This window comes from Sardina pilchardus, chromosome 7, assembly GCF_963854185.1.
Source record: "Sardina pilchardus chromosome 7, fSarPil1.1, whole genome shotgun sequence".
Lineage (NCBI taxonomy): Eukaryota > Metazoa > Chordata > Actinopteri > Clupeiformes > Clupeidae > Sardina > Sardina pilchardus.
In genome coordinates this window covers 11,617,494-11,688,840 of record NC_085000.1, presented here as the reverse complement: position 1 = coordinate 11,688,840, position 71,347 = coordinate 11,617,494, and the positions used below count along the sequence as shown (strand labels likewise).

Genomic DNA, 71,347 nt, shown 5'->3' with positions numbered 1-71,347 from the left:
GCTCCTACACTCGACACACACACACACACACACACACACACACACACACACACACACACACACACACTCCAAACACAAAGGGTGCATGAATGGATGGATGGACGGACGCCGAATTAATTATTCAAGACTCCGAGCAGCCCAATCCAGCGCCTCCCCTACACTCGCCCTGTCAAAGTCGGCACAAGTGCCCGAACCCCCTGCATCAGTGCATCAGCCACTGCCCAACCCCAGCTCAACACACGGAGCCAGAGGTGGACCGAGCTGCCCAGCCCAACACACGGAGCCAGAGGTGGCTACTGTGGACCGAGCTGCCCAGCCCAACACACGGAGCCGGAGGTGGCTACTGTGGACCGAGCTGCCGAGCCCAACACACGGAGCCGGAGCCAGAAGAGGGTACCATGGGCCGGGATTGGACAAGACAGGCGCGGGGTGTATCTCTGTGTAGATCCCGATGTAAATCTGGGATTGTAAAGACACGAAAAGCTCCTTTTCTAACACACCACTGCGCCGAATGTCCCTCGAGAAATGGGCACAAGTGCCGCAGATGGCGAGTCCAGCCGCGGGAGTGGACAAGAATACAAGTAGCCTAAGGGCTGAACACGGAACACAAGCAAGCACAGCACAGAGAGAGATGAAGTCTAGCAGAAAGTGTCCATCTATGGTCCGAGTGCCATGCAGTCGGCTTGGAAATCAAACCATCAGAGGAACCACCAGCAGGCTATGCAGTATCACCGTTTTGACGTGTTCACGGCGGAGAAATATCACGAGCAAGAGACCGGCTACTTTACCTTCATGCGTCCCGTAGTTACTTCATCAAGATTGTCCACAAGAATAGGTGTCCACTTTCCAAATGCTCCTGAACGGGGAAGCGTCTGCCTGGGCTCAGATCCCAACAGAGACTACGGAGCTCGGACGATGGTGAACGTCCCAGCCAATTGCCGTGGAGTTTGCCGCTGGATTGGCCAACCAGCGCGCAGCCCTAGCAGCGGTGGGTGGAGCGTCGGACTGTCGTGTGGATTTTGGATTTCTTTGTCTGCGAGTCGAGATGGTCCTCCTCACCAGCGGTGATTGATAGAGGAATATTCTTCGCATTGTGTTCCGTTATAATGGATCTTACCTTCGCCAGCTGATGTCCTCACATTAGCATACATCTGCTGGTTTTGCACTGAGCATATCACAGACGGTTTTCTGCCTGCTGATCTCAGTCCTGTGATGAGAAAGTCGAGCAGCATAGGTACCCAGACAGGATGCAGGAGAAACTGCTCCTTTAGTTGGTTCTTCAGCATGTACATTAGTTTTTTTCCCCTCATAATAGCCTAGATCACTAGAGACACTGAGATATAACGGAGTCAGTGATGGATGCATGTGTTGACCTTGCCAATTCTACAGAGGAATTCTAACAGTGGCATGCAAGTTGCGATGTTATGCCATCTGTTATACCAGCTGTTGTTTTCATTGTTGTCTCTTTTGATCGCCATCACACGTCTACCTGCAGCAGATTTATTGGATGAGACATAGTAAACTACAACTGAAATGTTTTGTCTTGCCCGGCAGCGTTTGTATTGTGTGCTCATGCCCTCTGGTGGACGTCTGCAGTGGTACAGCCCGCTAAGACGGCGCAGGCAGACAGGACGCTTCAGCGATGAGTGAGTCGTGATTGCATTGGTTTAATGAGTACCACTGAGCGGGCTGCTGGTATGAGCGAGTTGTAGTGCTCTGCTCTCATACCATCTAGATGAAGACATTTGGTAGCACCACATCAGTGTGACTCTGACTGGTGTTTGTCCTTGCCTGATTAACACAGACAAGGTCTCTCTCTCTCTCTCTCTCTCTCTCTCTCTCTCTCTCTCTTTTCTTCCCTATCACGCACACTCAAATAAATGCACAAACACACAACCCTACACAGGAAAACACACACACACACACACACACACACACACACACACACACACACACACACACACACACATTCACTCACAGAGGAAGAGTCTCTCATATAGTCCTTCAGAGGACTGTGTGAACCTGTGGTGACCTTTTGACACAAACAAACACACACACACACACACACACACACACACACACACAGAAAGAGAGAGAGAGAGAATTGTGTGAAGTTTGATGCAGGTAAGCAGGTAAATGAGTTAAGCCTTAGGAGAGGAAAAATATTGATTTTCTGGGTTTCATCTGAACAACTCTGTTGCTGTGATACACCCAGTGTTGTGCACGTTCACACTCTTCAGCAACTAGTTCAAAGTTCAGTTCACACACGTGCAAAGTGAACTGTTCACGTTCATAGTTCACCATTTTTAATTTTGAACTAGTTCAAATTCAGTTCATTTGAATGAAAATCTGTTTCTGACGGAATATAGGCTACAGCCACCTGTTGTTCTCATCTAATTGAGAATGTCCGTAAATTGGGCTTTATTTCGCTGGGCAGATACATTTCTTTTAGGTCTATGGCAGATACCGACGCCTAATAAATGCGGCCGCGCATTTATTAATAATTAATAATAAATGCGTCAGCTGTGCATGCCTGACAGCAGAAGAGTGTAGTTTTTACACCGGGAGTATGGAGGAGGCTGCCTTGCTGCATTACTATTCAGTGACATACTGTAGGGCTCAGAGGAGGCTTCTATAAGACTACAGGTGAAGCAGTGCTTCACCAAAAAAAAAGTAAACATAAAAAAAAAAAAACCCTTACAATAATCCCCTTTTCACTGTTTTGAAACAGAAAGACAGTCATTAAGACGAGCTGTTTTCCTGAATTCAATTCTGTGAGTGACAACAGCGCTATCCCCACACCCGCGGTGAAACAGACAATTGCAGTGAATCAGACGATTTTCTTGCTTCACTACCATCGATATATTTTCCCATTGACTTCAATGTAAATCGAGTGAAACCCTCCGCGGCTCGTGGATTTTTCCCGTTTCAATGGATCCTTATGGAAGATAAGTCCCACCCGTGAAGCAGTGACCGATAGGGTAGAATTTTGCACTTCCGTCACTTGAATATGATTGACACAATACTCTGGCCAGTCAACGCCTTCATAAGGAAACTATCGTTAACTGACTTTGACAGCGACGATTTAGGAGAGCTTCATAATCAGCAACAACAACAACACATAATTTGTTGAACAGTCATTTCATAAGACATATCTTTATTTATCAGTGTAGATGAGGATTTTGTTACTTAGGGTTAGTGAATATCTTTTTTGTTTCCTAATATAATTTGTTTAGCAAGAGCCCTTACAAGCTAGGGTAGCCTATTGCTAGGAGGGTATCTAGCTAGCTTCGTTTCAAGTCATACTCATATGGATAAATTACGAGTGGAAGCAGAGGGCAGACCAAAACCTTCTGTGGAAATTACACAGCTCGTTGATGCTACGGTAAGGAGACATTTCAATTGTAGAATGTGAGGAAGAACCGTGAGTAAGGCTGAACGATATACCGTTATGTAAGGGATAATCAACGACGCGCCGTGCGTCTATTAGGAATGAGCGAGCACGTGACAATTTGGGAGGGGGCTGAGCCTATCCTCCATCTTGGAAGGGTGTATCATTGGTTGCCAGGGGCAACGCCTTCCGAAGTGTCGCGTTTAGAGACTCATCAAAACTGTAGCCTAGATTCTTGTCTACAAGAACCGTACAAGGACAAGCTTATACCAAGCGCAAAGCAGCGATATTTGGAGAAACTCTCCAGCATCCAAAGTTACTACACTATGCAAGAGTTCAAAAGCCACAAGTCGTTAGAAAGTTATGAGACTTTCTGCTGTGGTTGGTGGATCTACAAGCCTCGAGGGGCCGGATTCACGAAGCCTTCTTAAGACAAAAATACTTCCTAAGTGGTGCTTTCTTCTCATCTTTTGTCTTAAGAGCAAATTTAAGAAGATTTGATATTCATGAATAAAGTTCTTATGCTTTCTTCTTAAAATGTTTCCTAAGAAAACACTTAAGAACAAATGGTATTCTTGAAAACAAAGATCTTAAATGTAGGCTTAATTTTCCTCGCAACTTTAAGACAACCCCGCACCTGTCTTAAAAATGTTACAGTGTAAAGTTGGGCCTCTTATCATAAATATAAACACATTTACCAGTTTTAGACAGCTCGTTTGAAATATCAGCCTTTATTATTGCTAATTTTAGCTTGCTGCTATTGTTTTCGGTAGCTCAGTCCTCTGAAAACTCGCATAGACGAACCGAAGGGTTCCTGCCAGCATTCGGCGCACGTCGACGTCAGAGTAGAACACGTTTCATTTCTTAAATATCTAAAGTCCATGGAAATGGCAGTATTATCTAGTAAAAACGGCAAATTCCAAGAAAGAAAAGCGTTTCAAAGTTAAGATAACCGGGAGTGCCTGAAGGCATGACTTTTCCTAGCAACGGTTGCCACTTGTAAACAAAACTCTACCGTATGATCGCGTTTAGTGTACGAATGGTGCAGGGCATTCTTATCTAGCTAAGTTCTTAAGTGGGAAAACAAAGAAGAGGTACGGGGGCAGTTCTTCACACAGCAGTGATTTCCAATCATTGTCAAGTTGTGCGGAATTAGAACCTACCGGGTTAACAACACACCTTAAACAATTACGCTTTGCCGCCCGGTATCAGGACCACCCTTCCAACCAGGGGAGGAGCTCCGTTTGGAGGAGCTCAGCTCACGGCTGAGACGACACTTTCTTATTCCTAATAGGAAAATAATGCACGTTCGAAGTGGTAAGGTCCCGACGCCGCAACTGCGTCGGTCGATGGGGTTTGCTTCACCAAAAAATGTGATGACCAGCCGCCACTGGTAGGGCTCTTTGAACACGTTATGCATCCCTCTATCATCACTGACAAGTGCAGAATCTTTCCGCGATTGCATTCAGCAGCGGTTCTGTGTACAATGCATCATGCGTAACGTGATCATGGGTAATGTAGTAAGGTAGTGCAAAGCTGTAGTTTAGGAGTGGCGCCCGTGGGCAGTGAGTGTGACAACGACATACTGTTTCTAAATTGCCAGCAGGTAGTGTAACTCGACTTCTCAGGACAAAATAAATTCCGTAACGTTTAATTGGACATCAACAGTGAGGTTCGTCGTTCATTTCCCAAAATCTGAGCGAATTCACGTTCAAATTCATTATTTACAAATGTGTTGCGTTCAGTTCAGCGTTCACAGAAAAATGAGCGTGTTCAATGAACACGTTCTTTTGAACTCGTTCATGCACAACACTGGATACACCATCAGCTTATCTCAACACAAACACACACACGCACGCAAACACACACACACACACACACACACACACACACACTCACTCACTCACTCACTCACTCACTCACTCACTCACTCACATTATTTGCATAGGTACTGTATGATTTGTGTTTGTGTATCTTTGGCACAAAGATAACAAAGAAGAACAAGTCCACACCCTGTGTTGTGCCCCAGCGAAGCAAATTTAATTTTGCCCTTTAATTTCGCCTTTCGCCATTACACTTTCTCTGTTGCAGGTTCCTCGGAAGCCTTATCAACACAAACAAATAAGGGCATGAGAGAAACAACCCCCTCCACACACACACACACACACACACACAAACAAAACACATGTAGGCTACACACAGAGGTCTAGGCTAGGGTTTGATTCAATCCAGAAACATTACATCATACCATGTTTTTATTCTAATTTATTAGAGTGCATGAAAATGCACTCTACTGTTATCCGGTTTCTTCTTATTACAGTGCATGCAAATGCACTGTACTGTTCTTCCTAGACTTCTTCTTATTATTATTATTCCGCTGATCGATTTTTCTAACCGCAATTTCTCTTCCACCGTGTAACTTAGAAACTTCATTCAAACTCTGTAACGTAGGTCTTCTAATGGATCGGGTTGGTATGACTTTTCAACTTTGTAACTTTTATACTTTTTGAACTATTAAATAAAAACTAGAAATGCAATTCCAAGGAATTACCAGTGCATGAAAATGCAAAAATAGATAGATAATGTGGATATGGTTACTAAGGTGTAGCTAGGGTAAACATGGTGGTTGCATAGTTTACAGAGAGTTGATAGTGTGAAGGTAGACAGTTTAAAGCTGAAACATTCCAGTTCTAACTTAACTAATGATTTCTATTCCTGTTAAAATGATAACTATGGTCACAATGATAACCAGGTTGATTGTTAACTTAGCTACTGATTTCATGCAGTTATGGTAAAAACGTTAACTATGCTAGCTATGCTCACAGTGCTAACCAGGTTGTTTAGCTAACTTAACTGATGATTTCTAGCAATAATGCTAAAAATGCTAACTATGTTAACAATGCTAACCAGGTTGATTAGCTAACTTAGGTGATGATTTTTTGCAGTTATGCTAAAATGCTAACTATGCTAACAATGCTAACTATGCTAAAAATGCTAACCAGGTTGATTAGCTAACTTAGCTAATCATTTCTAGCAGTTATGCTAAAAATGCTAACTATGCTAACAATGCTTACTATGCTAACCATGGTAACTAGCTAACTTGCCAGTGAGGACTTTTATTTTGAAACATTTGTTGCTAGGGTATCCATGGTGGCCACTATCAGGAAACAAGAAGTTACTGCAGTATAATCATGTTGGTTGCTATGGAAACGGTCATAAACGCTTAATTTCAATGGTTGCTATGTTGGTTGCTAGGTACATGGAGGTTTCATGTAGTTGACTGGAGGCATAGTTGATGATAACTGACAGTTGGAATGGTTGAACAGTTAAATAGTTGAGTAGTTTCAATGGTTAAATGATTTAATAGTGTATTATTGCAGTGAGAACTTTTATTTTGAAACAGTTGTGGACAGAGGAAACAGGATATGTAGTCTTCAGAGAGATTGTATGCTTAAAGCCTGAGAGAGAGAGAGCTGCTGCAGTTGGCCTGGCCACCTGGCATAAGATTCTAATTGCCCTATTATGATGTCATAATCGCAATGTTAAGTCTATGGGGAAATTTTAATAGTTTTTAATTAATAGTTCAAAAAGTATAAAAGTTACAAAGTTGAAAAATACAAAGCTCCCATGGCCTAAGTAAGACCTACGCAGCGCAGTTTGAATGAAGTTTCTACGTTAAACGGTTGAAGCTCCATTAAGAGCGTTAGAAGAAGAATAATAACTAGAGAATGTAATTCCAGGGAAATTACGAGTGCATGAAAATGCAAAAATGTATAGATACAGTAGAAAATGTAGATATAGTTACTAAGGTGTAGCTAGGGTAAACATGGTGGTTGCATAGTTTAAAGAAAGCTGATAGTGTGAAGGTAGACAGTTTAAAGCTTAAACATTACAGTTCTAACTGAACTAATGATTTCTAGCAGTTATGCTAAAAATGCTAACTATGCTAGCAATGCTAACCAGGTTGATTAGCTAACTTAGCTAATCATTTCTAACAGTTATGCTAAAAATGCTAACAATGCTAACAAGGTTGATTAGCTAACTTAGCTAATCATTTCTAACAGTTATGCTAAAAATGCTAACTATGCTAACAATGCTAATTATGCTAACCAGGTTGATTAGCTAACTTAGCTAATCATTTCTAGCAGTTATGTTAAAAATGCTAACAATGCTAACTAGCTAACTTGCTAGTGAGGACTTTTATTTTGAAACATTTGTTGATAGGGTATCTATGTTGGCCACTATCAGGAATAAAGAAGTTACTGTAGTAAAATCATGTTGGTTGCTATGGAAACGGTCATAAACGCTTCATTTTAATGGTTGCTATGTTGGTTGCTAGGTACATGGAGGTTTCATGTAGTTGACTGGAGGCATAGTTGATGATAACTGACAGTTGGAATGGTTGAACAGTTAAATAGTTGAGTAGTTTCAATGGTTAAACGATTTAATAGTGCATTATTGCAGTGAGGACTTTTATTTTGAAACAGCTGTGGACAGAGGAAGTATGAAACAGGATCTGTAGTCTTAATGAGATTGTATGCTTAAAGCCTGAGAGAGAGAGAGCTGCTGCACCTGGACTGGCCACCTGGCATAAGATTCTAATTGCCCTATTATGATGTCATAATGTAATGTTAAGTCTATGGGAACATTTTAATAGTTTTCATTTAATAGTTCAAAAAGTATAAAAGTTACAAAGTTGAAAAATACATAGCTGAAGTCACCTAAGTACGACCTACGCAGCGCAGTTTGAATGAAGTTTCTACGTTAAACGGTTGAAGCTGAATTGCACGCACAAAAAGCGTTAGAAGAAGAACTAGAGAATGTAATTCCAGGGAAATTACGAGTGCATGAAAATGCAAAAATGTATAGATACAGTAGATAATGTAGATATAGTTACTAAGGTGTAGCTAGGGTAAACATGTTGGTTGCATAGTTTAAAGAAAGCTGATAGTGTGAAGGTAGACAGTTTAAAGCTTAAACATTACAGTTCTAACTGAACTAATGATTTCTAGCAGTTATGTAAAAAATTTTAACAATGCTAACAATGCTAACCAGGTTGATTAGCTAGCTTAGCTAATCATTTTTAACAGTTATGCTAAAAATGCTAACTATGCTAACAATGCTAAACAGGTTGATTAGCTAACTTAGCTAATCATTTCTAACAGTTATGCTAACAATGCTAACCAGGTTGATTAGCTAACTTAGCTAATAATTTCTAGCAGTTATGTTAAAAATGCTAACTATGCTAACAATGCTAACCATGCTAACTAGCTAACTTGCTAGTGAGGACTTTTATTTTGAAACATTTGTTGATAGGGTATCTATGGTGGCCACTATCAGGAATAAAGAAGCTACTGTAGTAAAATCATGTTGGTTGCTATGGAAACGGTCATAAACGCTTAATTTTAATGGTTGCTATGTTGGTTGCTAGGTACATGGAGGTTTCATGTAGTTGACTGGAGGCATAGTTGATGATAACTGACAGTTGGAATGGTTGAACAGTTAAATAGTTGAGTAGTTTCAATGGTTAAATGATTTCATAGTGTTTTATTGCAGTGAGGACTTTTATTTTGAAACAGTTGTGGACAGAGGAAGTAGTGAAACAGGATCTGTAGTCTTAGTGAGATTGTATGCTTAAAGCCTGAGAGACAGACAGACAGCAACTGCACCTGGCATGGCCACCTGGCATAAGATTCTAATTGCCCTATTATGATGTCATAATCGCAATGTTAAGTCTATGGGGGACATTTTAATAGTTTTTATTTAATAGTTCAAAAAGTATAAAAGTTACAAAGTTGAAAAATATATAGCTGAAGTCACCTAAGTAAGACCTACGCAGCGCAGTTTGAATGAAGTTTCTACGTTAAACGGTTGAAGCCGCATTAAAGGCACAAAAAGCGTTAGAAGAATAATATCAACTATAAGTATAACTAGAAATGCAATTCCAAGGAATTACCAGTGCATGAAAATGCAAAAATTTGTAGATAATGTAGATATGGCTACTAAGGTGTAGCTAGGGTAAAGATGGTGATTCCATAGTTTAAAGAAAGTTGATAGTGTGAAGGTAGACAGTTTAAAGCTGAAACATCCCAGTTCCAACTTAACTAATGATTGCTATTCATGTAAAAATGTTAACTATGGTAACAATGATAACCAGGTTGATTGGTTAACTTAGCTACTGATTTCTTGCAGTTATGGTAAAAATGTTAACTATGCTAACAGTGCTAACCAGGTTGATTAGCTAACTTAGCTAATGATTTCTAGCAGTTATGTTAAAATGCTAATTATGCTAGCAATGCTAACTATGGTAACAATGCTAACTTTATTAACAATGCTAACCAGGTTGATTAGCTAACTTAGCTGATGATTTCTAGCAGTAATGTTAAAAATGCTAACTATGCTAACAATGCTAAAGTTGCTAACAATGCTAACCAGGTTGATTAGCTAACTTAGTTGATGATTTCTAACAGTTATGCTAAAATGTTAATTATGCTAACAATGCTAACTATGCTAAACATGCTAACTAGCTAACTTGCTAGTGAGGACTTTTATTTTTAAACATTTGTTGCTAGGGTATCCATGGTGGCCACTATCTGGAAACAAGAAGTTACTGCAGTATAATCATGTTGGTTGCTATGGAATTGGTCATAAACACTTAATTGTAATGGTTGCTATGTTGGTTGCTAGGTACATGGAGGTTTCATGTAGTTGACTGGAGGCATAGTGGATGATAACTGACAGTTGGAATGGTTGAATAGTTCAATAGTTGAGTAGTTTCAATGGTTAAATTATTTAATAGTGTATTATTGCAGTGAGGACTTTTATTTTGAAACAGTTGTGGACAGAGGAAACAGTTAACAGGATATGTAGTCTTCAGAGAGACTGTATGCTTAAAGCCAGAGAAACTGACAGTTGGTGCCCAGGTGGCCGGCCACCTGGCGTAAGATTCTAATTGCTGCCGTGATGTCATAATGAGCAATGTTAAGTCTATGGGGGAAATTGTAATAGTTTTTTACTAATAGTTTAAAAAGTATAAAAGTTACATAGTTGAAAAATACATTGCCCACATCGCGTAAGTAAGACCTACGCGACATAGTTTGAATGGAGTTTCTACGTGAAGCGGTTGAAGCTGAATTGCGTGCGTTAGAAGAATAATAAGAAGAAGTTGAAGACTAGGAAGAACAGTACAGTGCATTTTCATGCACTGTAACTAGAGAATGTAATTCCAAGGAAATTACGAGTGCATGAAAATGCAAAAATGTACAGATAAATCATGTAGATATGGTTACTAAGGCATTGCTAGGGTAGACATGGTGGTTTCATAGTTTTTGAAAGTTGATAGTGCGAAGATAGACAGTTTAAAATTGACTTAGCTAACCTGATTACCAGATTAGCAAACCTGGCAAATGCTAACTATGCTAACGAGGTTGATTAGTTAACTTAGTTGATGATTTCTAGCAGTTATGCAAAAATGCTAACTGTGCTAACCAGGCTAACGAGGTTGATTAGCTAACTTAGTTGATGATTTCTAGCAGTTATGTTAAAAATGTTAACTATGCTAACAATGCTAACCAAGTTGATTAGCTAACTTAGCTAATGATTTCTAGCAGTTATGCTAAAAATGCTAACTATGCTACCCATGCTAACTAGCTAACTTGCTAGTGAGGACTTTTATTTTGAAACATTTGTTACTAGGATATCCATGATGGCCACTATCAGAAATAAAGAGGTTACTGTAGTATAATCATGTTGGTTGCTATGGAGACTGTCATAAAAGCTTAATTTTAATGGTTGCTATGTTGGTTGCTAGGTACGTGGAAGTTTCATGTAGTTGACTGGAGGCATAGTTGATGATAATTGACAATTGGAATGGTTGAACAGTTAAATAGTTGAGTAGTTTCAATGGTTAAATGATTTAATAGTGTATTATTGCAGTGAGGACTTTTATTTTGAAACAGTTGTGGACAGAGGAAACAGTTTACAGGATATGTAGTCTTCACAGAGAGATTGTATGCTTAAAGCCTGAGATAGACAGAGCTGCTGCAGGTGGGGCTGGCCACCTGGCATAACATTCTAATTGCCCTATTATGATGTCATAATCCAATGTTAAGTCTATGGGGAAATTTTAATAGTTTTTATTTAATAGTTCAAAAAGTATAAAAGTTACAAAGTTGAAAATTACATAGCTGAAGTCACCTAAGTAAGACCTACGCAGCGCAGTTTGAATGAAGTTTCTACGTCGAACGGTTGAAGCTGAATTGAACGCACAAAAAGTGTCTGAAGAAGAATAATATCGATAAGAAGATGTCGGATAACAGTAGAGTGCATTTGCATGCACTCTAATAAGAACTAGAGAATGTAATTCCAGGGAAATTACGAGTGCATGAAAATGCAAAAATGTATAGATAGAGTAGATAATGAAGATATAGTTACTAAGGTGTAGCTAGGGTAAACATGGTGGTTGCATAGTTTAAAGAAAGCTGATAGTGTGAAGGTAGACAGTTTAAAGCTTAAACATTACAGTTCTAACTGAACTAATGATTTCTAACAGTTATGCTAAAAATGATAACAATGCTAACAAGGCTGATTAGCTAACTTAGCTAATCATTTCTAACAGTTATGCTAAAAATGCTAACTATGCTAACAATGCTAACTATGCTAACAATGCTAACCAGGCTGATTAGCTAACTTAGCTAATCATTTCTAACAGTTATGCTAAAGATGCTATCTATGTTAACAATGCTAACTATGCTAACAATGTTAACCAGGTTGATTAGCTAACTTAGCTAACCATTTCTAGCAGTTATGCTAAAAATGCTAACTTTGCTAACAATGCTAACCAAGCTAACTAGCTAACTTGCTAGTGAGGACTTTTATTTTGAAACATTTGTTGATAGGGTATCTATGGTGGCCACTATCAGGAATAAAGAAGTTACTGTAGTAAAATCATGTTGGTTGCTATTGAAACGGTCATAAACGCTTAATTTTAATGGTTGCTATGTTGGTTGCTAGGTACATGGAGGTTTCATGTAGTTGACTGGAGGCATAGTTGATGATAACTGACAGTTGGAATGGTTGAACAGTTAAATAGTTGAGTAGTTTCAATGGTTAAATGATTTAATAGTGTATTATTGCAGTGAGGACTTTTATTTTGAAACAGTTGTGGACAGAGGAAACAGTTTAACAGGATATGTGTAGTCTTCAGAGAGATTGTATGCTTAAAGCCTGAGAGAGAGAGAGCTGCTGCAGGTGGGGCTGGCCACCTGGCATAAGATTCTAATTGCCCTATTATGATGTCATAATCCAATGTTAAGTCTATGGGAGAAAAAATGTCTTAAAAAATTAATATAAATTCAACGATAAAGTTTTCAAAGTTGAAAAATACAAAGCTGAAGTCACCTAAGTAAGACCTACGCAGCACAGTTTAAATGAAGTTTCTACGTTAAACGGTTGAGGCTGAATTGAACGCACAAAAACGTTAGAGGAAAAATAAAAATAATAAGAATAAATCGGATAACAGTAGATAAGTCGGATAACAGTAGAGTGCATTTTCATGCACTCTAATAATAATAAGAAAAAGCCTAGGAAGAACAGTACAGTGCATTTTCATGCACTGTAACTATTAAAATTTCCCCATAGACTTAACATTGGCCTCTATGACATCACAATCGGGTCGTTGAGCAATTAGAATCTTATGCCAGGTGGCCAGCCCCACCTGCAGCAACCCTCTCTCTCTCAGGCTTTAAGCATACAATCTCTCTGTGAAGACTACATATCCTGTTTACTGTTTCCTCTGTCCACAACTGTTTCAAAATAAAAGTCCTCACTGCAATAATACACTATTAAATAATTTAACCACTGAAACTACTCAACTATTTAACTGTTCAACCATTCCAACTGTCAGTTATCATCAACTATGCCTCCAGTCAACTAAATTAAACCTCCATGTACCTAGCAACCAACATAGCAACCATTAAAATGAAGCGTTTTTGACAGTTTCCATAGCAACCAACATGATTATACTACAGTAACGTCTTTATTCCTGATAGTGGGCACCATGGATACCCTAGCAACTACTGTTTCAAAATAAAAGTCCTCACTAGCAAGTTAGCAATGTTAGCATGGTTAGCATTGTTAGCATTGTTAGCATTTTTAGCATAACTGCTAAAAATGATTAGCTGAGTTAGCTAATCAACCTGGTTAGCATTGTTAGCATAGTTAGCATTGTTAGCATAGTTAGCATTTTTAACACAACTGTTAAAATGATTAGCTAAGTTAGCTAATCAACATGGTTAGCATTGTTAACATAGTTAGCAATGTTAGCATAGTTCGCATTTTTAGCATTACTGCTAGAAATCATCAGCTAAGTTAACTTATCAACCTGGTTAGCATTGTTAGCATAGTTAACATTTTAGAATACCTGTTAGAAATTATTAGTTAAGTTAGAACAGGAATGTTTAAGCTTTAAAATGTCTACCTTAACACTATCAACTCTCTTTAAACTATGCAACCACCATGTTTACCCTAGCTACACCTTAGTAGCCATATCTAATTTTTTTTGCATTTGCATGCACTGGTAATTCCTTGGAATTGCATTTCTAGTTATAATTATTCTTCTTCTAACGCTTTCCTGCGTCTAATTCAGCCTCAACCGTTTAACGTAGAAACTTCATTCAAACTGCGTTGCGTAGGTCTTACTTAGGTGATTTGAGCTATATATTTTTCAACTTTGTAACTTTTATACTTTTTAAACTATAAATTAAAAACTATTAAAATTTCCCCATAGACTTAACATTGTGATCATGACATCATAGAATCTTTATGCAAATTAACCACTCAGAGCAAATCAGAAGCCTGCGTTGTACACAGAGGCGGGAGTAACAAATAAAATCAGAAAACAATGGCGGCGGCCCTGGGGCTCGTAACTGGAAATATTAAATGTGAATTAAGGTTTCTTGACCACCTTTAATGGTTTATTTTTTATACGGTTTATTGTTTATATGCGACATAAATGTGTTCAGGACACACAGATCATTGTAGGTTAACGTAAGCTCTCTAACGGTAGAGTTAGCTTGTTAGCTTGTTGACCCATTATAACCTATTGAAAACACATAGCAACTAAATCGCTAGCCCACTGAAATGAACTACTATCATGTTTCTGTACAACAAGACTTGTTGTCAACATAAAAACATTCAAACGGATTGTTGTGTATGCCACCTGAACATATTGGGCTAGATAAACCACTGGATATAATCTGAAGCACTAGACTGTCTCGCTAACTAGCAGGCTATAGGCAACAAACAACTTGGACTGGTCCGAGCTTGCTTCTGCCATTAGAAGTCCACATCTGGCAGCACATCTGGCATATGTATGCACAAAGTGCTGTTAACATAACAAACCAAACGATTTCCGACTAAAACAAATAGCCTAACGTTATCAAGCCAGGCACAATTGCTAGCCTAGGCTACGTGAATTAAAATAACGCAGACCAGGAGAGACCTAGATAGTTAAGCTGTAAATAAAGCTAACTTCACTGAATCAATGTCAGCTCCCGGTGTTGATCCCCGTCTTTTGGCAGGCGATTAGGCATAACATTTAAATGTTTACCACCGTTAATAGCCTATTGTGAAACTACGGAAGAGCAATAGGGCCACGGAGTAAAATATTTATTCTAAATCTCTGAGAAAAAAAGTCAAAATTTTTGAGAAAAAAGTCAAAATTTTCAAGAAAAAAAGTCGAAAATTTAAAAAGTCGAAATTTTCGAGAAATAAAGTCAAAAGTTTTGAGAAAAAAAGTCAAAATTTTTGAGAAAAAAGTCAGAAATCTGTAGAAGGCGGTAAAGGTTATAATTAAGATATTGTATAGCAAATTGTACAGTGACAAGTGGCGTAACGCTAGAGCGTGCGTCTTTCACCCAGGGGGCCCTGGTTCGAGTCCCGTCATGATCTAGGATCTGCAGTTTACATATTGACATATTTCCATGGCCATTTTCCGTTAATGGTTTTTAATAATAAACAGATTAATAGACAAATATTTTGAAAGAAAGACAAATAAGCAGTCCAACAGATTGTCACAAACGATCGGGCAGGCAAATCTCCCCTCTTCCTGCTACTATTACGCGCGTGCGCAGAACAGATCACAGTCCCAGAATGGACTAGTCCTTCTCAAGCCTCGCCTTCCATGTCGCCTTCCCGCGGGCCGGAGCGAGCTGTACTTGAACGATATCCCTGCATCTGTCCGCATGCAGTTTCTCCTGCACGAAGGCATTGTCTATGTTCGACTGATTTCGCCTCCTACAGTCCAAGTTCACGACACCGCCTCTTCAAGGTCCGGATAGACCTTGGGGCCTAGCCTACTGTAATTCTGTGCTAAGACTGCAGATCTCTTTGTTAGTTAATCCAATCTCGAAATAAAATGTAATTATGTTGTCCATTACAGCAGCACTATGGCAAGAGACGAAGTCTCTGTCAGCTCCAGCTCTGAATGACTTGTTCCTGGTAAGCTAAAAACAACTTATTAGCCCACGCTACAAAATTCCGCCTAAGGTAGGAAGTGAGCCCCGGTCGAATGATTACTATACGAGAGAGCTAGCGCTGTGCCACATGATACTGTTGAGCCAAGCAGACAATATCCCTGTAGCCGCCTTCTACAGATTTCTGACTTTTTTCTCGAAAATTTCGACTTTTTTTCTCAAAAACTTTGACTTTTTTTCTCAAAACTTTTGACTTCATTTCTCAAAACTTTCGACTTTTTAAATTTTCAACTTTTTTCTCGAAAATTTTGACTTTTTTTCTCGAAAATTTTGACTTTTTTCTCGAAAGTTTTGACTTTTTTTCTCAGAGATTTAGAATAAATATTTCACTCCGTGGCCCTATTGCTCTTCCGTACAGCTGTGCTGCCAGGATCCTGATGAAGGTGCGCAAGCATGAACATATCACCCCCATTCTGAAAAGTCTTCACTGGCTCCCGGTTCATTTCAGAATAGAGTATAAGATCTCACTCCTCACCCACCAGTGCATATATGGACATGCTCCCCTCTACCTACAGGAACTCCTCACCAGACCTCCTCACGCCCCCTGCGGCCAACAAACACTAACACCCTCCAAATCTAGAACCAAGCTCCACAGGATGGGTGAGGGAGGACCAGACTGTAAAAAATAGGAGGACGTAAACGCTGCATGAGAGGCACAGGATGTAAAAGTTGGGAGGGGGAAGGCTATAGGATACTGATAATTACTGAAGTAGAATAGGCTACTGATCATTGTGATGGAAGCCTCCTGGCCAGGTTGATACTATAATGTTTCAGTAGATGGCAGCAGAGCCCATGGCAGCAAGAAGGCAGCATTTTCACTTCCAGTTCAGTCTGTAATTTACACCGGAAGTATATAGTGACGGTGAAGATTCGGCTGTGCAAGGCAGTGGTGGACTTCAGAGTTCAGGATGGCTTCGCGGTTGATTCGGATTTTGCCTTCTCTGTCTCGAATGCGCTTTAGTCCGGTGTACAGTGCTCGTTTTGTCTCTCAATCATCTCCATCGAGCGCTGCAGGTGCTGCCACTGTCACGGATTTGCAGCACGGTCATGCCAAGGATAGTCATGGACACGCAGAGGTCAGCCCGTTTGAGGAGGTGAGTTGGTAGCACTACCATTTCCATATCTCCACTGGCATGACTCAGAACAGAATGTAAATAACATGCTTGCCAGCGCGGTAAACATGTCACCAAGTCACCCCTGGAATGGTAAAGGAACAGAGAACTTCTTTATCTCAGTCCTTGTGAAAGACACAGTGTACACAACGTTATTGTGGCTTAACCTTTTTACTGTCTATGTAACATTAACATTAGCCTATAAAATAACCATTTGAAATATGGACATAGCTTGTGAAATTACTTATTAGTCAATTCAATCCTTTGGTCAGGACACAGAAATGAAAAAGTCATTTTAGTGGTAACGTAAACTCCATGGCCTGTAACTGTTGGTTAACATCGCCGTCATGTCATCCGGAGAAATCTTCCTTGGGCGCCGTTATTAAAAGTATTACGGTTCCCCATTGATTCCGATTGACCATTTCTAATGAAAACGTCAATTACCGTATGTGCTGAACAAACGCCTCTGACATATGCCAGCAACCATTTAACTTTGATAATAACCTGGGTCATTCCGTGTCAAATCACCCAATTTCAGCTACATTTGGAAAGTGACCCTCTCCAAAAAAATCTGAAATAAATCACAGGTGTTTGTAGACTAAACCTATGCATAAATCTTAAATAGTATATCTGGATCACTAATCACAGCCCTTTGATTAGATTTTTTTTAATTCAACAGGAAAATGTGCTTCCATTCACATAGTTTCACTGATGTGTGTGAAATACCAAAAGAGTCAATAATGTTGCAAGTTGACCAAAAAGGATTGTTCCCCATGATGCTTAAAATGACTTGAAGCTTCAAAGGGCTGTAGATTTTAAACCATTAGTGATCCAGGTATACTATTTCAGATTTGTGCATACTGTAGGTCTAGTCTACAAACACCTGTGATTTATTTCAGATTTTTTCGGAGAGGGTCACTTTCCGGCGCTGGGTGATTTGACACGGAATGACCCACCTACATTTTTGTCCGACATATATACAGCAAGAATTTCAAAATGTTATTGACGCAACGTGGAGAAACTTAAGGTAGAACAAAAACATTACATCCGTGACGCATGTTCAATGGAATTCCCCATTGACCCTGTGTCACGAAAAACAGCAGACGTTATTTCTTAAATGTCAGAGTAATGACATTCAAAATGGTACCTTAGTAATACACCACCATTCATAAAGTAACGAAGTATATATAAAAAAAACACAATACATGGATCACCCAAACGACTTCATGCCAGTTTTCAACAGCGCAGCTTTGATAATCATAATAATGGGTGTGAAATATTCCTTAACCACTATGGCGGCATGGCACAGCGCACTTTGCATGACACAGCAACCATGACACAGCAAGTAAAGTTTCTCCACGTTGAGTCAATACAATTTTGAAATTCTTGCTGTATATATGTCGGACAAAAATGTAGGTTATTATTATCAAAGTGAATTGGTTGCTGGCATATGTCAGCGGCGTTTGTTTCAGCACGGAATCAATGGGAGTCAATGGGGAACCGGTGCCCATGGAAGATTTCTCCGGATGACATGACGCCGGATTGGTTAATGATGAAGTTAGCATTAGCAAATTATAGTACGCATTACGCGTCAACAACAGGGTCATCATGTGCATTTAACGTTATCGTCGATGTATTATTTACTTTACAGTAATCAACGCTATTATATATGTTTGTCTTATGTATGTTTGGTTCAATGTGTTCATTTTCTTCCGTATCTTTGTAGAATCCTGAGTACCATGGATTCTCAAGTGATGTCCAGGCAGATGCATGGAACATGAAGCTGGCCTTCTTTCTCAGCATTTCTGTTGCTATTGTCATAGGCGGCACCTTTCTCCATTACCTACCTGACCATGGGTAAGTGTTAATGTAAATGTCAACGAGATTGAACCCGTCCTGGCTCCAGCAGAATATCCGCAGAAACACTGGTTGACATGTATGAAGTTTGAATCACTTCATGTAATGTATCATGTAAACCTTTACCAGAAATGACCAATGGACAGATTGGTTCAGAAATTACCCATGAAGAAGGCAATCTTTGTTATACATTGTATCATGACTTTACTGAAAGGTATTATCATAATGCTAAACGGATATTTATTGTTAGGGACACATGCATGACTGTTCTGATGCTGTTGTTGATTATTAGTGGTGATGACCATAGACTTATTGTTGCATTTAAGCTTCAGGTAGTGTAGTTCCTCATCATAATGTTTCAGGGTTGATTGAATCTCTCCTCCAATACATAAATATGTTGCCAACACAATTTTCCAATCCCTCTGTTCCAGCTCACGTGCAAGGCTAGCCAGTCTGTTTGTAAATAGCCATACAAACTTAATTAATAGCTCAGGCTTTTATTTGCTTTATTCATTTACTTCTATCACGGAACTGAACTGATTTGGGACAGGCTGGGTCTGCATGAGTCAGTTCTTACATTTCTTTCACACAAAACATTTGCTTAGAAAAGATGGGAAATACTTTCAAATTGACTATAGTATAGTGATCAAGGAATGGGCGCATATTTGAACTTTATGGCTGACGAAGGTAGAGAGAGTCACCACCACCACCACCATCATCACTTTCTTTTGGCTTTTTTTCCCATGCTGGCGTAACCTGTGTTGTGTTGAAACTGCGTGGTTCAGCCCTACACATGTTCAGACTCAATCCCGCGAATAGCAGCACCTCGGATCGGGAATCGAGCGTGCTGACAATCGAGCTAAAAGTCCAGGCTACTAGCTTTCATGCCAGCAGCATTCTTGAGGTGGTGGGGAGTGAGGTTTACCAATGTTCCACATGCACAGCTATCTTGCATACGTTACACTTTGGAAATAATGGAAAATGGAAAAGAAATGGAAATAATTCTACCATAGCCTACTTTGGTGCTCATGGGTTTCATGCGTTTCATAGATTGAGCAGTGCTATCTACTCTTACTTTTGTGTGCGTGTTACGAATTCACTTAAAAAAAGAGATTTTATTTAAGAAAAAGAGTTTTTATTTTGCCGTATATGATATGATGTAAAACACTGAATACAAAGGGAAAATTCCCGATGATCAGACACATATGCGAGATGGGTCATTCCATGCCAAACGTACAAATGTCCCCACTCGACCGTTACAGATTTGGCTGAAAAAAATCAAGGTTGTTCACACACTTCTTAATAGGTGTAGTCCCAAATATTAGCTTTCTACTCCAAACAGTTTTGTCACAAAACATGTTTTAGCAACTACTCCCCCCCTTCATTTTTAAGCACCGTTTTCTGAAGAGCCGTTTTCAAATTGCTAATACTATAAAAGTGCTTAAGCTACAGTAAGCGTTATTTGAGAATGGCCATTTCCCTCACGCGTTGCCTGATTCACGCTCTACGTGAAATGTATTACAGCTGTATTACAACTTACCGCCACTAGGTGGCAGTACAGTCCGCTGTAGCATTGCTGCGGTGTGATTGATACTGTAGCCCAGTTCTACTCATTCAATAGGCGGCCAGGAAGCAACCTCTAGTGGCCCAGCCCATATAGTATATTTCGGAAATGCCAACAGAAATCCCTAGGAGCCTAGTCACCTACAGACTGCAACACTGCAACTCTTTTATTGTTTTGTTTTTTCGGGTGTTTGTCAATTCAGTCTGGCACTCTGAAAATGTTCGCAAGGCTCTGCGCTTCGAAAAAGACGAGCATGAACTAACAAACTATTTGTCATAGTTCAAAATTGCCATTAAAGGGATAATCCCGAGTGAAATACACTTTGGATCAATTTTTCGGACTATTGGGAGTACATACGTTGAGTTGACACCAAAATCATGTCATTCGGATGTATTTTGAGAAAGTTCGAGCTCACCGTTTTTAGCCAAAACTCGTTAGCCTGGAAGTGACGCGGGCATGTCCTTTCGCCGCTACAAAACGCTATTTTTATACCTCTTCTACTGTTCCAAACAGCACTACACTTACGTGGTAGTGAGTAGAGGATCCCTAAAGCCAAACCGAAGTATCCCTACGTCTTTATGTGGTCGGATAGAGAGTCCAGAATGAATTTAATCGAGTCCGTACCTTTCCGGAAATGTTAATAAAGTGTTGTTAAAACGTTGCTAGCTAGCATTCTCCACGAACTCCACGAAAATTACCACCGCTGGTTAGTTTGCTTTGCTTTGTGGAGTAATCCATATGGATTGGTGAATATGTAGACTTTAGACCTACTTTCTCGGGGGGCAGAGACATTTTTCAAGGTGGTGTAGGCCCTGAAATACAGTAGCCAAAGTTAAATATTTTAATTGTTCCGTGGGCTATTCGAAATTGCGCTCTGATCAGCGGAGGACGGGAGCAGTGAATCTAAATATTGGTCGTTTATCGAAGAACAGTAGCCTACCATGCCTTACCATTATCTTTGATATTTCGGTGCATGGTTTTGAATATTTTAACAGTTGCCAAAACATATAAGGGATTCAGTCAGTCGAGTTTATTTGATATTCGCGGCATTGAAACGCACGATCAAAACTTCTGACATGCATAGGGTACTGAGGACTGTCCCTCAGAGTCTAATGCTCTGTCAATCTCAGACTCTCACAAAATTAAGGAAGCAAGTAAAATGCAAGATGCACGGGAAGTAGGAGTATGAATGATGTAGTAGCCTACGTTTCTTAACCCTCTAACCGCCCGGGTTTTTTTGGATTTTTGCATAAAAAATTCAAAAGGCCATGGCTTGAAAGTGGTCAGAGATAAAGTCCTACTGTAAATGTGAAAATCATTGAGTATGAACTTAAGTTTATAAAGGGAGTAAATTTACTCATCTAATTAGCATATTATGACGTCACAGGATGGCAATAGCGTCAAATTATGCACATTTCAGTAAATGCTGATTGTTGAACACATTTGAGCAGTTTTACTTTGATTTTTGTAATTTCTCCGACATAACAAATAAACAGGACCACAGCCACATGTAAACCAACAATAGTAAACTAGTATTAGTTTACTATTAGTATTACTACTAGTATTACTATTAGTATTATCACAATCCCTATGTTACTATATAATAAAGTAGCCTGGTCAAATCAGTTCCTATCGCGGATGACTTTGAAGTTCTTCAGAGCCCTATTTTTACTAGACCTGCTGTCTGTACCATGTCAATTACAGACACTATCATCATGATTATCACTGGCACCAAGCACACCATGCTTATTTGAACCCTTTGGTCAACATTGCTGCAGGTAAACATTGACGTACACACGCAAAGACCCACCTCCATTCACAGACGCATCTTGACTGTCACTGCCAATGAACGACCGATCATAATCTCCAAAAGGCAGATATTCTCCTTCAGAATCAGAGTAGGTGAATGGCAGACCCAAGACTTCATAACACACGACTTTGTTTTTTAACATTTGCCGTTTTTCTGCTTCAATTTGTGCATAGCGATCGCGCATTTCACTTCCGCGTTATAAACAGGAAATGCGTCCTTTTTTTTTGTTTCTCGCGAGTAATACAGGCACTTCCTGAAAACTTTTTACTCGAATTTGGGCTTGAATCGAAGCTCTGGATGTCTGCCAACTAGTGGTGGAGAGTACAAAGGCGATTTGTCACCCTACTCGGATCTACCGTCTGTTTTAATCAGTGATGTTGCTTGTCGCAGTACGGCGCCTTGGGCGGTTAGAGGGTTAATGATTGTCGAAATGTTTCTTTCGGGGGAAACACATCCGGCATAGTCCAGCAACATATCGTTATAGTCATTAATTCACCATGATAAACTGCAGTCGTAGCTTTACGTACAGCCTACGGTAGGCCTATGCCTATCTCTGAATCAACATGAACATGAGTAGCCTACTTATATCTAAGTTGCTAGAACTTTATTTTGCGTTGCTATAGGTCTAGTCAATGGTGAAACTGAATCACCGCTCACTGCCCTATCGCCCTGTCAAGTGTAGCCATGTATTAATAAGACATTTTATTTTCAGTTGTCAAAAGTGGTGGGGACAAAATCTGTGATAGCAAAAAGTGTTCAAATGACGCCTATCTATCTATCTATCTATCTATCTATCTATCTAACGTTCGGTTTCACTTGCGCAAAAAGACGAGCTTTGTTGTTGTTTCCCACTGTCAACTCAAATTGGTGAGGGTTCTGTTACATCTGCGATCAAGTGATTTGAAACATAGAAATTATTATAACGATTAGTCTAGTCTAAGCATCTAGACCTATGCCGTGCCGACTAAGGCATTCCACAGATGGCTACCACAAAGCGATTCTAGGGCTCCGAAATGGGCAGCAGCAGCACTGGGTGAGAGCCATTAAGTGTTGGAAGCGAACTGTAGCCTACCATCCCCCTCTGTGAGCTGACCTCTGTGCCTTAGAACACGAATTAAAAATCCCCCACCCCCCCAAGAGCAGTTTTACACATCTTTAGCAATCTTTTGTTGAGTGTGCGTCTGCAACAGTGAGCCCGGCTTTCGGAAACAGCAGCATCATTTTCGTCGGGGACCGGATAGCATACATGTCTCCACCACTTTTTATGACGAACTTTTTTGTCCCCACCATTTTTTAAATGTTTATCCATTCATAAAAAAAGTTGGTGCCCACCAGTGATGCGCGAGTAGGCTACGTGTCTGAACGGCCCGCCCCGCCCCACCGTTTACAACTAACTCGACCGCAACTCGGACCGCAAAAAATAATTATTAAAATAGCCTACTGTACCCGACCCGCTTCCCGACCCGCTTACTGTAAAAAATAGTCTAACTTAGCCGTAGCGTCATTGAGCTACGCAAAACTGGTATCTCACATGCATGTAAAACAATATAGCCTAGGCCTAATTATCTATAGCCTAGTGATTGCTCAGAATTTGGGAAACATGCATTTAGTCTACCTTTTTTTGTTCCATGTCAGCATTCATCCAAAAATTAGGCTATTTGACTCAACATTGATCATAATTAGCCTACAATTTGGCCTACAAATTCTGTTTCAGCCGTTCCTCACATGAATGCGTCGAGGCTCCCAAGCATGAAATGCAGGCATAGAATATTACAGTATTAGCCTACTATTAAGAAACTCTTTATTAACGTCTTCATCAGTGGACCAAAACAAAAATCAAAACCAAAACCCATAGAGCCCGATTGAGTGCGTCATTGCTCCGTGATTATAAATTGCAGCGAGATGAAACCTTTATTGCACGAAAGAGCAGACGTACGGCTTTCCAACGAGCCACTTTATAAGTTGCGCAAGGACGCACATTGCATGCTCATACCAATTGTAGATATGCCTTGATGGCATTAAATTAAGAAATATTTCCTGATTGAGGAAACTTTTAGTTATTTTTCTTTCAGTCCATGGTTCCCCCATTCGATCTTGCTGCAAATTATCAGACTTGAGAAGCACGCATCGCATCGGCAACTTCGCTGCTCAGTAGCCGAATTTTCGAGGCCGAGGCCAGCAGTTCGAGAAAAAAGTTGCAGATCATAGACAAAGAAAGAATAGGCCTATGCTCTGAGAACAGAACACAACTGAATGTCAAGTGTAACCGAGGGTCTGTCTACGCAGAAACAACAAGTGCATTTCTACATGTTCGTGACAAAATGTGGGGAATAGAATCGCGTTCCAGAGAGAATGCTGCAAATTATGTGTTTCTAATTATGTGTATTTTTTTTACCGACCCGACCAAACATGACCCGAATATGATATCATTAAAAATATTTTTTCTTGACCCATAACCGAGCAGAGTCGAGAAAAAGAAGACTAGCCTATATGCAAACATGTTATGTGCAAATCTAACAACTGAGATGCATCCCCTAATCATTATAGGTCAAAAAAGACAAGTAGAACACACAAACAACCATAGGATTCATGAGGTCATATCCTTTTGAAATAAATTAAGTCACCGTTAATGCTATGGGGCAAACAAGTGTTTCTTAGCGTCTTGAAACTTTCTTCTGTGAACTGAAAGTCAGTCCGATCGAACTTCATTCAAAGGCAGTCCATAATTCAAATGAAATTGTTTTCTAACGAAAAAGTCCTAACTTTTATAATAGGCCCAAATAATAGAATAATTAAATAGACAAATGTGTGTGGTGCGTCGGAAAATGGGACATTTTATTTTTAATTGTTTGCCTGATCAAAACCGTTCAGGAATTATTTATGCAAAAGTGAAACGTTCGTAATTTATTCTCCCTCCTTCGCTTTCGGTTCGGAATGAAACAGCATAAGAGAGCATAAACCATAGTTTCTCCTGTAAGCCTATTTTATTTTACAAATTTGACAACAGCCAGCTTACATTTCAAATAAACATACAGCCTAATGTATAGGCTACATAGGCAAGAGGTTTGTGGTACGTCGGAAAATGGGACATTTTATTTGTAATTGTTTCCTGCATTTAGAGTCAAGAATAACATTCGTGAACCATTTTGTTTTGTTGCCAGCATAAAAACAAGCGCACCATCGGCCTATCCACACATTTGAAATGAAATGTATGAATTGACCCAAAAACGAGAACACAATTTGCGCTTTGGACATGTGGAATTTAGTGGAAACTGGCCTCGTGACCTCATGAAACCATTAGTGACAGCAAAACAAACCTAAACAAAACTGCCAGTGCCAGATGCATCTTCATAAAATGGGCTAACAGAAGACACCTTCATAAACAATAACACGTTTTATCGTGAGACTGCTAGGCTATTAAAAGCAGAAAAGATGTTCAGCTTGCTTCAGGATTTAATTCACTTTTGGTTTGTTTGGCTAGTGGTAAATGTCGACTTTCCTAACCCTGCTCACAAGTGCCACCTGGTGGTTGTTTGGGTCATTGCAGCTTCACTTGGGAAAAATAAATAAAATACACGTGATTCACGTGTGATTCTCATGAGAATCTCACGTGAAAGCGGCCAATGTCAACCAACGCCCACTGTAGCTCATTCAAACTTTCCAGACTCAAAATACACTACCGTGACTTGAGGAATATGGATTTCCAAGGGTGTGGTTTGGGTATATCAAAGTATTTGTGGTGCTTGAATTTGGTTGAAAATTTTACTCTATGCTCTGTGGCAGCATTTTTGAAGGCCTGTGGAAAGCTTCATGTTTGAGCTAGAATTTTGAGTAGTTGCTAAAACATGTTTTGTGACAAAACTGTTGGGAGAAGAAAGCTAATATTTGGGCCTACACCTATTAAGAAGTGTGTGAACAACCTTGATTTTTTTCAGCCAAATCTGTGACGGTCGAGTGGGGACATTTGTACGTTTGGCATGGAATGACCCAGATAACAAAATAAAAAGAGATGGTTGCAAACTGAGACAGAACAGGAAAAGTAAAAGGACAAACTCAATCTTACTTTCTGGTGTTAATGGAGTGATTGCCTTCCTCCCGTTCATGGAGCAGAGGCCACTCCATGAAAAGTGAAAAAGTGAGTCTTCCGGGAAATCTTACTACCCTGCGCTCGCTAAACTCACAACTAAAAACGTGCAAGAAAGTTACAACCGCTCAACTAATAATAAGAACTCTAAACCATTAACAAAGTGCGAAAAGCAGAAAAATAGTAAACAAAGGAATGCCAGCCAGCCGGTTGAAAAGCGGCAGCAGCGACATTTCCGGAAAGGTACTGGCTTGATTAAATTCATTCTGGATTCTCTATCCGACCACATAAAGACCTCGGGATACTTCGGTTTGGCTTTAGGGACCCTCTACTCACTACCACGTATGTGTAATGTTGTTTGGAACAGGAGAAGAGGTATAAAAATAGCGTTTTGTAGCGGCGCAAGGACATGCCCGGGTCACTTCCAGGCTAACGAGTTTTTGGCTAAAAACGGTAAAATCAAACTTTCTCAAAACACATCCGAATGACATGATTTGATGTCAACTCAACGTATGTACTCCCAATCATCCGTAAATTGATCTAAATTGCAGTTTACTCTGGATAATCCCTTTAACACTAGTGTGCATCATTTTCAAATTCGTTTTGGAAGGTATATGGCAATTTATTAGTCTGGCTATCACCATACTAAGCTCAATCTTTTAATATTGAACACTAGTATGGGCTTTATTTCTACTGTATGAGAGATGTGCTCTTTCGGAGGAGGGGCGGGACTTTCAAGCTCTATTGGCATCGTTCAAATCATGACTCTGTACGCTTGGATAATCCTTCAACCAATCAGACAATTGGAGGCAAAGGTTCTAGTAGGGAACAGAGGAGATGTGTAGGTTTCCAGCCTAAGCAGCTGGGCAAAATCCAAATTCGCCGGCAGGTCAGGCAGGGTTCACCCGGAGAGAAGAAATACTCTTTTCTGATTGGCTGGTAGGGTGGCTATTAATTCTGAATAACTGAACACCCATGAAGAAGATCTGGTCTGGTCTAGGGTTGGGTGATGTCCCCTTAATTGGCATTTGACGATGTGTACAGTAAAACATTGTGATGGACATATTTCATGTTCATTGTAGGCTTTACTGCGAGCCTAAAAAAGACAATAACACATTCACGTTGCAATTAGGATTATTTGAACAAGACAGTAGTCTCTGTCAACCATCACGATGAACGATGTTATCGTCCATTGGCATAACCCTAGTATATGGTCATGTGAAATGCAGATAAATGCATACATGTATGTATGCATGTATATCATTCCCACCAGCCTCCCATTATATGCACTACTATGGAGGTCTGTGTTCTGGGAAGACCCACGCTGCCTAAATGAAAGATTTCACAGCATGACATTGCTGACTGTATCGCCAAAAGATACCAGATAGTATCTTAACAACAAAATTCTAACTGTGGCCAACAAGGCTCTGTGTGGTTTTTCAAAGGTTTTGCAGGTCTTTTAGGTAGCTAGCTTGCTAGTTGTAGACCATATACCCGCTGTGCTGCTTGATTGCCCCATTATGGAAGAATTGGTATACAGTATACCCCTTGTCAAAAAAAGGGAAAAGTATGTGTTAAGAGTCCCTTTTTTTGGCCCAGGGCTGATACACCAAAGTTTAATGCCAATTGTTCTGGGCACACGGTGGCAATGGTGGAAACTCTATTCTCCCTGTTTTGAGTCTGTGTGCCATGGAGATTATTTTGATGCTGTTGCATAAAATTATTGTATACTGTTGCTTCAAGCTCTCTGACCAGATATCTAATGACCGACTACACATTTATCAAGTTGAGATGTGCACAGTGGTTAAAATAGAAATGCTATCATTTTAACTATAGATAGACATCTAATTGCATGTGGGCTATGTTGTTTATAGTTTTAGAACCTCAGTGCAGAAAAGAATAAGCTTGATTGGCATCTGTGAACAGTTTTGTCCAGATTTTCAATTTACATGCATCTCAGCAAACCTGAAAGTTTTGTCTAAAATGACACTCTGTTTTGTAGTTTGTATGCTATTGTTTGTCTGTCGTTCTTCTTACTGCATCTATCAGAATCAATGCTATCGCTCAACAAGTGGATGTGATTAGATCTGCACTCATATGTGCTACAACCAAAAGTGGTTCTATTGCATGCTTCATACAGTTAAGGCCCAACATTATTAGCCCCCCTGAAATGTTGGAACATTACTCTAAAATTCTCTCTAAATTTTCATCCCTGGTCAAATTTTAAAAATCAAACATTCGCCAGTGTTATTATGTAGAATCTGGTGCATTTTGGAGTGTTAATATTATTATTAGGAATGTTTAATCTCAAATTGTGGTCAAAATGATTTTAGCACACACGACCAACCTGTCACCTTTCAAGCCGCACCTTTGCAGTCAGTGACCAAGTTTCCATCCAGTTTTTGCAACGTTTTGTTATCGACAAACAGAATATGCGTGAAATAAATTGTGCGATATTTGCTGTCTCCAGCCTATTTCCATCCAACTGGCTTTCTGTCGATAAAATGCTGTGCGTGATGACGTCACACACCCCTAAAACGAACTGTCGCATAAGTCTTGGTGTATCGCCAAAAAAATCTGCCTTTGAGCCGTTTCCTTACAGAATTTTGGGTATGTCGCAAATTAGCTACCTTTTTACTTTCCACGTGACACCCCCTTCCACCCCCTTCCACAAACAAACAAAAATGTAGAGATTAGTCAGACAGTTTTTTTAAATTTGCCAGCTAACAGTAATTAGTATTTCAGTGTCACAAATGTTGTAGCATTCCTTTGCCGTTTTCTATCAAAAATAGCTGTGATATCATTTTCCTCAATTAAATTGAGGAAATACCGGCGGTTCTTCTCATCTGTCCATGCGAACCGCTCGCGATATTTGTGTTATTTCAACGTGATGATAATGCATCATGGGATACATGAATGTGTGATAAAGCCTTTTTTCCTGACAAAAAGTGTTTCCAATCTAATTTTTGCGACATTTGAAGAATCGATATGGTGTTAATGCGCTAAAATTAAACGGAAAAATATTCTGTCGACATTTGCAAAATTCTATCGATAATTAGCGTTTCCATCAGCTATATCGGTAAAAAATAAAAGCGCTAAAATATTTTCTCGCAAAAACGCCTTGGATGGAAACCTGGCTAGTGAATGTCCAGACAACACCTGAACACCCAATCAGCATTGATTGTTTACCTAAAGACTTCAAGGAACAGGCCTACAGGCACTTGAACACCTGTCTGAGAGGGGACTGCCTTAACAGCAGGCTTGTGCACAATTCCGAATTTTAGAATTTGCCTCCATTCAATTCACGAGTTGAAATTTGAATTGAATTGGCCCCACCCCACAGGAAGTTGAATTTAAATTTGAATTGGAATGACAGGAAGTGGAATTCAATTCATGGCCATTCAAAACAATTCCACAGTCACATAACAGGAAGAATGTGTTGAGTCTCACATACATTCAGTTCAGGGAAAATTACATTGGAAACGTAATTGATTACTTAATTGTTAAACACTACACTGCAAAAAAGGGTGATTACTTAAGTGTATTATTCCTTTTCTTTTGCTAGTATATTTTCTGGACTTTTTGCCATTATTCAGATAGGACAGTGAAGATAGACAGGAAGCGAGTGGGCGAGTAAAAGAAATGGGATATGGCCACAAGTGGGATTTTTTTATTTGTCATTTTATTTGTAAGGGACCATGTAAAGTTTTTAACATAAATGTTTCCATTTGATGCACTGTACTAATTTACATCCGTAGTCCCCCTGGCAGGGCACAATTACACATGTACAGCAGACAAACAAAGAAGACCATATACACAAGAACATGTTAATGAGTGCAATGCTGTGTGGTTTTCAGTAGATGTTTTAGATGCAATTTAAAACTGCTAATAGAGCCAGCGGTCTTTATGTTATCAAGTATGCCATTCCATTGTGTGGTGGCATTCACTGCAAATGCTGACTTACCAAAGGTAGAATAGCGAAAGGGAACTAAACAGTTGTGTATGGATGCTATTCTAGTGGATCTTACAGAATTTACAGGACGACGTTGGACAAACTCAAGTAGGTGTGGCATTACGGACTATTTTGCCCTAGACTACGCCACCCCAGGAATTGCCAGAGGCCCCAGGGACACCCCACACATACTAATAGGTCACACAAGTTTGTTTGTCTGAATGAGCAGAGACGTGGTTTACAAAATATAGAATATAATTTATTAAACAGGAAGTCTACTCCGGGCTTAGGCTTGTTTCTAGGGAACTTGGGGGAGGGATGCAACATCCCCAACCGAGAGGCAATTCAGAGTGCTCACAAATGACATAACAAGATGGGTGAATTAAGAGTTGAAGTCACTAGGCACAGCAAAGCACCGCACACAACACACTTTAAAGGGGGTTCCCCCATTTAGCCCAAGCAAGGAACAGAAAGAAATACAAACAATATGCTAAATGAAAACAAAGAATAAACACAAGACTGAACACAGAAGAGTCCAATGGTGCCACAGTCCTCGGCCTCTGTGGTACAGCTCACAACATCGGAACAGCAGGGCCAAACAGGGAGAGACTGGAGCCGTCCAAACCAGTCTCCTCGACTGACCCATCGAACCAGCGTTGCCCCAGCACAGGGAGAACAGACAGACATCACAGACACACAAGACAACATGAAACGACCACCCAGATACAGAACAGCCTCGTAGGTTGGCTGCCACCCGATGTTCAGGCCTGCAGAAGTGGAGAACAAGAAATACAATGAGCTCCAATATATCGCCAAACAATGACTGGGTTGGACTAAACTGAGGCCTACCATCTCACGTAGAATGTAGACAAAAAGTCAGCGGTAACTCTATAGCAGTTTGTGGCCAGCAGTCCTTTACGGATCTACAGGGATCCAGTGCACAGGCGAGTGAATCCAAAAGCATGGCCACTGCTTCTAACGTAACCTTGCTCATTTGTTGCAGCGGCAAACAAATAGCCAACCTGGCTTGAAACTCAGGGAAGGAACTGGGGTGGCATCCAACCAGTGCCCAGGGCTCAGACCTATGAGGACAGGTCTGCTCCCCACTTATAGAGCACCAGCAGCCAGTCCTGGTGCTAACAATCAGGGCAACGAGGGGGAGGGGCTAGAGGAATAAGTCAATTGCCAAAACAATCGTACCAATCAGTTCACCCTGCTACATAAGCAAGCAGGGGCCAGACCATTCAAAATTCTGTATTCTAGACATAGATTTGAAAAGAAATGGAAATTCTCAAAGTTTAAAAGATTGTGTTTATCTAAAATTTCACAGTGATGGTGCAGAAATGGCTTTTTGTCAAACACCTTTAGTGCTTGTTTTTACAGTGATTCAATTTGTTTAGTTGTTGTTTTACCAGCCTGCCCCCAACAGGTAATACAGTATGAAATGTGTGAGAAGATCAAAGCATGCATAAATATCTTTGCTGCTTCCATAGAGAGTGAGTGTCTAATCTGCCTAAAATTGGCTAGATCGTATTTAATAGTTTTGGACATGTTTTTTTGGACATATGTTTCTTGAAATTTAAGTTAACATCCAGTGTTACACCAAGATATTTAAAATGGGTTACTATTTCAATGTGTTCACCCCTAATGAGTATACCTGGATTAGAGGTATATGTGTTAGTTTTGGAGAAAAACATGCCTTTTGTTTTGCTGACATTTAGACTAAGGCAAGATTTGTCAAGCCACTTAACCACACTCTGCATTGCTTTAGTTAGTTTCTCAGCTGCCACCTGAGGATTCATTGCATGTGTGTATAAAACAGTGTCGTCAGCGTACATCTGTACATCCACGCCATGGCAATTTTGAGGAAGATCATTAATATACAGACTAAAAAGTAGTGGGCCTAACACTGAACCTTGAGGCACACCCATTTTGCAAGTAACTGGAACACACATGTTTTACTTTGACACACTGCATCCTGTTTGATAAATATGAAGACATCCATGCCAGAGTATTAGTTGAGAAGTTGAAATTAGCTAATTTAGAGAGAAGTACATCATGATTGACTGTATCAAACGCTTTCTGTAGGTCTAAAAATACAGCACCAACAACCCCACCTTTATCCAGCTTAGATTTCACTTGCTCTGTGAGATGTAAGACTGCTGTCTCAGTGGAATAACCCTTTCTGAAACCAAAGTGCATGCTGTGTAAACTTGGGTTGCTTGAGTTAAGAAAAGTTGTCAGCTGTTCAATGACAACCTTCTCAGCCACCTTAGATAATACCCTTGCTGAAACGTCACAAAGTGACGTGACCGCGCCGGACGGCACCATGCTGGACAGTAGAAAGATAGGAGATGTATGGCAAATTACATTATGAAGAAGTGAACACCTTCACTTAAACATCTTTTGTAGTTCAATGCATTACTTTGTTCAGCGTCTGGGAGTCATATAAACATGCCAGTGGTGTTGTAAGGTGAAATGGGTTGTGATCGCAAATTTACATAGTTATTAAACTAATGATAACAGCACTAACATAGGGCAGCTAGATCGTAGTCTACTGTTAATATTAGCCTACTGTATATTAACACCCATATTAAGTATTTCTGGGGTAAAATATTTCAAACTGATTTGGCCACTTTATTTGTAATGCTCTTAACAGATGTAACATAATCAAAACATAACATATCAGTATATGAAATAATGTTAGCTGTCATTGAACACTATTATTAGCTATCCTAGCTAACGTTTATCCTAGCACTGAACTCGTTAAACGCGCCGTCCCATTCAAAGTTTATGGTTGCTATAACAACCCTTGCTGAGCTTAGTAGACTGACCAGATGACAGTGCAATCGTGGTTGAAATATTCCCGAAACACTCAAGAAAACAAAGCAAACAAAGCATCTGTATCAAGTAATCGGATGTTGATTCATTACAAACAATATGCAAACAGTGGTGGAAGGGCATTATAAAGGTTAAATTTCACTATAATCTCTGAGCTATGCTGTACGTCCCATCAGAACCCATTGATTCGACTCGTCTTCTTGCCGTCCAGCTAGCTATTTCGCTGTGGCGCAAACTTTTATGACATCATTGGCAAGGGGTCAATCTATAATTACTGGCTTCATACTGGTCCCCGGATTTGAACCGAGTCCCTAAGGGTACTTGGACGAGTACATGGTACCACTGCTGTAACCTGTTAAGCCACATTGCCACAGCTCGTGATAAATCTAGATTACGTATATTTAAAGTTGTTACAGCCTCAGAATAAGTTAAATATAAATATAAGCAACTGCTGTTTTCTAAGATGATATCTTAAATCTTAAATGTCATCTTAAATTAAGGCAAATGTTCTTGTTACTGAATCTTAAAACAAGCTTTATTTTGATGAGAATTTGAGGGAGAGATGTAAAAGATCTCATTTTAACAGTATTTACCTCATTTTAAGATTGCATGCCTATTTGAGACAAGAAAGATATGGTTGTGCTTGATTTGATAGTGTAAAGTTGAACACTTAAAGTAAGAAATTCACTCTTAAAACAATATAAATGATCTAAAACTTCTCATGTTTTTTTTTTTTTTTATCTTTATAAGAATCAAATAATTTGCAGTGTACCCTTAAATTATGTATGTGAATTTATTTGAATTTCATTGAATTTCAATTCTGCATCCTGTTTTTGACCTCAATTCAAATTCAATTCAAACTCAAGAATTGAATTGGAAGGAGTCATTCTCAATTCAATTCTGAATTTTGCACAAGCCTGCTTTACAGGCATGCTGAAGATGAAGGAAATCTGTCTGGACCTCAGAAAGAAAATCATTGAGGCCTATAATATGGAGAAAGGCTAGATGCTTCACAGTCTGTAGAACAGCCGTGCAAGTCATCATTACAAAGTACAAAGAGTTCCAAGTTTGTGCATAACAAACATAAGTGTGGATGAAAATGCTAAATATCTCAATCTATAGAGAGAAAAATCATCAGGGATGTTAGCAAGCATCCCCGCACATCCGCCAAAATGATAGTTTCCGACCTTGAGACCTCTGGGGTTAAAGTCTTGAGGAAGGCACAATACATTCTCACACAGGATAGGGATCAATACTACTTTCCACTATCCAAAAGATTTAGTATACATCTCTTCTATGATTTATTTCGATTTTATAATGTTGATAATTGCATAATCATTGAAAAAAAGCATAGATAGTTCTAAAATGAAATTAACGTTTTTCCTTCTTTTTTGAATTAACCTTCCCCGTCATTTTGACGTCACATTGTCGCGGGACAGGTCGGGTATACATTAGGCCTTATGGGGCTGTTTTGCTGTCTCAGGCATAGGGAGTCTTGTTTGGGTGCTTGAAAAAAAAAAAGCATAGTGAAAAGTGGACTAAAACGCCCTAAAGGATACCAAAATCAAGGTGCTGGAATAGCCTACACAGAGACCAGACCTCAACCCCATTGAGAATCTGTGGCACGTGCTTAAAGCAAAAGTCCATACAATAAAACCATGCAGTTTGGACGAGCTGGAGCTAAAGAGTGCGTAAGAGATATGTGCCAATCTAGTAAAAGGCTATTCCAAGAAGTTGTTGTCAGTTGAAGCAAAGTAAGGCTACACTATTGACTAATAATGGTCTGGGGGCTAATCATTTTGAACATGTCAATTCTTGCTTTTCTTGTCACAAATCAGAGCATGAGTAAAAAATGATCACCAAACTTTGTGGGCATACTGTCTTCTCTTTTGTAATCATATAAACTAGGCACATTTTTGGAAATGGTCGTTTTCATGTATAAACAAAGGATTATATCTGATTTCACAAGGGGGGCTAATTATTTTGGCCTTAACTGTATATGGCACCCCTAAATGGTTCTTTAAGCCATTTTGAATATTTCATCAATGGAACCCCTGAGTTTTTTTTTTTTTAAAAGCCTGCATGGTTTGATATAGCTCCCCAAGAACTCTTTTTTGCATGCTCTCTCTTAAAATGACGTTTGTTTGTTTTGTGCTGTGCATTTTCACCAGAATGAGGCAGTGGGCCAGAAGGGAGGCCGAGAGACTGATCAAGAAGAGGGAAGCTGAGGGGTTGCCCATCATGACGGAGAACTACTACGATCCTAGCAAGATTGTTCTTCCATCAGCAGAAGAGTGAAATGTACATTTACTGAATATGTGTTAGTTAAAATATGTTTTTGCTCTTAATTGTAAAATATGACAACAGTATGCTACTGTAATAAAATAATTTGTGCTATGCCCTTTTTGTATAATTTTGTTGTTATATTGGCCTTATATGAGAAATTTAAGGATTTTAGTATTTAAAGACAGTTGGGGGTTATTGAAAGGCAGCGATATCTGTAGCCTGACTCTCGCCAGACCCTTGTAGTTCCGCCATGCTCCACCAGAGGCGTTTCGCTGAGCTCCACACAAGGGTCTGGACGCGAGGGCAATCCAAACCCCTGGGCCAGTGATCAAAAAATAAGCAACCAATCAGGAGCGCCGAAGCGAGTGTTTGATTCAAATAACAATGGCGGCACGCAGCGAGGAGTCTTGTGCTGACATTGATTCTGCTATTTCAACCGTTTTGTCGAATCTATCGAGTATTCATTCTTTAAAAGATTAACAGAGAATAGTTTTGAAGACATTTATTGGTGGCAGGGATGTTTTTACTCTTCTTCCGACCGGGTTTGGCAAGAGCTTGAAGAAGCCTAGCACGTCATTCAAGATAACAGGCAAGTGGTTTATCGAATCACATGCGAGGATGTTTTACAAGGACCCGCCTTCAGAAATACATCTCCTATCGAGAAGTCCCAGATCCTTGTGTGAAGCAGACAGCGAACTACAGGATCTGGCGAAAGTCAGGTTACGATATCGGATGTCTTAAGGGGAAAAAATAATACTTTGTTTTATGTACTTTGCGCTTTTACAGATACTTGCCTGCCACCAGGAGATGTTTTCCAGTTAGTGAGCACATCTGATATGTTTTTAGTGATGCAGCATGAGGTTCAAGTGCCACAGGCATATTTGTTTAGCAGAATATGCATGTTTGGTGAATTTAATGTGCATAACATGCAAAAGGAACATTGTTAGCATTTTATAGAAATATTCCAGTAATGTAAAGTTACTTCTGCAAATAACAAATAGGCCTCCGGATGTCGTTTTTAGGATGGATCTAGCAAGTGTATACGTTCTGTCAATTCTAAAGCTCACCCCAAGGAACTATGCGTTCATCATGAAGGGGATAAAATACAGCAAATATTTTTTAAGGTGAATATGAACTGCTACGTTCGACACGGGGAGAGGGTGTGCTCTTGAAGAGAGCAACAAGCAAACAAAAAATCTCTCAGCTGGTGAAGTATTTTGCATAGATTATTGGTTGAGTCTGCTGTCACACTCATAATACAAGACACCAATTGGTTAAACGCTATAGAAGTGGGCGGGCACAAACACGGTTGCAGGCGAATGGGCGCGGTCTTGGGGTCGAACAGGAAAAGAAGAGGAAAACGAGGACGTCTGAACTGAAAAGGTATACATCCAGGTTTTGTTTTGACTTCTATATCAAATAACTAACTAACGTTTTTCGAACATGAGTAGAGTTTCACAAGTATGGTTTTATAGTAAAATGTCACGTAACTAGGATGTCAGTCAAACATGCGTGGTCTTGTAATTCTAGTTTTCAACTTAAAAACAGTGGCTCAGCTAGTTAGCAACATCTGAGATAGGCTAACTGAAATTTCAAGCCAGATAACTCTGCGGTAAGCTAGTTAATACAAGTGTGTTCCCAAAACGCGGTAAAGGCGTTTAAGAAGTTACTGGCACTCTTAAACGTATACGTTAGTAACTGATTTTGTTAGCAGCTAGCTAGTTTGTTGGTACTATTATGCGAACTGTCGATTGTGGCCGGGCAGAAAAGTTTCATGAGTTAACAGTTGACCAGCTAGCATAGTGTTATTATTGCTACCAAGCGGATAACACAAGTAACGATAACAGAACGGTAGTTAACCTGTAGTTAACCCGTGAACCAATTTGCTTCCAGCAAGTAGAGGAAGAAAATGCCAGCGACTTATTATCTAAATATCTGCCCATGACTAGCGAAAGCAAAGAAGATGGTACATTGTGTATCGATATATAAGTTAGTGTGAGCTAGCTAACGTTAGCCAACATTTTAACCCCCCTCAAAAAAAGTAACGTTACATTCTTGGACGAGGTCGGCACGGCTGTTGTCAGTATTGTGGTTAGACCGATGCGCTGAAATAGTTAGTGTCACAAAACTTAATTACATTTCCTTAACTGGCTAATTTAGTCATTTAAGATAGCTAAGTTACCCTACGTGTTCGCAACGATGGCAAATGACGTTCTGTAGGTTGCGCTGCAACTGTATGTTGCGCAAAATCTTCAATGTACTGTCTTCCTGCGAATCATTTCTGAAATTAACTTAAGTCATATCGAGAACGCTTGCTGTTTGGATCCATTATCTAAAGTATGTTTTTATCATAGACAGTAAAGGTTTTTATCAGTGAAATACTGTCTCCTAGAACAGTATCACTGATCAAATGTGGCAAACTAGATGGAATCCTGTAGCGTTAGCTCATCATAACAAGGCCCCAAACAACACGATGAGATTCATACCCAAGGAATACACATACTATAAAACATAGACCACGCTGTAAGTTGCTCTGGATGTATGTCTGCTTAATGAATGATACATGTATATGCCATTGTGATGTGACCGAAGGAATGAACAGTATGATATGGCACTTGAACACTAGTTTGATCTCCATGTCTAAGTAAGGGTTTAAGAAGTAGCCTAAGTAAGAAATAAAGTTAATGATCATAGTAACTGAAATGAAGTTATACTCCTCCAAGTCATTGTTAGGCCTAGATGAAAGATCACTTCTTCAGTCAGAATTGATGAAAATGCCATGCTCCTACCCTTGACAACAGCGCTACAATATACCAGGTGCACATCAGCATTTTCCGCATTGTAAAGCAGTGTAGTAGTGCTGCCAGCCTGCCACTAACGACTGATTTTCTAACGATTAATCTATCGACTAATTTTTCGATTATTCGACTAATCTAAACAACTTTTTTTTAAAAGTTTTTGTTATTTTATTGACAAATAGCCATAGATATGCTCATAAATCAATATCAGCCTACCTTTGTTAAAAGCTCGTTAAGGCCTATGTAGCCTTGTAACATTCTAAGCATATAGGCCTACAGATAGCATTTCCAATAAGCCAGGGGTGCCCACAAGGACAAGGAGCGATCGCTTCCTAGACAAACTGCAAGGCTGCAATAGCAGATAGGGACACTGTAGGGACACAGATAGGGACACTATTTTCGATGAAGCTGTTATTTTATGTTAAGGTAAAACTACATTGTGTTGCTTTAATGTTAGGTCATTTGAATTATGTCTGTTATGAAATATATCTGTTTATCATTTATCTTTTTTGTAGATGGCGGCCATCCGGAAGAAGTTAGTCATTGTTGGAGATGGTGCATGTGGGAAGACTTGTTTGCTTATAGTTTTCAGCAAAGACCAGTTTCCTGAAGTGTATGTCCCTACTGTATTTGAAAACTATGTTGCTGACATCGAAGTTGATGGGAAACAGGTGAGCATAGCCTGATCCCTCCCCTTTAGGTGAAAAGGAGTAGATGCAATCTGACACATTGACACTGAAAAATTGGTTAATCTTCAAATGTTAATGTAATGTCACTTTTATGTTTCATGACCTTAGAAAGCTGTTAACTATTGTGAGAGATGCTCAAATGCATTCATACAGATGTACAACATGACAACTATCAAGTACAGTTTAGCAGCATTCGTTATCAGTTATTAATAACACAATTGAGGCCAAATTGAGCTTCCTGTTGTTTTTGTTGTTATGATACAGTGCCTATAGAAAGTCATCATACCCTTTTGAAATAGTTACTTTTTTTGTCTTACAGCCTGAAATCAAAACCCATTTAAAAAAAAATCTTTTCCAGTTTTATTAATAAATTTAGCTGTACAACATCAAAATAATGAAAAAAAAGTCAACAGTTCTGAAAATTAATAAAAAATGAAAAGAATTTTGGTGTACTTGGCAGCATCCATTTTCCCTTCTATCCTGACCAATTGCCCAGTCCCCGCTGAAGAGAAACATCCCCAAAACATAATGTTGCCCCCACCATGCTTCACACTAGGTATGGTGTGTTTTGGGTGGTGTACTGTGTTGGTTTTCGCCAAACATTGCGCTTGGAGTTCAGTGCAAAAACACATCTGGAATATTCTGCTACCATGTGGAAAAAGCTTATATGGTCAGATGAGACTAAGATCGAACTTTTTGGAGAATAAGATTGAAGTTTTTGGACTGAGCTCCAGGCGCTAACCAAACACAGTATACACACCCAAACACACCCAAAACACACCATACCTACTTTGAAGCATGGTGGGGGCAACATTATGTTTTGGGGATGTTTCTCTTCAGCGGGGACTGGGCAATTGGTCAGGATAGAAGGGAAAATGGATGCTGCCAAGTAGGGCTGGGCGATATATCGATATTTTAGATATATCGATATTTTTAAAAATGAGATATGGAATTAGACCATATCGTATATACCGATATAGTTCAAATTTGCGCTTTGATTGCTCCAGGCAAGCCGCTGGCCGGAGCTCTATGCGCTGCTCCCCGCGCCCGCCCCTCCTCTTTCTGACACAGAGCGGGGTTGCACACAGCACCTAAGTTGTGTCCCTTAAGTATCAACCATAAGGCTTATGTGAGGAATTTATTTAAGGGTGTTGCACAAAATGTCTTAAATGGTATCCTTAGGTAAGGAAATTCGTTAAGTTATTTAGATTTTCATTTGCATTGAAAGGGATTTTCTGGCACGACAAATTCCAGTTCCCACGGAGATTGTTCGTTTTGCTAATATGTGCATGCTTTTCTGAGGGTGAAATGCGGGACTGACTGTCCAAAATAATAAAGATGTGAGCACATATTGTCTATAAAATGGTATAGCGAATAACACGACAAATCTGATAATAAACTTTGACCAGTTTGACGGGTGACGCAGCCAAACACGGCGCACCTTAGAACAGTGACGTTAATTTCACGATGTTATACTGTACATCTAATGTACCTATCAGTAGCTAATGTTAGCGATAAATAACTCAACAGGTACGTTCAACATATGCAACTAACTAGCTTGCTAATAAGTTATGCAATTAGAAAGCAATCCACCCAACACAATAGCCTAAAGCTTAATGATCTATAATCTTACCGTGATATTTTTCGGTGACATTTATCCATTCATCAAGTAAATCCTGAGACATGAATTGAACTATACTAGCTAGCTAGTTAGATATTATCCTCTGGCTGTCATCCAAAGAGCCAGACCATTTGTGCACCAAAACATCTTTGTTACATGTTGCCTGGTGAACCAAACCAAAGCTCATAATGGTAGGCTATCAGTTAGGACGACTTGAGCTAGCTATGTTACCACTAGGCCTAAATAAACGACATAACTTCTGATAGGCCTATTTGATTGAAGAGTAATATTAGCAGAAGATTTATTCATTTTCAATTGTTAAAAGTGGTTAATTAACTACATTTATCAGCATTGACTCAGAGAATAATATGGGTTTTCCTTTAGGCTGCTGGACATTTGTGCAACGGTTTGAGGGATTTCTTAAGATAATAAGGAGAAAACTCAAATACATGAGGGAAAATGTTAAGGATAATAGCCCTACTGCCAAGTTCACCAAAATTCTTGAGGAAAACCTGCGTCCCTCTCCTAAACAGCTGAGGATGGGGAGGTCATTCGCCTTCCAACACGACAAAAATCCTAAACATACTGCCAAAAGAACAAAGCAGTGGCTTAAGGATAGGATGGTGAATATCCTTGAGTGGCAAAGTCAGAGCCCTGACTTAAATACTATAGAAAATATGTGGATTGACTTGAAGAGAGCAGTCCATCGCCATTCCCTACAGAATTTGACTAAATTTGAAAATTTCTGCACGGAAAATTGGGCAAATATTCCCCTATCTAGGTGTGCAAAGCTATAATAGAGACATATCCAAACATATTGATGGCTGTAATGAAAGCAAAAGGAAGCTTTACAAAGTATTAAGTCAGGGGTATGATGACTTTTCCAACCCTGTTATTCTAGTTTTTAATTTTTTATTATTTTTCAGAACTGTTGACTTTTTTTTTCATTATTTTGATGTTGTACAGCTACATTTGTAAATAAAACTGGAAAAGATTTTTTTTTTAAATGGGTTTTGATTTCAGGCTGCAAGACAAAAAAAGTAACTATTTCAAAAGGGTATGATAACTTTCTATAGGCACTGTAAATCGGAAGTGTATTGAATGCCCTGTCATGTCGATGGCAGGTGGAGCTGGCTCTGTGGGATACAGCAGGCCAGGAGGACTACGACAGACTGCGGCCCCTGTCTTACCCTGACACAGACGTCATACTCATGTGCTTCTCCATAGATAGCCCAGACAGTTTGGGTATGACATCTCTGTGCCACTCTCAGACACTGCACCTTATTGAAAAAAGATGATAAATATATGCATAATAAGTCCATTGCATCTTCAATATATTTGTATTAAAATGTAAAGTATTATAAAATATTTTTGGTATGTGGTCAACTGAAAGTCCAATAAACATACCTGTCATTCCCACCTTTCGTCTAGGGTGCATGTAGAAAATTAAGAAAAGCTTTCACAGTACGATATTGGTAACAGTATCACCAATAAAACTGGACTATTGGAAGACTTTGCAAGGTTTTTAGGTATATAGCTCACTAGTGTTATACTAAAACTCTGTAATGTCTCTTTAATTGTTCACAGAGAACATTCCAGAGAAGTGGACTCCGGAGGTCAAACACTTCTGTCCGAACGTCCCCATCATTCTGGTGGGCAACAAGAAAGATCTGCGCAACGACGAGCACACACGCCGGGAACTAGCAAAGATGAAACAGGTATGCCCTAGCAAAACGTAATGAGAACCACACTAGTGAAGTCATTACAGTAATTTCCCGACTATTAGCCACGGTTTATTAATTATTGCCTTCCGCCAAGGAAGGTTATGTTTTCATCGGGGTAGGTTGGTTTGTCTGTCTGTCTGTTTTTTTGTTTGTTTGTTTGTTTGTTTATTCGCAAGATAACTCAAAAAGTTATGGATGGATTTCGATAACATTTTCAGGGAAGATTTGAAATGACCCAAGAAACGACTTAGTTTTGGGAGTGATCTGCAATACCGCCTGGATCCAGGAAGCGTTTTTCGCTTTCAAATTTGTATGTTTTCGCTTGGTGGAGGTCTGTTCTCGGAGTGCTTTTCTAGTTGATTTTGCAACACTTCTTCAGCTATGAGGTGAATATACGAGGGTAGTTAATATGATATTATTATGGTTTTGTTTCTTTTAACTTGCATTAAACACTGTCCTGCGGCTTAAAGGAATAGTTCGGTATTTTACACTTTAAGCCCGTTTTCTGTATAGCCTAGCATGAAAACGAGTGTTAGACACTGAAAATTCGACGATTGAGCCTGTTTGTGGAATTTGGCAGCTTTAGAATGGAGCTCTGTATGGCTTTAACATTGCTCGCTTTGTGCATGGTCTATTCTGTCCTTAAAACACCCCTAAACGTTCGTTTTTAAAACTGTGCAGCTCACCGAGTGGTTACTGGTCTTCAACGATCTTCTATAGCAAGTTTCGCAGTGAAATTCAAATTCGGTTGTGTTATATTAGGCACACACGGTTGAAAAAGTACTTCCGGGATTTCGAAAATCCCTGATAACAGATGACAGAAGCTGTATTTCGCTGCTAAACTTGCTATAGAAGATCGAGATACCTGTTTGTACCCATTGGAAATTGAGCCAGTGTCACCTTCCCAATGTTGTCTTAACCACTGTGGTAGTCTGGGCCTGTGGCAGAAATATTCCCAAAACACAAATACAACAAAATAAGCACCAACAAACGATATTATGCATTTACAATTTGCAACATTTGAACACCCATATTGGTACTGTTGTAGTTCATTGTATCTACATTAGTATGTGATTACTCATATTTCAAGCTCCGGCCCCTGAGTTGTGATACTTTTCATGAAGTGGCCCCTATTACAAACAAATTGAATAGCGCTTGAGTAGGCTATGTCGTTTGCCAAATGGATTTATCCAGGAGAGCTCATCAGTGTTTCATTTTATTGTCTTTGAAGTAATAAATAGCAAATAGATTGTTTCAGTGTCATACTAGATTATGTTACAGGTTATATTGGAAGACATTGTTATTTGTACTAAGCTATACTGCAGTCAGCAGTAATTTACAATTAAGCAATAAGCCCTGAGAGGCCGTGCTTTACACTGAATTGCTTTTCTAAAACGGTTACTAAATCGATCTAGCAAGATTTCATGAAACAAAGGCACAGCAACGAAAAGTTTAATGATGTATTCATAGATTCATCCGCCAAGAAATACAGTATATTTCCTCCATATAAATGGTTGCCATGCAATATCGAGACGCAGCCACTCTAATGTTTGTGCAAGTTGTGGTCAGAGAGGGTTGATAGTGAAGGGTCTTTGTTGTGGTAGCGCATTACTATAGAACAAAATGCGGTCAAGGTGTGTGTTTTATGTTGGATTTTACGACGGCATCGAACGCGATTCAGCCAATCATATTCAAGGACTGGAATTATCCGTTTTAGAAAGACATTGTAAAACACTAGAAGCTAATATTTTGTCACTAGCAAACTACATCTGTCTTCTGTCAAATACAGCTGCATTTTCAGCTCTGAACAAAACCATTCAGGAGTTCTTTAAGCAGAAGTTGAATGTGCATTTTGTTTTTAAAATGAAACCGCATGGAGGACGAAAGAAACACGGTTTAAGCTATGCAAAGTTCCCACAACATGTCTATTGTGTCTATTGTGTGTGTGGTGACTTAAACTGCTGGGACCTTGAATTTCCCCTTGGGGATCAATAAAGTATCTATCTATCTATCAACAACTCATTTCCGTCATTGTGAATTGCGTATCTCGGGTTACTACGGAGGTTATGTTCTATGTTTTCTCCAAACAGTTGCTGCATTTACATGAGAGCTTTAATTCTGAATAAAAATAACTTAATTCTGAATACAACTTAATTCCGCGTTGAAAAAGACCAATGTCATGTAATGTTAACCAGAGATGACAAAAAAGCCGGTAGCGGTAGTTTGTTTTCTTCTGGTAGACCTTAATTAGGCTACGTTCATGCGCCGCCTGTCGAATCGGAACTCTTCCCAACCCCCAGACGTTGGAGCGGATTAAAATAAAGCCGAATTAACGTAAATTCCATGTAAACGTCAATTCGGAATTACTATATCCATGTAAACTCGAAGGAGAATATTTTAATTCAGAATAATTAATTCGAAATAAAAAAAACATCATATTAACGTGTCAAGTGTCTGTCTATCGTCCTTGCACTCATAGGAAACTTTTGTTTAATTCATCCCTCATTTCAATCATTCTGATTGTAGCCCACTTTCCACTTTTAAAGCAACACTGTGGATTTCTTGGGTTAATTTTTTTGGGGAAATTGTCCCATCTAGCGGTGAAATGGTATATTACAACAGATACACGATTTACTAGCTACGGAAGCTGTCCGCTGACACAGGATATCATGAATACACAACCTTATGAAGTATTAATTCTCGTAATGAGGTTATTTTAGAAAAGTAAATGTAAATTAGTGTTTAGTCTGTGAATCAATCAAGTCTCATATACTTCATGCAAGATGTTAACAAAAACGTGGAGGTGTTTTGTCGCTTCTAACTTCATCTCTGTTTGGATCCGAGTGAATGAACTGGGCTAGCTAAGTGCTATCAAAGTAGCACTGTGCGCCAGAACCTTTCACTGCACGCATTGAAACGCGAGAGGTATGTATCATCTCGTCTTACGGTGCAGTCAGACGCTTGCGTCCGCCAACGTTCGTCCGTTGTTTTCCCATTCACTTTACATTGGCTGGACTTCATTTCATGCCGCACTGAATTGTGGGTCCGATGCGTTGCCTGGGATACGTTGCCTCCGCTAAAAAGTTGAGAAATGTTCAACTTTTGACGGATCGCGCAAGCGCCAGCCAATGAAATTCCGTGTATGCAAATTTTCGAACACTGACAAACCAATCAGTTCGCGTTTATGGAAATGTGACAAAATGAGGCATACGTTGGCGGACGCAAGCGTCTGACTGCACTGTTAGTGAAGGGAATAACGTAGTTTAATAGGAACAAAATGATGAAGTGTTCCTTTAAGCCACTGGAGTATGCATCATGTCCACGGCAAAAAGGTAGACAATATTGCTTCACATTCCACAGTTTAACTCCGTCTGTGAAAGGTTGTTGATATTCAAATTGAACAGCCAACAACTCCCCTCTCTTCTGTGAGTTTAAAGGCAGATGATTTGGGTCCATGTGTGCCATGTAGGTATTTACAGAACCTGTTGCTTCTCCTCTTCATTTACAGGAACCTGTTAAACAAGAAGAGGCCAGGGACATGGCCGTTCGCATCAATGCCTTTGGCTACCTGGAGTGCTCAGCCAAGACGAAGGATGGCGTCAGGGAGGTGTTTGAATTGGCCACTAGGGCGGCGCTGCAAGCCAAGAAGCGCAGCAAAAAGAGTGCCTGCCTCTTATTATAGAGGGTGAGAGGATGCTGGGAAAGGGAGGGGAGGGGACGTAAACCAAGCCAACCAACAAAACCGAGGAGTGGTTATTAGAAAGAAGCAGCAACGCATTCCCTGCTGAGTAAGGCTCAGGGGACAGGGACGGAGACACCAAATCAGGCCAAAGGACCTAGCGAAGTAAAAGGGACTTAGCATTCACAAGGTCAACATGCTGTCTTTTGTAAGACATTTAATGTAAAATGGAAAGGTTACAGTTTGGCCCTATGTTACATAAAGAAAGTTCTGTAATAGCACACTATACTAAAGTTGCAACTGAATATGATGGTGCTCCTGAATATCCATCACCTTTGGGCCCAGATGATGGATTTCTTGTCTTTTTTTTGTTGTTTGTTTGTTTTTTTGGATAATGTATGATGAGTCTAGAACCCCAGCACTTGTTCTGAACACAGAACCTGGTTCTATTTGGGAACTTTGAGAAATATTGTTGAATGCAGGAGTAGGAAGCAAAGATTCTAGAGTGATCTTTGGTAGGAAGCAAAACCATCAACAGCACAGAAGGGCCTACATTTCTGAGTATTCCCAGGGTCACTTTGTCCCACTGACCATCCTGACTGGACCCCCCATGTCTGCCTTGCTAACTAGGCTGACCTTGAGCTTAATACATCCTCCATCTTGTCACTCAGTGATGCCACTGGTTGAATTGAACAAGCAATTTTGGTTTATTTAAGAAATAAATCAAATATAGACATCGCCTTAAATTTTTAAATGCATACTACATTAATGATACTAATGCAGTTTTTGTGTGTGAATGTTTTATACTCTCGTCAATGCCATGCTTAAAAATGGATTGAACAGATCTAAGACTACTTGAGTCTGTGTTTGGACTGTCCAGCTGTCTGGATTAGGCAACAATTGTATACTTTTATATTAGATGACAGGTTTCGGAAAAAAATATGTATTTTTCTGCAGCGGTTTTCACTTGCATTGCGGATTTCATTGACAGTCAGGGTCTACTGTAATGTTACTTTTTTTCTTCTCCCTAGACATATGGGGAAACCCCTCTGTCACTCCATGTGCTTTTTTTTTAAAATACTATTGACATGTACTCAACCTGTGTAGTCTCTTTTTAACAATGTGTGATATTCTACTGGCTTTTTCATTCATTTATAAACATTATCCAAATCTTCACTGAACCAGATACGTTGGAAAGAACATGACCACAAGAAACCAACTAAATGCCTTGATACTCATTTACAATAACTGTGGTTTTTAAGAGGTAAACTGATGTTGCAACAGTGATGTTTTGTAGACCATCATAAGATTTACTTAGAAAATAAATTGTTACAAGAGGAATCTAATCATGGTTGTGTTGTTATTCACAAGTCACTCTCTCAAGACAACAGCTGTCTGTGGAAAGGCAGTGTGTCCCGAAATGTCACGTGGTGAATAAAAGACATAAAAGACAAGATTATTGGAGCTCTAGTGTGCAGACTTTTTTTGACATTTTTATTGTTGCTTTTTGAGTCCAGCACCTACTTTTCAACATTCAGATGTGTGTACCCTCTTCTACATTATATTTTAACCATGGACCTAACAGTCTTTGGAGGTAGCTTCACTATTTCCAGAGAAACACACAGGGTTTTGTTTTTGTTTGGGGGATAGGCTGCCTCCACTTTGTTTTCAGTTTTCAGAACCTGGGCTGCCTACAGAAACCTACATGGAATGGGCAGCTAACGGATTGTGAGGATTTGATTACTGAATGTTACAAAAAAATGTATGGGCTTGAAATTGCATATGATCGCTGACTGCTCCTTTAGCAAACAAATAGAAAGTAAACATTACCCTGGTGTAAAATGTTTTTTTATTTTTATTGTTGTTTCTGAGGTATGGAAATGCTCAGCATTCAAAGCGACCCAGGAGATGTACAGTTTTAATCCACTTTACCAATTAGCCATGCTCACAGATGTTATAATAGCAATGAGGTTTAGGCCTGTATCGTCTCACCTAACAAGTGAAACAATTCACGAAAGGGAGCACAAATTAGATGCCTGGGCCCCCTATGAGTAGGTTATCCTCTGAAGCTAAACGATATCAAAACAGACACTGGAGTTGATAAAGTGAACATTGTTTTAATTATAACCAGAAACTGGCTTGGTTCAAAAGGCTGATTAGACCACCGAAAATACACACTCCAGTTATTGTACAGATGAAGGAATCTGTATGGGGACTTAGAATCCCTAATGTGGAGTCTTGTCTGGTTTCACACCGTCCTGTGCAATCCAGCGACAAACTCGTGGTAGTAAGGCTCTGTAACACAATCAAACGCAAACATGAAGAAAATGACCTTGCTAATGCAACTAGAAGTCAACATTTCCTTTACCCTTTCATTGGCTTGTCCTTTTGATCTTTGTTAATTTATAGCATGTTTTGGTTTTACTTCTTGTCACATACAAACACAATCCTGTGCACAAGATTAACAGTATGTAAACACAAACCTGTATCTGGCTGTATGATGGAGTGTCTGATCAGAAAGTCAAGTACCACCATGGCACAGTTTGGCTTGAATTCATCAGTGACCAGAAGCTCTTTAACCTGTGTGGTGCAGAGTAGCATCACATCAAATCATGCACTAGTAGACAACCCCAAACCAAAACAATGTGGCCGTCCTCTGCTGTTCTACCTTCTCTATGGGGTAGAAGTAGAAATTTTGCACTTCCCCATCCCCGATCTGAGGCTTGAAGTCTAGAGGAAGCTCCAGGTCAAACACAAACTGGCACTCCGGAAACACACCTTCATGGTCCTCATAGGTATAGCTGGAATTGATTCACAACACAACAGGGTCTCTGGATGTATCATTTTGTTCACTGTCAATTAGGACTTAAAGGAGAAAGAATTCCGGCCATTTTTCATATAGATCTCTGTTGAGGTCACGGTTTAGTGCTACACTCTTGGGGCATGAACAGAGTAGCTGTTGGCTACAGCAACTGGAGGTTGTAAGAAGCAATTTTCTTTTTTCTTTTTTTCGTACCGTCAGTGCTCGGTGACCAAGAAACACGGATCTATATGAAAATTCACCAGAATTCTTCTTTAACAATTCTTAAAGGTTCTAGTGATCTATGGACAGGGCATTTTGCAGGAAATTTAGCTGCTTCTATGGGTTTAGTTTCTATTTTTTGTCATCATTGTGCCAGTCTAAGTGTTGTCTAGATCTACACCATATTGGCAAAAGTATTAGGTCACCTGCCTGTATGAAGATCAGTCACATCCTATTCTTAATCCATAGGGTTTAATATGATGTAGGTCCACCCGTTGCAGCTTTGTGTAAGGGATTTTTTGAGCATTCTCCAGATGCGCATTTGTGAGGTCACACACTGATGTTGGACGAGGATACTGGCTCTCAGTCTGCACTCTAATTCTTCTCAAAGGTGTTCAGTTGGGTTGAGGTCAGGCCTCTGTACAGTCCAGTCAAGTTCATCCACACCAAACTCTTCCATCCATGTCTTTATGGACCTTGCTTTGTACAATGGTGCACAGTCATGTTGGAACAGGAAGGGGCCATCCCCGAGCTAGTTGGTCTAGTTCCAAGGAACTCTGAATGCTTCAGCATTAACCAAGAGATTTTGGACAATTCCATGCTCCCAACTCTGTGGAACAGTTTGGGGATGGCCACTTCCTGTTCCAACATGTGTACCAGTGCACCAAGAAAGGTCCATAAGGGCACGAGCAAGGGCAATAAAGGTTTCATTTAGTCATTCATTAATTTACCTCACAGTGCCAACAGGGCATGCTTTCTCTGCAATGCTTGCTGGGATGCAAGCCTCCTCTTCACACTCCTTGACCATCGTATGTTTGACTCCACAGTCTGCAGCCAGGCCTCCTGCCGCCTGGAAAAGACATGGAGCTTCTGCACATTACAAACATCATCTACCTCAAGCTAACGTAGGCAGTCATTTCCTTTACCAGGTTATCCAGTCTCCCTGGGTATGTTTGCTTTGTTGGTGAGCGCCGGCCTAACCACATGCAGAGCCTTCCACTGTCATCCCAACTGTATCCATTGAGGTGAACCCCATAGCGCTTCACTCCAAACAGACCTATTCATGATATACAAGGAAGAGACGAAATTAGATGAAAACATGTCCGGTGGTTTTTGTAGTTGTACTCTGAAGTGGTAGACTACAGTAATGCTTGGATGATGAAAATATAATCGAGGCAGGGTTTAAAACTCCCTCCCTATACCCTGAATAATTGTGTGTTGTGTAGAGACTTGAGGCACGGGAACTCACTTGTGGCTGACCTCTCCATGCACATCAGAGGAGTGTCACAGAATCTCGGCATGACAGAATATTTCTATTATGAGAAACAAACAAAATCAATAGGCTACATAGGCAGCCTAGGCCTATATTTTGGAGACGAGTGGTTTAGTTTCTCTCTTGCCTGCCTGATCCATGTTGGACACTCAAGTCCTCACCTCGTTTCTCCAGCCTTTCAGGCATGTAAGTGACTCATCTTTCCTCAGTTTTTGCAAAACCTGGTCAATGGCCTCTGACCTCTTTGCGTATGAGTCGAGAGAGGAGTGAATAGCGATAGCGCCACTGTGAGATGTAAACACATCGGGAAAACGGCTCAAGATGGAAGCTATTTTCGGCTGCAGCCACCCGACTTGCTCCCCTTCCACTTCAAATCGCATACAGCTGTTCAAAGTAGATCCTGCATATGAATGAATGGATGCGATTGAAAAGGTATTGCAATGCCTGGGTTAAGTGTTTGAATAGCTAATCTGTAAACCTAAGATAGCCTACAGATTAGATACGTGCGTTACTCAAATGGGCACAATTACCAAACAAAGTATGAAATAACAATGTATTTAAACATAATGGGGCCATAGCCATAAACAACACCTTCCCCAACCTGGCAAGTAAAAGTTGTTCATTCGGCGAAGCAGTTGCAGCATTTTCTCCGGCCAAGATGACAACGACGCTGTCATTTTGAGGTAGCGTAGGCCTCCTGAATTTATTAGAGGTGGACATACAACATGAAATTACACTTGCATATTCGAACAATCCCGCACCGTAAGCTATTCGCTACATCTACGTTTTGGTTCTACCATGTAGACTCCATGTTTTTACTGTCTGCTCCATAGACATCTATATCTATGGTCTGCTCTCTCTCTCTCTGGGAGCTGATTGGTAAATGAAAAAGCAAGCGGTGACATAGTTGTTCCGCCTAGGGGCAGTGTTGAGCTTATAGCACACTGCGCCTGTTTGTCCATAGAGCTTGTCCCATAGACTGAAGTCTGGTTTGTCTCAGTGTGAATTTCAGAAGAAGTAGGCCCAGGCTATTTGTTCTGCAATGTGTGAGGATCATTTGCACCATAAGCACAGTTAACTCACTACTTCCCCCTCCCCATACGCATGTGATGTACACTAAATTAGCATTAATATATTCATGATTTCGACTGAGGTTTTATTTCTCTCATTTTCATAGTGGAACAGAAATTCAAACTTTTTTTCTGTCTGATGAGTAGCCTATCTGTGTGAATGGTCTGTTGTAGTCTTTAACTTTAAAATATCCATGGCAGCCTAATATTTTATGGAATCTTGATTCTGTTTCTCTTTTTGGGGTTTGATAGGCCTACATCTGGCTTAGTGGCCATCTGTTTCTACAATGGCTATATTCTCTTGCGTAATGTCTGTCTGGTGTGAGATTCCCACAAATAAATCAAGTAGGCCTAATACAATTGGAATGTAAGGTGTTTGCACATTGCTGAATGAACTTATGTTCCACCATTGCATAGGGCTGTGTGAACACCAAGTGTTTGTGAGAGCTACCAGTCATTACATGAGTGGGCCAACATGTTGGTTATACAGTATTTTACAGCATCCTATGAAATATGACCACCCTCTCTAAGATCATAGATGTGAATTAGAGTGTGGTGACTTGGGGTAAAATGACTCCCTGCACTCTGTCCTGTCAATAAGGCAGGAATGAACCCAGATGATTTTGCAAATGAGTAGGGTTTCTGTGTGTTTCAGAGTTGTTTGAAATGGCAAAATAATTCATCAACAGCAACAGCTTACTTGACGGGACAGTAGGCCTTATACATCCTCAAAACTTGCTTACTTCCTAGGTGAAAGCTGTTAACTATTGTGAATAGGACTACTTAAGCCAACCACTCTCCTTGGCTCTATAGTGGGCAACCCATGCGCAGTGATTTGTCTACTTTCCCTTAGAGAGAAGGGAAAGTCATGGCATCTTTATTCAAAATTAGTTTACCTCCAAATTAGGAGGGGAGGAGGTGGGGGTATGGTGACTCACCTGCGGTTAGAAAGAAATGTTAATAATATGCTATCAACACATAAGAAACAACATGAATTCTTAACTTAGGACTGCCAGGTAATATAGATTTGACAACATAATAAACAATATGAATTATTTTATTGCTCACATTATATGATCTAGATAATAACCTTAAAATAGGGAAATGTCATTAAGGTTACATGCGAGTTCAAAAGTGGTGTCTGAATATAGGTTTTGCATGTGGGAGTTCTTGCAAGGCGTAAGCAAACAGCCACTTATTCCCAAATCACCCACTAGTGTGTTCCGACACGAAGCTAATTACGGTCATTTGTGTTTCTAATAGTGTTGGGGTCTCAGTCTATTAATGTGAATAGGACACACAGACTGTTGGCATGGGTCATCGGAGGTCAAATGACCTGTGCCCTAGAAACATTTTTATCCATGACATTAGTGTGTGTGTGTGTGTGTGTGTGTGTGTGTGTGTGTGTGTGTGTGTGTTTGTGTGTGTCTGTCTGTCTGTCTGTCTGTCTGTCTGTCTGTCTGTCTGTCTGTCTGTCTGTCTGTCTGTGTCTGTGTGTCTGCGTCTGTGTGTGTGTGTGTGTGTGTGTGTGTGTGTGCGTGCGTGTGTGTGTGTGTGTGAGAGAGAGAGATTGTGAACAAGCTAATTTTTCTACTCAAAATTTGTTTTCATCCCTGTTAGTTAAGCTTGTCAACAGGTGTGACAGACGCATCAGGACAGGATGCAGTGGGTGGGTGCATTTGGTATTTGGTCACAGAAACCATTTGTATTTGCATTCCCTTTTAGAAATAAATAAATAAATACATAAAAAAATCTGTTGGAATAACAGGATGTGGCGTGGACAACACCAAGGAGAAAATTACTCCTTTGACGGTTAATTAATTTTTAGTGCAGCGTCAAATAAAGGTCTACTCTCTATTAGGAAATGAGTAATTGTGGTTTGTGTATTCCTGTAGCAGGAGGTATAATTTTGCCCTCATCATCTGAACTGTTTAAACTGACACACAATGATTATGGGCTGACCAGATTAATGATTGTAACAAGTGTATTTTCAGTGCTTTAGTGTATAACAAAATCTCATGTCTTTCCTTGCCCCAATATAATTATACATACTGCAGTCTCACCACTGCAGAAACATAAATATCCATGAGTTTACTTCCAAGGTGCAATGTGCTTGTGCAAGAGTGTTTGATACAGTGGGGCCAGCATGTGTGTATATGTATGTGTGTATACTTTATATATGTGCACAGTACACTCAGTAGTGACAAAGCCATGGCAATGAGCAGGCAGATCAGACCACATGGTCAAGCCAGGTCGCAGAGGAGAGAGAACTCCAAGAATTTCTCAGGAGTGTAGTCTCTGTGTCTCCCTGGCCAAGAGACAGACAAAGGGGCCATTGAGTCCAACTGGCCGCTTACTGCAGGGCTGCCCTCCGCACTGTTTTCTCAACACGCCTGTCAAACCTGCGCTAGCGATAGCGTGTGCCGCTATAGTGTGGGGCTGATCATGAGTGGGCATGCTTCGGTGGGGGGAGGGGGGGGGGGGGGGTTTACCAAAGGGGGGTTCTACTCAGTCCATCTGGAAAGTGGAGGTGCCAGAGGATGAAGGGCGGCTGACATCAGCACAGTTGCTGTGCCCACAGATAAGGTTTTTTCCCCTCTTGCTCCCTGACAAACAAACCTCTGCAGGTTGTTTGTTTACTAGCGTGGGCCCGTGGGCCGTGCGGAGAGAGGGCGAGAGAAGAGGTTGGTGAGGAGTTTTTTTAAATGTGAATGAAAGAGGGTCTTTGTTGAGAATGTTTTTCTTTAAAAAAATTCTCCCCCTCCCTGACTCCCTCCCTCCCTCTTTTCCCACTTCCTTTCCTCTCTCTCCTTCAGCTCTCGCCTATGCCACTTTTTTCCCTCTCTTCCTCTTCTCCTCCTCGCTCCTCTCTCTCTCTCTCTCTCTTTTTTTTTGGAGGGAAATGATTTCTTGGGGGAGTGGGTATAAAGGGGGCTACAGGACCTCAGACCTCAGACCTCAGTGCAGTCGTAGTTGCAGGGCTTGTCCCACATAGACCAGGAGACTCAGGGTAAACCAGGAGCGATGTACAGAGTCCTACTGATGGGCCTATGCCTTTGGGCAACTGCCACACTGACAGAGGCCAAGCCACCCAGGAGAAAAGGAGGACAGCAGGCAAAGCATGGCAAAGATGCTCGGGATGAGCCTGAGTACGATGACATGCCGTTCCTACCTGGTCAGTATCACTCTAGTTACGTTTAAATATCCTAAAAAGCCAGTGCTTGTATTAGTCTGTGTGTTGCCATCATTTTACATGAGCTTTTGACTGAATGGCAGTGGTTGTCTGGGTACACACATGCTGTAGATTTTGGTGTTCCATACATTCCAAAGTGCTACACCTGTGGGAAGTGTAATGTGTGTTTGTGCTTGCGTTTGTTTGTGTGTGTGTGTGTGTGTGTGTGTGTGTGTGTGTCCCAGAGAGGACCAGCCAGTGCCTGGTGAATGGGATCTCTCTGTTTGAGGGTGCCGTGTGGTCTCCTGAGCCGTGTAAGGTGTGCCAGTGCCGCGCCGGAGTAGTGAGCTGCCGGGCCGTGCCCTGTCCCAGAGCCGCAGGTACGCCGCCACGCTGGCCTCTGGTTTACACCACGTCTGGACACAACACAGCAGCTTTCCAACCTCACTGGCCTCTGGTTTACACCACGTCTGGACACAACACAGCAGCTTTCCAACCTCACTGGCCGGCACAGAGCAGGTGCTGGCCATGCCAAAGTGAAAATGATACACTGCTAACTTCACCATCTGTGGTGGCATGGAGAGGCTGGAGTAAACACTTCAGCTCTTTAGGAGAAAAGCAATCTTGGATAGTTCCTGTGTCACTTGGAATAAGCACTACATGTGAATGCACAGTCAATGTGTGTATTTGTTTACTTAAGTAGCTCTCAGTAGATGACTGAGATTTTAGATAGCTGAAAAAATAATCGTAATGATATCATAATCTTAATTTCATTCAGACACAAATGTGGACCCCTACCAACTGCTTACATCTTTTCTGCGTGTAACTGTCCAGTTCAGAACGATCACCAATCTGGGGGCCAGAGAGCCAAGAAGCTCCCTCCGGTCTCAGAGAACACCGTGGAGGCTCCACCAAAGAAGAAGGAGAAAGAGAAGTCTCCCCTGCGGCCGGCCGGGAAGAGCAAGAAGCCAAGCGGCAGAACAGTGACGGACTCTCTACCGCCAAGAGAGGAGACTGCAGTCACTCCTGTCAGAGTTGTAGAGGTATTTGAGTTCATATCTGATTATTATTTCACAGGTGGGTTAAGTTAAGTTAAACATCCAATCATGGCGGCCCCTTAACGACGCCTCAGATGGCATAACCACTCTTGACCGATTTGGGCCACAAACGCTGACCTTCTATTCCGATGTTATTAGCCATTGGCTTAATGTGCTCTGGCCCAAAGGGAACAGAAGACAGACAGTCGTCTACAGTAATTTACTGAGTATTAGCCGCATTGTGTATAAGCCGCAGGGCAATGTTTTATGCAAGTTTAAAGAAACAAATCTATATTAATACCATATTAAATGTGTATTAACCTCATAGCTGAGGAAATTTTGCAAAATCAAGCCGTGGCCTAAAATAGCCTAATAGCCTGGCTATGTATGGGAACAGAGCTGGATGTTATTCTGACGTGACGTGTTCTGAAGGATTTTGCTATTGATTAGAATAAAATTTCAATTTCAATTGTTCTAAATCAAGATAGAACAATTATTGTGCTGCATTCTGTTTTGCAATGATGCTCTCGTTTGGACATACAACGCAGACCTTTGCTTTATAGTGGTGACTGTTGTGTGCCTATGATTTTTGCCAAAATTAAGCAACCCTAGTCGAATGGCCATCTTTGATTCACCAGGTCTGATATTTCTAGCACACAGATGCACAACCTCGTGAACCATCTTGCCATAGCATTCTCTCACTAATATTTCCCTGTAATGAGCAGAGAGCTGTTTTTGGAGCTGTGTCTGTCCTGCCTTTCAACTTGATATCAAAACTCTCTCTCTCTTTCTTTGTTTCTTTCTTGTCAATTCTGTCTCTAAAGAAACCAGTGGCACCGCCGAAGAGGAAGCCGGAGGCATCCCTGAGGGTGGCGGTGGCTGGAGGCAGTCTGCCCATGGCGTGGGCACTTGAGGGTAACGCAGATGCAAAGCTTGGCCAGAGTCCGCCTGCCACACAAAATACGCAGCATGCGCATGCTCAGCGACAGCCGTTAGATGATGATGATGATGATGATGATGACGATGATGATTACTACGACTATCTAGATGACGACGACGATGATGACAACGACAGCTCAATGATGCGACCTGCTGGCCGACTGGTAGACCTGCCTACGAGGAGGCCTGTCCCGATACCTACCGCCCGGCCTGTGGTGCCACTGACCCGCAGGCCGGGGGCACTGCCGCCCCCCAGGCAGCCGGAGGCACTGCCCACAGGCAGGCCGGTGGTGAGGTTTAACGGCAGGCCCACCATCCCCCACGCACAGAGGAACAGCTACATGGAGTCGCTGCCGGCGGGGTGCCTGCTGTCCGACTCGCTCATCGCCTGCGGGAGCACAGGGATGGGTCATCTGCCCATCATCAAGGACACAGGGGTCAGGACCCTGTACCTGGCAGGTGAGAGGGAGGGAGAGAAGGGGGGAAGGGAGACAGAGAGGGAGGGAGATAGAAAGAGAGGGACAGAAAGACTAACAAAGAAAGAAAAACAGATATAAAGAAAGAGAGAAGGTGAGAGACAGAGAGAGAGAAAGAAAGAGAGAGAGAGAAGGTCAGGCATGTGCGGGACGAAAGAGCAAGAGAAAAGAGAGATTTAGGAGGAAGTGAAGGAAAGAGGGAAGGAGAGAGATGATAGTAGGGATGACTAAGCTTAAAAGTTTAGAATATAGGTGTCTTGGTGACAAGTAATGACTGATTCCTTTTAGAGATGGTCCAGATTTAATGATGTTTCTAATGCACTGATGTATTGGACGTTTATGGTTATGTCCTGTAAATCCGCCAGCAAACTTACCAGTGCTGCATGTCCACTTTATTTCAGATAACAAAATTAGCAAGATTCCAGCACGGGCTCTGGCTGGACTGCCTAACCTGGAGTGGCTGGACCTGAGTAAGAACAAGCTGGGTGACTTCTCCTTCAGTCCCGGCCTTTTCCAGGTGATTAAAGACCTTTTACACACACATAAAAACACTAAGAAAGTTCGTAAACAGTGCTCGTCCTTCCTTCCATGTTAAATCATACTGTGAGTTGTTCATTTTAGTGCAGTGAAGGCAACCATATTTCTATTCTATGAGATATGGACCATATTTCAATCACAGAATTGTCTGGGCCACAAAGCCAAAGAGCAGTATCTGCGAAAATTCCAAACTGAGGAAATCAGCTTTATTGTTTGTCTTTCACACTGTATTTAGCAGATACAGTAAAATGAAACCCCCTATACCTTCAGTAACTGTTTCAGTAAATCAGTGAGTTTGATTGATCAAAAAATGCAGTTTCTGCTCTTTGGCTTTGTAGGGCAGAATCGGTCCTCCCCCCAAAATGAGTTGAAGTCAATATTGTAACTGTACAATGTTGAGTTTTCTCTCTCTGGCCTTAATGTTGCTGAGAGGAAGGGAGGGAGGGAGAGCCGTGAACATGACATGCAGTGTCAGCAGCTGCTCCAACTCTAATCCATCAGAAGAGTGTGTGTGATTCTCAGCCTGGAACTCTGTATGCGTGCACACAGGCACGTGTGCAAAGTCAAAGAGCAAATCTGCTGCAGCTCACAGAATAAAACCTGGGAGCAGAGGTATGGCACCTGTGGAGCCCTTCTCATGCCAGTGCTGAACTGAATATGAGAATATCGTCAGTCAACAGATAAACCGCAGCCAGAAAAAGCGCCGTCGTTTCTGACGGCTCACCGTTTCTCACTGGCATGGCATTCCCAACTGGCGCCAAGAGCCTCTCCATGTCCACTCAAGATGATATGATGGGCATCGACGATGTCTTTTCCATCAGTGACACATGCATATCTGTGTTGACCAACGCTCTAAAACAGGGCAGCCCTGCGCAAAGTAAACTTGTTTTGGATGTGTAATGTATGATTTCGATATGTGACTACAGGTGTATGTGGAGCCTACCCACTCTCTATGTGTTGCTCTGGCTGCCTGTATGGTCAATATTTGTTTGACCCGTGTAAGTATGTGTAGTTGGAGCGATTGGAGTAAGATGTTTTGTGGGCTTTCTGCAGAATCTGACCAGGCTGAGGAGGCTGAACTTGGACGGCAACAACCTGACCAAAGTGCCAGCGCTGCCCTCATCGCTGATGGAGCTGAAGATTAATGACAACAAGCTGATGGGGCTCACTCCAAATACCTTTAAGGGTAGGAACAAGAAACAACACACACACACACAACATTTGGGAAATTTAAGAACAGCCCTCATTTGACGTTAATGTGCAAGATGTTGATTGTTTTTACAGTTTTTCACCATTGGTTTGGCTCATTTCTTGAAACAGAAATTACATTCTCAAAATAACATGGACAAATCTCCAAACCACTTGGAAATAGTCTACAACAGAATACCATTTCTCATTCATTTCATCAAATTGTAGTTGTCTTAGTACTGTATGTCTCAATATCTCAGTACATCTTTGCAAATGATTAAGTACAGGTAGCCTAGCACAATTTCCAAATGAATAGATCTTGTTGATCTAAACTGATTGTCAATGCAATGTGTGATGTAAAACCTTAGAGGCTACTCTTACCATACATTTTTTTTGTTTGTTTTAGTTACTTTTTTTAGCCTGGTCATACCAAACCCTCGTACTACAGTATGGTACAGAGGGTCTGGACCTACTCCATTCAGAATCGATTTCAGGCAGGAGGCGTGAACTCTGTTGAAGTTTGAAACGATTGGGCCTGATTTTACCCAATCGCTAACGTTTGGTCATGACAGCAAACGCGCATATGCTCGTCGTCATCATTAACGTCCGACTCCCCCCATCCCCCCTGTTCGCTGATTGGTCCGGTCGGAATGCATCTTGAGAAATCGAGTTCAATGGGATCAGACCCAGACGTAATGGTGAAGGGAAATGAAAATTGAGCGGAAGCTTACAGAGGGCTATGCCAGGCTGATACATTTTTATTCTGTTAGCTAAACAAAAAAACTAATACAGTAACCATTGCCAATGAAGGACTGGGCTAAGACTGAGAGGTGGACATGAGGGATATTTCAATGATCTTCTGCCATAGTAACAAAATATCTGCATTTTGACTTGCAGTTAGTGCTTACACAATGCCAAGGGACAATGCATTTTGGGGGGCGCTGACTATTTATATGAGAAAGAATGTAGTTTTGACACATAAGTGAACTGTTTTGGGAGAGATATGAGCTTTTGCAGTGTTGTGCTGAACCATCCAGGTTATTTTGGCAAAAGCACCAAGAGTGTGGAGAACGTCATCATTAATCATCGTCAGTATAGGGCTGATTATTGTTGTGCAGTCTAGTACCGTAATTTCCTGACTATTAGCCGGACTATTAGCTTATACATTGATTTTGCAAAATTTCTTCCGCTATGAGGTTAATACAGGGGGGCAGTTAATATGGTGTTAATATAGGTTTGTTTCTTTTAACTAGCATAAAACACTGTCCTGCGGCTTATACACAATGTGGCTTATATGCGGGAAATTACTGTAAGAGAAACCATTATTTAGTTAATTGTCTGTAGGGTTGTTTGTGTTTGTAGAACCAGATAACCCGGTAAGTGAAATAAAAATGTTGTTTATTGTCAATGTGGCTGCTTCATGTTTTCTATTGCTAAGTGAGTCAGATTACTGTTTGCTGATGGGCGGTGGAGCTGTGTACAGTCAGACAACTGAAATTACGGCTTTGTTGATTGTATGTGGCTGTTATTACTGCGGTTAAATAAGTGGAATGACTAAGTTGTTTTTTAGGGCTGCTCATGTTTATCCAGTTACTTGGATAAGAGAAATGCCCCACTGCTGTTTGACCACAGGGCAGTTTAAATGCCCCACTGCTTTGTGTCCACAGGGCTGTTTAAATGCCCCACTGCTGTGTTTTCACAGGGCTGTTTAAACTGCTCACCCTGGAGCTGGAGGACAACCATTTCCATGATGGGAACGTGTCCCCGTTGACCTTCCGACCCCTGAGGAAGCTCATCTACCTGAGGCTGGACGACAACAAGTTCAGAGCCATCCCGTCTGGACTGCCCACGTCTCTGCAGGCTCGTAACCCCCCCACACACACACTCACCCCCACACCCCCCCCCCCCCCCCACACACACACACACACACTCATCATTGGCAATCAGCTCAGCCTTCCATCTTCAGTTCATCCATTCATCTCCATTTCATCCTTTGTCCTCATATTCTTCTCTACACTCTCTATTCTTCTTGACCTCATCATTCATCCTTTCATCCTTTGGTCATCATTCCTCAGTCAAAATAACCATATTCAGTTTTTTTTTCTGTCCTCACTTTATCATTCATCCTTCACTCTTTACTCACCTTCTTCTTCACCTCATCATTCATCCTTTCATAATCACCTTACCTAGAATTTGATTGACAGGCAATGAACAAAACAAGAAGCAACAACCAAAGTCTCTTAGGATAGTGGTCATGGTATGAAATCAGCTGAATTATTTTGACAAATTATGAAATCACCTTTAATTCACGTGTGGCAGACTTTGCTCATTACTAGCTGTAACCGCTGATATGTTTCCATTTTTTTTTGGGTTATAACACAAAATATATCATACTCATATACTGGAATTGAATGGCTGAAATGCAGCTGTTTTTTTCTGTACAGGAGCTGCACTTGTCAGATAACCGTATTGAGGTGGTCCAGGCTGGAGTTCTCAACAAGACCATCAACCTCAGAGTGCTGAACCTCAGCCACAACAAGCTGAGAGAAGATCGCATTGCTCCAAGAGCGTGGATACACCTGGCGTGAGTACGCCTAGGCATTCCCAGTGTGTCCGCCTCACTATCACACATAGAATATTATTATTAGAAGGATTCAAGGATTCAAGGAATTTGTCTGACACATACAGAGAGCTACTGTTGAAAACATAGTATTGTTGTAGTGAAATGGCAATTAGCTTCTCAACATATCTGCACAGAGGTGTCCTGAGAGATCACCAATTATTTATTTAAGGATAAAAAAGATAGATTTAAGAAAGAGTTATCATAAACCTGTGCCATAAACCTACTGTATGCATGAATATTTCCATGGTTATTCTCAGTGTCTTCTGCACATTATTACTTAAAATCAGAGAGAAGGCATGAGGAAGATGCTGAAAGAGGAGCATTGCTAGTAGTTGAGGGATTTAAGATCTAGTGATGAGGCGCGCCCTTGAGGACACATTGGGTAGTGCATCATCTACAGCAGCAAATGCAATCGTTTCTGCATATATTTTCCTGTAACTGCAGTGGAGAAAGAAGTATAATATATGAAGATCTGCTTTAGGATGTCAATGTGTCTAATATCTCATAACTCCAGACAACTCACTACACTGACAATTTAGCAAATCAATATAGGTTGTGCATATTTCCATCATGTCTTGGTTAAAAGTATACTACTGCACTGTACAGGTATATTAATTTAGCATTTGTTATAGGGCAGGTACCATGAATACATCTCACATTTTCAATAATTTACTTAATAGTAGTACATTTCTACACAGTTGAATGTTTTTGATGGAACTTTCCGGAAAAAAAGGATAATTACACCTGTGAGTGTCTGTGGTGTAACTTTCAGGAAACTGGACACTCTGGACCTATCCCATAATAAGCTGGTGCACGTGCCGTCCTTCCTGCCAGTGGCCCTCCGCCAGCTGACGCTGCACCACAACCACATCGAGCGCATCCCCGGCTACGTCTTCGCTCACATGCAGCCCGGACTGGACTCGCTGCACCTGTCCTACAACCGGCTGCGGGAGGACGGCGTGGACGAGGTGTCCTTCCTGGGGCTGCACCGCTCGCTGACGGAGCTGCTGCTCGACCACAACCGCCTGGGCTCTGTGCCCAGAGGGATGCTGCAACTCAAAGCACTGCAGCAGCTCAGGCTCAACAACAACTTCATCAGGTGAGCTGAGAAACACACACACACACACACGCACGCACGCACACACATACACACACACACACACACGCACACACACACTGAGAGAAGGTCCGTCAGCAAACAGCAGCAGCAGCTCAATAATAACTTCATCATTACACCATTACAGACAAAGTATCTTGAAAATATCTGCATTTACATACAGTATTCGCTACACATATGCATGTGGTCCTCAAATATTTTGCTTCAGTGTCCAGCTGGTCATTCTTCTGACATGGCGGACGAGTCAATGTTTATGGTCTGGTCCTTTTGTGACGTGTCCTTCAGTTACGTGCCTCTGAATGCCATCTGTGACACGCGTGTGACTGAGGACTCCCCGCTGATGTCTGTCCATCTGGAGAACAACCTGATTGACCGACGTCTCATCCCCCCCACCGCCTTCTCCTGCATCAAGAGCTACCACAGCGTGGTGCTCAGGCCGCAGAACTACGAGGATATCTATGAGTAGGACACACACACACACACACACACACACACACACACACACACACACACACACACGCACACACACACACACACACACACATACACACACACACACATAAACACATAGTAAAGTTCTCAGGCCTCACACAAGTAGTGTTGAAAGATAGCAAACATATATAAATACTGTAGGCATGACACACACACACACACACACACACACACACACACACACACACACACACACACACACACACAGACAGACAGACAGACAGTATTGTTCTCAAGCCTTTGGGCTACAAGCACATTAGTGGGTAACGTTAACTGACAGTCAATACACCCCACACCCATTTTCCACATACTCTTGTCTTGTTTTTTGTTCTCACTATTTTCATATAGTAATTTAGGATTTGACCCCTCCTTTGGTTTCATCTCGCTCCATCAGGTGGATAGGATGTTTTTGAATGTTGTTTTCTTTTTGTTTTTGAGTGTTTGATTGCCGTTGTTAACTTGGTTAAACTTTTTTCATTTTCTTACTGCTGTATTCTATGTCTTTGCCAGTCATTGATAGTTCTTGATTAAGTCTAGCTATTAATAGTCAGATGATGTCACTAGGGGTTTCTAAGAAATACTCTTTATGTTTTGCTCTTTGTGTCTCAATTAGAATGGTAGGGAATGGTTGGAATTGTTATTTTGTGGCATAAATTAAGATAAGTCTTGATTTACATATCAGGTGTGTTGACACAGTGCTAAGTGATTATTGTGCCTCTGATACCGATATTGCTGTGTAATCAATATCATGAAAAGAATACTAATGTTCTTATTTTAGTGTTTATCTATTTTGGGAACAGGATATGTTACATTCCTGTTAAAATCACAAATGAAAGATACTAAAACCAAAACCAAAACCAATTTAAGTACAATAAAAAGTTACATTTCTGGGATTGTTGCTGTCATTTTTATAATATACTGCACATTTAGTAGTTGTTACATACAGTATTTACATTTCGCTAATTAATTTTTTCATCAATTTTTTTGGTTCTTTATTGTATATTTCATGTTTTAACATCAAAATCCCAAGATCGTTCTTCCCAAATAACATTACTTCTAGTCAGTAAACACCCAAAAGCAACCAAGTGAAAACATGTACATCAGAGCATAATATACTACCACTTTAACACAGTGTAAAGCCCAGATGCAGTTGTTTGATTTGTCAGAGGGGAAAAATGTCCCTTTGCATTTCCACTCCCATATAACTTTTTATACAAACCAAACATGCACATTTGTTGCTGGTTCCCAAGCGATTACTTCTTTGATGCCGAAATAGCCGAGGTGCTGTGGAGGTCAGTGGGTTTTGTGGACGTGCTCCTAGTTCGCAGGGCAATGTGGAGTGCGAGAGCAGAATCATCGAGAGTGAATCCCGTCATGACATTTTCATAACCAGTCCAACTGTGGGACACTCGGAGCAATCAGTGCACATGATTAATGAAAGCAAAATGTGAAGAAGGCATAACACAGCTGAAAACACTCATGCAGAAAAATAAAGTTTGTATGGTTTCAGGTTTATTTACTCTGCAAATGCAATGGGAAATGACAGCCTTATGCGCAGGCATTGCATTGATGGGTATCCCTCAGTGCTGACAGCTGAAGCAGCTTTGCAAATTAGTGACTTGATTCTAACCCCAAAGTGCTGGCTAATTCACTGCAGGGAACACTGGCACAAGATCATGCTCTTTTGCAGATACCAAAGATTAGAGACCAGCGATACAGCACAATGACAACAATGTTTTTCAACATTTTAAACTCTAAACTTGAAGAAAATGTGACTGATAGAGTCTATCAGTATTACTGCAGAGGTGACTGACGCTGCACTTACAACAAATGCAGTATATACTCCTTTAGCTTTTGACTGAATGAAAGTCAGCATGTATAGTAGGTTATATAGGGTGCATATCTAGTCATATGCTCTCCTTTGGCAACATAAGGAGAAAGTGTATAATTTTACTTTCATACAGGGAGTACTGTATGTGTGCATTGAAATTACATATGCTGAATACAATGCTAAGGAAAGAACAGAGTGTTCACATATGGGCGTGTGTGCACGTGTGGTATGTCAACCGTTAAGAAAAGTCTTCTGCGTTGCGCCAAGCCAGCCCTGAGGGAGAATCGCTTGCTTTCGACAAGTCAGCATAGCAAAAAATATCCCTGAAGAAGTCACACAGAGTCATAGGTCTCTCTAAGGCATAGATCTTTCTAATTAGACCGACTGCAGTCAGAAACATGAGCTCTCTGGTCCCTGGTTCAGATGTTGCTTCAAAGTAATTGGTATATTCAACTCAGCAGACATGCTCCATCATGTGGATTGCATGTGTGCATCCTGCCAACATGATGGCAACCTCTGCAGGCTGACGCCGGGCCCAACCTGCAGGGATTGGCTGAGGGTGGAGCTGATGAGCATGTGGCATGACTGGTGGAGACAAGAGAATCATAGGGCTGCAGGGACGAGGAGACACTTTGGAGTAAGAGACTCTCATATAGGTGCTCTCTCTCTCTCTCTCTCTATTGCTTGCTATCTCTATCTCTTTCTCTCTATTTCTTGCTCTGACCCTCTCTTTCTATCTCTTGCTCCTTCACCCTCTCTCTCTTGTCTCTTTTTATCTCTCTATCTCTTGCTTGCTCTCTATCTCTTGCTGTCTCTCTTTCTCTCCCTCTCTCTATCTCTTGTTCTCTCTCCCTCTCTCTCTGTCTGCCCTCACAGAGACACACACCACACAGTACAATGTTATTGTACAACAGATTCAAAAGAGAGGCTCTATTTCTTATGACGGTTGGATATAAGTAACTAATCACAAATCACAATCACACACAATAATTTTTCTCTGCCCTTTGTCTTCCATCTATTTATAGTGTCCCTCTGGTTCACTGTCCATAACCTCCTGGATTACGTCTTGGTCTGAATTTGACGACTGCACATGGTGAAAATGATGCAAAATGATCAGTTGCAGGGTGAAGCAGCGTGAATGGTGGAGACAGCAAGTCCACGGGTGGATGTGGACAGAGCTGAGTATGAAACGTATCATTACAGATTTGAGGAGAGAATAAAGTGTAGTCTGTGCACTGAGTAGGATTTCATTATTCTCGGGGACAGTGCTGGCAAGGGGCTCTCTCTGGTCGCGCTATTTCTGGTAAATGCTGTATTTCCCTTAAAGTGGCAAGGCGAACCCACAAAACGTTTTATTTTGGACATCACAGCAGGGCTACATCCAGATCTGCTCCACTGTTTTGGAGCCCTTGCTTCCCAACTGCTATTGAGTCCCTGTGCACAGGCAGTTCCCAGCTTGGGTGCCATTTGTTATACAACTCTCAGTGGCCCATACACTACATGCTTCTGAAATATTATATATAATATAATAATTAATTAGAGGTTAAAAAGAGATCAGTGCAGTATCAGGACCCTAAAGTATTTCATAATGCATTGCAATCGGTAACAGTCAATAGCATACAGCATATTCATTAATCAGAGGGAGAACGAAAAGAGAACTGGAAAAGGAACATTTCTGTGTTTGAGTGATTCATACACATTCACACACATATCAAGAAGCATCTGAAGAATAGTTAGGGAACAGGCCAAACAGCAGAGTATAAGCAGCACAACATGAGCATTAAACAATAGTAATTAGGGTACCTGTGTTACAGATATGTACTACTACATCTATTACTACTACTACTACTGTGAATAATAATATAATAATAATAATAATAATAATGACATTTATTTATGTAGCACTTTTCATAAACCAGTTATAAGGTGCTGTACTACTCTGGTAAAAGTACAAAAAGACTGTCTAGACATTGAATGAATGAAATCAAATGAAATAGTCCCTTTCATTTACTCGACAGCCAAGCCCGTCTAGAGTCCGCACACCATAGTCATTTGGGAAATTCTCTTCCAGCAGACGCTTGCAGACAGACATTCAAGTTCGCCAGTTATTTTTCATCCAGCTACTCAAACGCGCACTCTCTTTCTCTCTGTCACCCTCTCCTTCCCTCTCTCTCTTTCTCTGTCACCCTCCCTTCCTCCCTCTTCCTCCCACCTCTCTCTCTCTCCCTCCATCTCTCTCTCTCTCTCACACACACACACACACACACACACACACACACACACACACACACACACACACACACACACACAACCAGTGATGGCGAAAGGGGGTATGGACCATTTTTGGGACATTTAAGAGCTTGTCTTGGTACTGTTCCCTGGTGGTTCTCAGTAGCAGCACTTTGAAGTCCTTTGACTCTGCGGGCAGATCCGGACTCATGGAATAACCATCCAACAGAATGAGAATATTACATATTTAGGAAGCCATCACATACATACTACGGAAATCTCCTTTTCAAATTACTTCTCGGGAAACAACAAATATTGACAAGGTATGTTGCTTTTTAATTGTCATCCTTTTTTTATTCATTAAAACTAGGTGGAATGGTCTGTCACCTGTTGCTCATCCTCCTTAGAACTTGGTCATAGACAGAATAGGATCCACTACTCTGTGTATTGACAATAAACTGAGCTGGATTTTTTGGTTACTGAGTTGAACACTGACTCTAGTACTGTAATTGTATCTCTCCATTGTAATTAATCTTTCAGTTTACAAAACAAAAAAATATATTTATATGTAGGCTAATGCCATGCAATATATCTTATCATCTCTTATGTTATCATCAAACAATTTCAAGACAAATTATTTATGATAAAAAAAAATGCAAACATGTTACGCACTGTATCATTACCCATGTAAATCAAATAATCTGCCAAAACAACCATGTGAAATGGTCTTTATTTATGCACCTGAGAGATGAAAATTATGTCTAGACGGACTGCTGAATATAGACATAATTACATACCAGATCCAGCCAAATAAACCCATGTGTCATACCTCAGTGAGACTTTGTCAAACAACAATAACAGTGTCAGGTAAATCTGCTACCTTCTGTTTGATGACCAGACCACAAGATGGACAATTACATCCTACATCTTCCAATTACATCAGACAGAACCACAAATATTTCTACTGCCACACAGAGACTGAGGTCACATTATAAACACATGATGTTTCTGTCCCACAAAGGTACCCTTCAATTACACTCAGCCTTTAATAGAGATGCTAAGGGAGAGGACAAAACACATCTACACTCAGACAAAAACAATAATGTTGCACCCTAAGCTAGTGCGTGTGGCATATGTTATTATATCTGAAGCATTCATACGACAAATGTAGCCCATTTTGGCCGTCCGAGCCCCGTCTCTCTCTTCCTCTCTCTCTCTCTCTCTGTCTTTTTCCCCCTCTCTCTCCCTCTTTCTCTACAGCGGTGCCTGGGTCTGGATGGCGAGGCGGTGGAGTCTGGGAGGCTCCACAAAAACAATCTCTGAGACTGAGCCAACTCTGGAGCTGTGGTAAAGGGTGTGGGAGTAAATCTACTGAGAGAGAGAGAGAGAGGAGAGAGAGAGAGAGAGAGAGAGAGAGAGAGAGAGAGAGAGAGAGATGAGAGATGTGTTTGTATGTGTGTGCATTTGTACAGTATGTGCATGTGTGTGTCAGACACAGAGAGAGAGAGAGAGAGAGAGAGAGAGAGAGAGAGAGATAGACAGTGTGTGTGTGTGTGTGAGAGAGAGAGAGAGAGAAAAAGACAGAGAAAAAGAGAGAGGGAGTGAGTTTCAGATAGGAAGAAAGATGGAGAAAGACAGAAAGAGGGAAAGAGAGAGAAGCGTAGAGACCAGCAGAGAGGGAGAGATAGAAACGTGGAGAGAGCAAAAGGGGTGCAGCAGTGTGGAGATGCAAACCACACGCAACACGTGGCAATGCAGGGCCCCAAACCTGCGCTCCAGACATAGTCACCACTCACAGACCAACACCACGCACCAACGTGCCACTTTTTGAAGTTGCTCTTACCAGGCAACTAGTTCAACATCTACTGCTTCTTTCACTAATTCACAGATTGGGATAAATGCAGAGGCCAAACTTTCCTCACAGGATCAAAAGAGTATATATACTTATACTTACTTGTATCTGGTTCAACAACTTTTTAAAGTTACTTTAGTTCAAATTTAACAACAATGTACAGTATACAACTACAAAGTTGTACAACTTCAAATTCATTTTGGTTGTTTACACCCGTTAAGTGTTATTCATTTGGTCTGGTTCTTCCGTTGGTCTAACGCATGTAGATGATTAATTTTGATGGTATATCATTACCATAGTATATAACATGTCATTCCTACCAGTCTTCCGTGATATCCACTTCTGTGTTCCAGGCTGAAAAAAATAATAATAATACTACAGGGCATTGCTGACAATATAACAGTTTTCTAAGTTTTGTGTGTCTTTTAAGTAACTAGCTCTGTAGTTTTGGACAGAAACTCAAATAGTGCTGTGACAAAAAAACAGAAACAAAACAAAAACACTGAGTTCTGTGGGTCTGTGCATACTTTAAAAGCGAGGGAAGGAGATCATATTGGGCTTCTTATTTTCTTTCTACAAGTTGCTTCAGTGGGGATAGGAATGCACTGTGTATCTATGACCAGTTCCTTCAAAGAGGTTGAGGCTGCTATGATGGTTTTGGGCATTTTATGGACAGCTGCTAAGAAATAGAGCTATTTTCATATATGGCATTCCTTCAGCAATAGGATATATGCTGGGCGGACTGAGTGAAAAAGTCAGAATGGTAACTGGATTCCTTTCACATCATTTTGGGGCCACTGAAATGTACAGTAACTCAAGACTCAAGAGCTGCGTGGATGCTAGTCATTTTTCAGTCAGTCATCTCAGTCTACCTCCCACCTAAAAATGCTCCATCAGAGAGTGTAAGTCAAAAAGTCAAAAGTAAAAACTGGATTCCTTTCCCATCATTTTGGGGCTACTGAAATGTAACTCAAGACTCAAGAGCTGCCTTGATGCTATGAATTTGACAAATGTCAGTCACCTATAGAATAACTCCCACCTAAAGATATGCTCTGTCAGAGAGTATGCACTTACACTTCATTTGGCATTGTTGGCTCTCCCGGACACGAGTGGTCAGCCATACTCTCCAATTTTATTGTATTCATTGTGTATTATATATGACAGTTTTGGACCGTTGCTGTAGCACACACACAAGCCAATGGCGAGGTTGCCGTGGCATAATGACTGGTGATGGATTTGCGAGGCTGCCCATGTGTGTGTTTTAATGGGGACATGCAGCGACAGGCTCAACCACAGTCAAGATACAGAGCCACAGTGGCACTTATGGTTTCTGCCTTTGAGAGAGAGAGAGAGAGAGAGCGGACTGACACATGCTTTTGCACAACTGCACAAAGCGCACATCTGGCTGTGGCTCCTTTGTGTTCATCCTGGATAAACATATACTGTATAGAAAGCGCACATACAGCCGGAGGTTGGAGGTTGTGCAAGTTCTGCATAGGTTTTTCCACACATACTGTAGACCAACATCCAGCAGCAATGCATTTCATGTGACACCTGTACAGTACATCTGGGACTGCACTTTTTATCTCGCCATGACTTCATGGCTTCAGCTATGACTAAAGCCCATCTGCTGGAACATTCAGCTCTCTGTCTAGTAAAGTGTTAATTTGTCCTCTTATAAAAACGATGGCAGTGTTTATTCAGCCAGTGCTATAAATTGTCCTCTTTGCTACTGTGCACTTCACAGGATCTCCAGCCCAGCTGTGCGCTCACCGGTCATGCAGTCCGTCACCGTGATCACGCTGCTGCTCTGCTCTGCCCACTTGTCCGCGGGCCTCCCCTTCGAGCAGAGGGGGTTCTGGGACTTCGGGAAGGAGTTTGACGTGCAGGACCTGCTGATGATGATGAGGGACGAGGAGGACGGGTCGGCCATCGGCCCGGTGGACCCGCAGGAGATCCCGGCCGGCTGTCCCTTTGGCTGCCAGTGCAGCCTGCGCGTGGTGCAGTGCTCCGACCAAAGTGAGCAGAACCGGACACCGGCACCAGAACTGGAACCCATGTCCAGAGCCCAACCCAGATTTAGTTTAGAGAACCAGATCCCAGTTCTATAACACAATGCAGTTTAGAGAATCAGAACGCAGCTCTATAGCACAACCTAGATGCAATTTGGAAAACCAGAATTCCCCTCGATAACCCAACTCAGATACAGTTTAGAGAACCAAAACCAGAACCCATTTCTATAATCCAACCCAGAGCCTATGTAAAGCAGCTCACTCTGGTGCTGGTTAATTTGGTCATGGTGCTGGTTCTGATCAGGGACATCTGCTCGCCAAATTGAGTAGACCCAAAAACTTGGCCAGACCCCAAACCAAAAGTATTGACTAACCCTGACCTGCTTCTGTGTGTGGGCTCATTTTGGTCATGATCTGGCACAGCGGATCCAGACCATTGTAGCCAGAGGCTAAAATGAGATCAAGCAGCTGGCCACAGTACTGATATGGTCCTGATTTGACTCATCATAGCCTGATCCAGATCCAGATTAACTCTA

General features: G+C 40.9%; 6 protein-coding genes across 9 annotated transcripts in view; 4 read left to right on the top strand and 2 right to left on the bottom strand.

Annotated features, from left to right (window-relative positions):
* cttnbp2nlb (CTTNBP2 N-terminal like b) overlaps positions 1-891 on the bottom strand; it is a 41,200-nt gene extending 40,309 nt beyond the window's left edge. Inside the window, exon 1 of one of the 2 annotated variants that reach the window (XM_062540760.1) lies at positions 789-891. Coding sequence is in view for 1 of the 2 variants with exons in the window: in XM_062540759.1 (XP_062396743.1) it covers positions 789-794 (6 nt within the window). In the remaining variant the exon portion in view is untranslated. The remainder of the gene's footprint in view (positions 1-788) is intronic. The other variant, XM_062540759.1, reaches the window with a different exon arrangement.
* Positions 892-16,763: 15,872 nt separating this feature from the next.
* On the top strand, positions 16,764-35,543 carry ndufb11 (NADH:ubiquinone oxidoreductase subunit B11). Its single transcript, XM_062540767.1, has 3 exons — positions 16,764-17,018; positions 18,763-18,893; positions 35,316-35,543. Exons 1-3 carry the CDS (start codon positions 16,833-16,835, stop codon positions 35,440-35,442), a joined length of 444 nt encoding a protein of 147 aa, XP_062396751.1. The 5' UTR covers positions 16,764-16,832; the 3' UTR covers positions 35,443-35,543.
* Positions 35,544-36,715: 1,172 nt separating this feature from the next.
* LOC134087330 (rho-related GTP-binding protein RhoA-C-like) lies at positions 36,716-47,287 on the top strand. Its single transcript, XM_062540766.1, has 5 exons — positions 36,716-36,813; positions 38,744-38,899; positions 41,663-41,783; positions 42,126-42,256; positions 45,771-47,287. The coding sequence occupies exons 2-5, from the start codon at positions 38,744-38,746 to the stop codon at positions 45,942-45,944; spliced, it is 582 nt and encodes a 193-aa protein (XP_062396750.1). The 5' UTR covers positions 36,716-36,813; the 3' UTR covers positions 45,945-47,287.
* Positions 47,288-48,038: 751 nt separating this feature from the next.
* On the bottom strand, positions 48,039-51,076 carry tpk2 (thiamin pyrophosphokinase 2). Its single transcript, XM_062540758.1, has 8 exons — positions 50,838-51,076; positions 50,398-50,636; positions 50,213-50,276; positions 49,890-50,020; positions 49,695-49,813; positions 48,610-48,742; positions 48,425-48,521; positions 48,039-48,236 (listed from the first exon to the last, which is right to left on the bottom strand). Exons 1-8 carry the CDS (start codon positions 50,911-50,913, stop codon positions 48,190-48,192), a joined length of 906 nt encoding a protein of 301 aa, XP_062396742.1. The 5' UTR covers positions 50,914-51,076; the 3' UTR covers positions 48,039-48,189.
* Positions 50,636-63,776, top strand: si:dkey-6n6.1 (uncharacterized protein LOC100170811 homolog). 3 transcript variants are annotated; one of them, XM_062540757.1, is made up of 11 exons: positions 50,636-50,668; positions 54,386-54,481; positions 54,724-54,858; positions 55,313-55,521; positions 56,340-56,913; positions 57,332-57,447; positions 58,521-58,653; positions 60,358-60,515; positions 61,100-61,239; positions 62,051-62,377; positions 62,681-63,776. In XM_062540757.1, exons 2-11 carry the CDS (start codon positions 54,466-54,468, stop codon positions 62,859-62,861), a joined length of 1,989 nt encoding a protein of 662 aa, XP_062396741.1. In that variant the 5' UTR covers positions 50,636-50,668; positions 54,386-54,465; the 3' UTR covers positions 62,862-63,776. The 3 variants fall into 3 exon arrangements, with proteins under 3 accessions (XP_062396741.1, XP_062396740.1, XP_062396739.1); XM_062540756.1 differs by lacking the exon at positions 50,636-50,668 and having other exon boundaries at positions 54,281-54,481; positions 56,340-56,430; positions 56,563-56,913; XM_062540755.1 differs by lacking the exon at positions 50,636-50,668 and having other exon boundaries at positions 54,281-54,481.
* Positions 63,777-70,550: 6,774 nt separating this feature from the next.
* Positions 70,551-71,347, top strand: part of bgna (biglycan a) — an 8,750-nt gene continuing 7,953 nt past the window's right edge. Inside the window, exon 1 of the mRNA XM_062542160.1 lies at positions 70,551-70,818. Within this exon, the coding sequence (XP_062398144.1) occupies positions 70,578-70,818 (241 nt within the window). The 5' untranslated portion in view covers positions 70,551-70,577. The remainder of the gene's footprint in view (positions 70,819-71,347) is intronic.

Coding starts and splice junctions, on each gene's coding strand:
- tpk2 (XM_062540758.1), bottom strand. CDS start 50,913: ATGACAGCGTCGTTGTCATCTTGGCCGGAGAAAATGCTGCAACTGCTT. Junction 49,814..49,889: donor CAGGGAGACTGGATAACCTG/GTAAAGGAAATG, acceptor TGTCTTTTCCAG/GCGGCAGGAGGCCTGGCTGC. Junction 48,237..48,424: donor CATCATACAGCCAGATACAG/GTTTGTGTTTAC, acceptor ATTGTGTTACAG/AGCCTTACTACCACGAGTTT.
- ndufb11 (XM_062540767.1), top strand. CDS start 16,833: ATGGCTTCGCGGTTGATTCGGATTTTGCCTTCTCTGTCTCGAATGCGC. Junction 17,019..18,762: donor AGGTCAGCCCGTTTGAGGAG/GTGAGTTGGTAG, acceptor GTATCTTTGTAG/AATCCTGAGTACCATGGATT. Junction 18,894..35,315: donor CATTACCTACCTGACCATGG/GTAAGTGTTAAT, acceptor CATTTTCACCAG/AATGAGGCAGTGGGCCAGAA.
- LOC134087330 (XM_062540766.1), top strand. CDS start 38,744: ATGGCGGCCATCCGGAAGAAGTTAGTCATTGTTGGAGATGGTGCATGT. Junction 38,900..41,662: donor TCGAAGTTGATGGGAAACAG/GTGAGCATAGCC, acceptor TGTCGATGGCAG/GTGGAGCTGGCTCTGTGGGA. Junction 42,257..45,770: donor AACTAGCAAAGATGAAACAG/GTATGCCCTAGC, acceptor CTTCATTTACAG/GAACCTGTTAAACAAGAAGA.
- si:dkey-6n6.1 (XM_062540755.1), top strand. CDS start 54,331: ATGTACAGAGTCCTACTGATGGGCCTATGCCTTTGGGCAACTGCCACA. Junction 56,914..57,331: donor CAGGACCCTGTACCTGGCAG/GTGAGAGGGAGG, acceptor ACTTTATTTCAG/ATAACAAAATTAGCAAGATT. Junction 62,378..62,680: donor CTCAACAACAACTTCATCAG/GTGAGCTGAGAA, acceptor CGTGTCCTTCAG/TTACGTGCCTCTGAATGCCA.